This window comes from Clinocottus analis, unplaced genomic scaffold (assembly GCF_023055335.1).
Source record: "Clinocottus analis isolate CAN_PGR_092001 unplaced genomic scaffold, fCliAna1.0.p SCAF_40, whole genome shotgun sequence".
NCBI classification, from domain to species: domain Eukaryota; kingdom Metazoa; phylum Chordata; class Actinopteri; order Perciformes; family Cottidae; genus Clinocottus; species Clinocottus analis.
Genome location: NW_027176154.1, coordinates 309,958 through 367,669, shown reverse-complemented (window position 1 = coordinate 367,669; position 57,712 = coordinate 309,958). Strand labels below are relative to the sequence as shown.

The window sequence follows — 57,712 nt, the reverse complement described above, 5'->3', positions numbered from 1 at the left end:
GGTGAAATTGTCTCTGCTGTTATCCAGATACTTGATGTCAGAGGAAGTTAACACCTGCTCATGAAAAAAAACATGAAAAAAAAGAACGCATGAGGGAACAGAGGGAGGAGAAAGTGACAAAATAGAGGAAGTAGTTTCAACATTCGTCTTAAAGACAGAAACAAGTTGAGAGAGGAGAGACGGAGAGGAACGATGGCTGAACCCAGATGGATTAAAACCTCTTTGTTTGTGATTCTGGTGCTTCAGTTTACAGGTAAGGAGACATATAATGTGTTTATGACGACAGAGACATTAAAGAAGCTTCTTTATTCATATCAGTGATGTTACTTCATGACCTCACCTTCATTTAAAGGAGACAGACAAGTAGTCTGTTTGTTTCCCATCCAGGTGAATAGTGAGTTTAATGAACTCTTAGAAACCAACCATGAGGAACATTCTCACACTGTTGTTGTGTCTAAAATGATCTTCACTCTGACGTCAATACTCATGTTTTTATTTCTCTTTATTCTTTTTCTTCCTCTCTCTTCTTCTCAGCAGCAGCAACAGGACAACGTGATCTCTCCTTCACTGTCAGAGATGGAGATGAAGCCACTTTGCCTTGTGACAGTCTGATAGATGATCAACAGAACTGTAACGCTACTTGGTGGCACTTTGATGATTCAAAGAGAACCGGAACAGTCATTGTGGTTCGAGCGGGGCAGATTAGTGATGAAGTAACCAAAGATAAATCAGACAGACTGAGTGTTTCAGAGAATTGTTCTCTGGTTATAAAGAACGTCAGAGATGAAGATGCTGGTTTTTATAACTGTGGACAGGACAGACGAGGACAAGATCTATTTGCTCTGGTTCTTCTGTCTGTTGTCACCAGTGAGTATTCACATCATCATGTTCTCAAACTGTGTGGTCAGAACAATATACTGAAACATTATGATGATGATGATGATGATGATGATGGTGATGAAGTTCCTCTTCTTCCTCTCTCAATGTCTCCATCTTCACCAGTGACTGAACACGAGGACGCTGGTGAGGTGACGGTGAACTGCATCGTGTTGTCATATTTAGGATGTAGACACCCAGTGAAGTGGCTTCATCAGGGTCAAGAAGTGGACAAAGACAACAAAGACTTGATGACATCACCGTCTTACTGCTCCTCCTCTCTGAAGTTTATGACTTCTCATTTCTTTTACACATCAAGGTTTAATTCATTGATGTGTGAAGTGACCACAGGGGACAAAGTGCAGAAGTTTCCTTTCAGAGATTCAACCTCAGGTGATGAAACAGGTGAGAATAATTTAAAGTTATTCACTTTCTTTCATGTATTGGAAGTTTTTTTAGATTGTTGAGTTGTGTTCATCTGTTCAGGTGAAGACACAACAACAACAACAACAACAACAACAACAACAATTGAAGATGACACAAAATCAGGTAAAACCTCGACAACTTCTACACTCAGTGAAGATTCACCAGAACTACAAAGTAGTGACTCAACTTTTGATGATTTGTTTTGGTATTTTTGAGTCAAAAGAAAAAAAGTTGTTTACTCGACTACCTCTCTTTCTAGAAAAATACCAAAGAAATAGAAAGTGATCAATAATTAATTTATTATTTATTATTATTATTGCTGGAGTGCAAGTTGTTCTCTTATGTTCATGAATTAAATAAAACAAATACAACATTTTCATGTTGATGTAAAGGAACATTTCACAATTGTAAATGTGAATAGAGTTTGTTTTAAGTCTAAAAGCTGTAATGAAATACTTCTTAATGTTTCCTCCTCGTTGCAGTCTGGTGGAGGTTCATCTTTGTGTCTGTTGGATTAGCAGCACTCATCATAATCCTTGTGGCCGTCAACATGTGGGCAAGAATTAAAGGTGAAGAACATCCACATGTTGAAGCTCATGAAAGAGGATTTTTACTGAAACTAAAGTCCACTCTTTCTTTTGTCTCTTCAGAGAAGAAAACTCAGACGGATGAAATGGCTGTGAGTTTTGAACAAGCTAATAATGAAATGTTTATTCCTGCAGCTGCTTCTTGCTCTTCATCACATCCTCATCTTCAGGAAGTGATGCTCTGATTGTGTTGTTCCTCACAGGTGTGTTACGATGCAGGAGGTACAACTGTGAACTATGAAAACATCGAACCTCCTGATGGCGTTTCACCAGCACGATTTTAGAAAAGTTCTGTTTTTTTCCAGCAAATTCTTTAGAAAAACCTTTTTTGCTATTTTTTTTTAACTTTAGAAAAGTTAAGTTTTAAAAAAAGTTTTTAGAAAAGTCTTAGAAAAGTTTTCAGCAAAATTTAAAAAAAAATGGAGAATTCTTTTGCAATTTTTTTTTAATCTTTCAGCAATCTTTTACAAAATATTTTTGGGGTTATTTTTTTAGATTTCTTTTAGATAAGTAAAGTTTTTAGAGAAGTCTTCAGCTAATTGTTTTCTGCAAATTGTTTAGAAAATCTTTTTAGATTTTTTTAGCTATATTTTTATTTTTATTTTAAAAAAAGAAAAGTCTTTAGAAAAGTTTTCAGCAATTTTTTTAAACAAATTCTTTAGAAAATCTTTTTTGTTATTTTTTTTTTAGAAAAGTTAAGTTTTTAGAAAAGTTTAGAAATGTTTTTTGAAAAGTCTTTCGAAAAGTTCAGCAAATTAAAAAAAAAAAAATTTAGAATTATTTTGCATTTTTTTGGGATTTAAAAAAAATGTTTAGAAAAATTTTATTGTGAGAAAAATAAAAAGTTTGTCAAGTTAAAGCACATAAATGTGTTTATTTGTGGTCAAGATGAAGTTTTTTCTACAAAACATGAAGGTGACAAACATGTTGGATATATTTGAACTTCCTCACTCTGCGTCCGCCTCATGGTCCAAAACCACATTTAGTCATTTTAATTTGTATATTTTAGACTTTCACTCATCTTGAAAAGCATCATTATTATTTATTTAGCATTAAAACATTGTTGCTTTAAATCATTTGAAATAAGTCTCAATATTTTAGAAGGATTTTCATAATAAAAACATAAATGTTTAGTTTAGCTGATCAGAGTCCAGAAGTGTGACGTCCAGCAGCTGCACTTTCATATTCAACCACTTTGCAGGAAGAGCTTTGAATAACTTAAATAAAGTTAAAATACCTTTAAATACTCTCTAAAGCCTTCACACTGTCTGCAGTCAACATGTCTGCAGAAATCTGTCATTAAATTCATCAACAGGCTATCGTCAAATGTGTTGGTTTCTACTGAAATGTTGGAAAATAGTGAAGAAAACTCAAGATTTCTCAAAGTTTTTTGATTGAAAATGTGATTGTTTTCCTTAAGTTTACTTCACACATGAGGAGCTGGAACTGGTCAATGTTTGTCTTTTTTAATTATTGTTTATGACTTCATTATGAACCAAAATAGTTGCAGATTCGTTTTCCTTTAAAAGTAAACTTGTGTACAACATAACCTGCACTGAATGCGAGCAGGCTTTCCTGTACGAGGGGTATTGCGTAACCAATCCTGTGTAAAAGGATGCGGATGTTTTTTTTAATAATTACCATATAATGCAACACACTTCCTGTCGTCTGTATGGCTGCAAGATGCATGATGTAATGTGAAGAAGAGGAGGAGTGGAGTTGACTAACAAGCTTCTCTACCTTTATAGGATTCCATTTAGGGAACATTTCTATGCTTTTAATACTTAAAGAACAATATCCAGATCATATTTACACACTTTTACTGACGTAGCGTTTTCAATGTAGAGCTTTTGTCGTGTTGTTGAAGTACTTTTACGTCAATAAGTGATGTGAATATTTCCTTCACTGCCTCTTGCCGCTATAACAATACAAACATACTGAGTTTGGACTAAACTTTATTTTTATTGAACAAATGGTCAATAAGAAACAGCAACATACATGTGAACCGTCCACAGGGGGCGACACCAGTTCCTCTTCATCGGTGAGTCTGCTGACTCTTCAACTGCAGCCGCAGCCGGCGAGGACGCCGCGTTTGTTGAAGTCATGAACGGCAGCCGGCGTTACGGACGAAGGTGACGGTGAGAACGTGAACTCTGCTGAACGTTCAGAGACTCAGTGATCACACAGAGACTCCACAGAGGAAGGAAGAAACACAGCAACCGCCTTCACTGAAGAATCTCTTCTCACGGAACAAAGCAACGAGAAGCAACGGCTGCATGCAGGTTCAGGTCCTGAACACACACACACACACACACACACACACACACACACACACACACACACACACACACACACACACACACACACACACACAGTGTGTCCTCACAGAGTAAGCATGTGTTCAGGTTAAATGTCCTCATACCCGGTCCGCACCAACACACACACACACACACACACATTTACACACATACACACCTACTGACACACACACACACACACACACACAGTCAGAAAGTCAACACGTGTAAAGAATTGTCAGATCGTCCATCTTCGTCGCCCCCTACTGGTTTCATCAAAGAAGACACTGCAGCAGACGTGAACGTTTTTTTTCTTTGTTGTCATTTAAAAAATAACTCAAACTTTCAGGTCGTTCCGGCCCAGAAGGAAAAGAGTGAGGGTGCAAACATCAGGATGAAGACATCCTCTGGGGAACATGAATATCTGTAGAAAATGATATGCAGAACATGAACTTTCTGACCTTCAGTCGATGCTCGTGGATCTACTACATGACTGGAATTAATCCTCTGAGGAACGTTGAGATAGTTCACAGTTCATATTTTACAAACAGGAACAAACAAAAAGAACCAGGAGAACTTCAAAAGGTTCTCGGCCTGAAGAAGAGAGAACCTGTGACATGAGGCCCAATGTCTGTTTGTGTGAGAGGGGTCAGACTTTAGTCTTTAAAAGTCTTCTGCTGGGAGAGACTAAACCAAACCAGCTGGAGGGCTGGACCAGCCTCCTGATGCTCTCTGGATCACCTGGACCCAGCTGGTCACTTCCAGCTGGAGGAGGAGGAGGAAGAGGAAGAAGAAGAAGAATCAGTCTCCAGGATTTACGTCTTCATAACATTATTTTGAGTGTTGATGGAGCGGCTACAACGTTAGCTTAGCTTAGCATTCATCGATCCAGACTCCATTTAGAAAACTAACATTTTAAAAGTTGTTTTCTTGTCGTCTTGTGGAGAAAACTAACAAAACATGAATTTAGACTTTTCATGAATCTGCATCCTTATGTAGTTATTTCAGCTTCATTTTTATCTGTTTATTGTAATTAAATCACAGCTGAATCTGCGTATTTTGGGTTCTTACAGCTGCAGTAAAGCAGCAGACATGCGTCTTGCTCCAGATGATGTCATGAAGCAGACGAGATGAAGTTTGGTTTCCTTCAATATCTGAACTTCCTCAACATGAACACAGCAGCACTAGTGACTGATGATTGGCTGCATGGAGGTTAAGACTGAGCAGTAAAGCATCAGGTTACTAAACGTAATGCTGGTTCTATGCAGAGAGAGCCAGTGATGTGCAGCTTCAGTCAGACTGATCTCACAGCTGAGACAAAGATGATCAATAGTTTGACAGTTTGATGAATGAGGACCACTGTCTCTAAACATCTCTGATGCCGTCAGCTGATGCAGCTTCACTTCCTGTTGACGTGAACAACAACAACACATGGACTCAAACACACCATCACAACGAGCTTCTGGCTCATCTGATTGGCCCACTGCTCTCTCTCTTCTAATCCTGCAGCCTGTGGATCTGTGTTTGGTACAATACTGCTGAAACCAGCGTGGACTGACTGAACCCTCTACTGACCTCAGAGTCTTCAGACTACAATCTGGACTCTCCAGAAGATCAGACAGCAGCTTCACGTCTGAATCCTGCAGCTTGTTTCCACTCAGATTCAGTTCTTTCAGACTGGAGGGGTTTGACTTGAGAGCTGACACCAGAGAAGAACAGCCTTCCTCTGTGATCTCACACCATGACAGACTGCAAACACACAAAACAACACACAGTTTATTATATCGATACACAATGAATCATTATTCTCATCATCAACATGAGTGGCTTTCATTCAACTCTTTTAATGGAGTTATTGATTAAACATGAAGGGGCTACACTAGCAGCAGACAGTGAACACACCTCAGAATCTCCAGTCTACAATCTGAACTCTCCAGTCCAGCAGACAGCAGCTTCACTCCTGAATCCTGCAGCTCGTTGTCTCTCAGATCCAGTTTTCTCAGACTGGAGGGTTTTGACTTCAGAGCTGATGCCAGAGAAGAACAGCCTTCCTCTGTGATACCACAGTATGCCAGACTGCAAACACACAAAACAACACACAAATTACCACGAGTGGCTTTCATTTTGGTTTTTTCTTCTTTTGTAAACAGACATTTAGTTAAAATCATGACACTTAAAGACATTTAAATCCTGATTCCAGTGAAATGAGTTCTTCCAGTGCAGTAGGAGTTTCACAGCATTCAGTTCACAGCATTATTTACAAATGCTTTGAGAAAAAAGTCAATATCAATTTGTTTTCAATTACTTTAACAGTTATTTGCATAAATATTAATAAAAGTTTGGTTCTTTAGGTGTGATGGGCGACTGCGGCTCAGTGGTGAGCAGGGTCGTCCTTCAATCAGAGGATCGGCGGTTTGATCCCCGGCTCCGCGAGCCCATGTCGATGTGTCCTTGAGCAAGACACTTAACCCTAAATTTCTCCCGTAGCTGTGCCTGCGGGGTATGAACGGGTGATTACTGATGTGGCACCTTCATGGTGGCTCCTCCCATCAGGGTGTGAATGATGTCATGTTAAAGGGCTTCGAGTGGTCGGAAGACTAGAAAAGCGCTGTACAGGTCCATTTACCATTGGATGGATGGATGGATGGATGGATGGATGGATAGATGGATATAGTGTGCTTATTTTGAGTCTCTTAATAAATTCTCTGTGTGTCTGTTTATATAAACATGAAGGTGCTACACTAGCAGCAGACAGTGAACCCACATTAGAGTCTCCAGTCTACAACGTGGACTCTCCAGAAAACCATTCAGCAGCTTCACTCCTGAGTCCTGCAGCTTGTTTCTACTCAGATCCAGTTTTCCCAGACTGGAGGGGTTTGACTTCAGAGCTGACACCAGAGAAGAACAGCCTTCCTCTGTGATCTCACACCATGACAGACTGCAAACACACAAAACACAGAGTTTATTATATCGATACACAATGAATCATTATTTTCATCATCAACACGAGTGGCTTTCATCAGGGTCTGAGCGACTGACGTAGAGCGACCTAATGAAACCGTTCTGTTTCTTCCTTTTATCATTACGCCTCTGATTTTTATTTTTCCACATTGGGCGCCTTTTTGGGGAACTTGTCATACTCCAAAACTCACCAAATTTGGTCACTTGTCAGGCCGGGTGAAATTAGCCATCTGATTTAGGCTTAAAAAAAAGAAAGAAAGAAAAAAAAAAAAAAGTCTCTCTAGCGCCCCCTAGAAGTTGGACCGGCGACGCCCCTCGCCAAGATTGTCCGATTGACTTGAAAAAATTCACACATGTACAGCTATACCTGCTCTACAAAAAAAGCCTCTAGACCCATAAAGTCCACCTACCAAAATCGTCCGCCATTTGTAATTTTGTGAAAAACACGTTTTTACACTTTTATCCTAGAACGCTTGGTCCAATTCATACCAAAGTTTCTGTGCATCATAAATAGAGGTGTATCTTTAAGACTGTGTTGAAGGATTTTTAATATCTCATTGCGTTGAGGAAGATCAGACCAATTAACCTCTTAGGGGCGTGTCCTTTTTTTAAATACTCATAACACTAAAACTATAGGGACTAATGACTCCAGACTTTTTGTGTATGTGCACATTTCATCCCTGAACATGGAATAAATCAGTCGTGCGATTCAAACATTAGGGGGCGCTTCAGTAATTTGTGATTTTTGGCGCATTTTTGTCATTTTATACCCTTTTTTGCTTTTCTTCTAAATGTATCTGCTCCTACAATTTTTATCAGATCGACTTCAGTTCAGGTATGATCTCAAGACCCTTCCGTTGTTTGCGTTTTCACTGAACGGCCTCGACGTAACGTGGACTCAAAGACACACCCATTTTGTGCGTTCGCTATGTTATAGAAAGCTGTTGTAACTCCAATGCACATTATGCAATCAGCCCAGAACTCCTTATGGATGATGCCGGTCCAGGCCTGAGCACATGTACATGAAGACATGTTGTCAGAGCGCCACCTGCAGGCAAAATGAAATCAGCCAAACGGCATCAGATTTACATGTAAATCAAGCTCAAGTTCAGTAAGACAGACAATTCCTACTCTCCGGTTCATTCATAAAGCTCAGTCCTAGTCTCACAGCGACTACTTTATCAGCTACTTGGGGGTCGTAAAGCATACCACAGAGACACTAGTATACATTGTTTTCCACAGCAACATGTTGGGAACACCAGCATGAACTCAGTATATCAGACACTTAGACTACTTCATCTTTTTGGTAAATCATCTGATCCTGACCTGAGAGTCTCCAGTGTACAGTGTGGACTCTCCAGTCCAGCAGACAGCAGCTTCACTCCTGAGTCATGCAGCTTGTTGTGACTCAGGTCCAGCTGTTTCAGACTAGAGGACTGGGAGCTGAGGACTGAGGACAGAGCTCCACAGCTTCTCTCTGAGAGGTTACAGTGACTCAGCCTAGAGGAGGAAAAGAGATTAATACAAACAAAATGTTTAAGTAAAGTAAAATATCACATGTAGTAATGTTAATGTGTCCAAAATGTCTCCACCTACACAGCTTTGTTGGAGGCTTTGACCACTGGTATCAGCCTCAGAAGAGCCTCCTCTGAATCAGTGAATTTGTTCAGGTCAAAAAAATCCAAATCTTTTCCTGATGAGAGTAAGATGAAGACCAGAGCTGACCACTGAGCAGGAGACAGTTGACCTGTGGAGAGATGCCCTGACCTCATGAACTGTTGGATCTCCTCCACTAGAGAACCATCATTCAGTTCATTCAGACAGTGGAACAGGTTGATGCTTTTCTCTGGAGACGCTTCCTCACTGATCTTCTTCTTGATGTACTGGGCTGTTTCCTGATTGGTCTGTGAGCTACTTCCTGTCTGTGTCAGCAGACCTCGTAGGAGTTTCTGGTTGGTCTCCAGTGAAAGACCCAGGAGGAAGCGGAGGAACATGTCCAGGTGTCCATTACGACTCTGTAAGGTCTTGTTCACAGCACTCTGGTAGAGATGTATTGGATCAGGTTTGTTTCTGAAGAATATAATTCTCAAGAACATGGACCACCAGGTTTCTTTTTCTGCGAGCAGGTTAACATCAGAGTTGATGAAGGTCAGATGGACATGAAGAGCAGCCAGAAACTCCTGAACACTCAGATGGATGAAGTAGAACACCTTCTCCTTGTACATTCCTTTCACCTTTCTAAAGATCTGTGTGAACACTCCTGAGTACATTGAGGCTGCTCTGATATCGATGCCACACTCCGTCAGGTCGGATTCATTGAAGATCAGGTTCCCTTTCTGCAGCTGATCAAAAGCCAGTTTTCCCAGAGACTCAGTCATCTTCCTGCTGTCTGTCTCAGCTTCTCCATCAAACTTGACCTTCTTCACTTTGGACTGAACCACCAGGAAGTGGATGTACATCTCAGTCAGGGTCTTGGGCAGCTCTCCTCCCTCTGTGGTCTTCAACACGTCCTCCAGAACTGAAGCAGTGATCCAGCAGAAGACTGGGATGTGGCACATGATGTGGAGGCTTCGTGAGGTCTCGATGTGTTTGATGATCCTTCTGGCCTGCTTCTTATCGTCGAACCTCTTCATGAAGTAGTCCTTCTTCTGATGGTCAGTGAACCCTCTGACCTCTGTCACCAAGCCAACATAGTCAGGAGGGATCTGATTGGCTGCTGCAGGTCGTGTGGTTATCCAGAGGCGAGCAGAGGGAAGCAGCTTCCTCCTGATGAGGTTAGTCAGCAGCACATCCACTGAGGTGGACTCTGTGACGTCAGTCAGGACCTCATTGTTGTGGAAGTCCAGAGGAAGTCGACACTCATCCAGACCGTCAAAGATGAACACAACCGGGAACTCTTCAAACCTGCAGATTCCTGCTTCTCTGGTTTCAGAGAAGAAGTGATGAACAAGTTCCACCAAGCTGAACTTCTTCTCTTTCAGCACATTCAGGTCTCTGAACGTGAAGGGAAACATGAGCTGGATGTCCTGGTTGGCTTTGTCTTCAGCCCAGTCCAGAGTGAACTTCTGTGTTAGGACTGTTTTCCCGATGCCGGCCACTCCCTTTGTCATCACTGTTCTGATTGGTTCCTCTCGTCCAGATGAGGCTTTAAAGAGGTCTTCACGTCTGATGGTGGTTTCTGGTCTGTATGGTTTCCTGGACGCGGTTTCAATCTGTCTGACCTCATGTTCGTCACTGACCTCTGCGCTGCCTGTGATGTAGAGCTCTGTGAAGATCTGGTTCAGGAGGGCTTGGTTTCTTTCTTCAGGGATCCCCTCAGACATACGCTTGAACTTCTTCTGCAGGTTGGACTTGAGTTCACGCCGGCACTCAGTAAGAATCTCTGTGTGAATAAAACAAAGATAAAAAATCAATGAGGAGTTGTAAGTGAATGAAAGTAATTTCTCTTAAGTTAACACATTTCTGTATTAATGAAATCTCTTCATCTCATTTAGTAACTAAAGGCTCTGAATAGATTCATAAAATGACTTAATATCATTTAACAACCACCGACATGTTGTGCTTCATGTGTCCATGAACTCTGCGGTCTCCAAATAACCAGAAGGTTTATTACTTAAGTTCAGAGGGAATTAAAGACGTCCAACAGTATCTCAGTCACTCCAGTGTGCTCATCTTAAACATTACAGGCAACAAACACAGGACAATATAAATCTAAAATTCCTGTAGATGCCTTTCATATTCATGTCTAGTGAAGTTCAGACTATGTTAGCAAGGTCAGTACAACACAACTATGCAGCTGTGGTTGTGTCTAGAAATGTTTGGTTCTCAAGGGAACTGTAGTCACACGCTTGCACTCCTCGACACACACACCTGTTTATCAGTATGTTGACATTAGAGAGAAGCAGACGGGACGTTGCTCGTCTCTTTCTGTGAGAAAAGATGAGAACACGGGATTCTCCTCCTCTTGACAGGAAAGAGCGAATCAGATGCTAGGACGAGGGGAGACGAACCTGTGACGATAAACTGTATGAAAAGGCCCCACTTCCGCTTGTTCCGCTTGTTTTCAACTCATTGCTTTTGCAACTGCAACGCTTGTTACTTTACCTGTGATTGAGGAAATAAATTACGAAAAAGAGAACTGAATTCTTCTGGAGGCGACACCAGGCTTCCAATATTGACACACGCTAACACACAGGACCGTCTGCCTTTGTGTTCCTGTACCATTACAGATACGAGTGAGTTTGCAAATATATTGTGCAAACTTTGGTCGTGACTTTTCCCTATGGACCATAACCTACGCCCTTGTTGTAAGATGACACTTTGATGTTCATACTGAAGAGGTACAGAGCTTCAACCATGTTCCATCACCAGGCCAAAAGTGCACAAGTTTAGAGGTGAAAAGTTCATGCTTCTGCAAACTGCTAATGCGCTGCGCTCAAGTGTTTAACCACAGACAGTTACAAATAACGCATATTCTAGGAACTGAAGACACAGACGTCTCCTGTTATGCAGGTATGCTGGGCAAGATATTTCCTGTTTTAGCTTAACATGCCTTGCAATGTGAAGACGAGTATGTAAAGGGTCACAGCTCAGGATTTACACATAGCCTTTTCACTTCTCATCAGTGGGTATGTCCTAAAAAGCCTATGGCCCCTTCCCACGAGAAAATGTATTCGAGAAGAGATGTCTGCGTGAAAGAGGAAGTAGAAAAAGGGCCGATAAGAGTCAGATAAACAGGATCTGTCTTCCTGAGGAAGAGGCAGACAGACAGAGGAGCTGAGCCTCTGCATTTCATGTTTGTAGTTGCTTAATAAATAACCATTGATTGTACCATAACCTGTTCTGTCAATTCTTGAACACTTGAGGAATATCCTGTAGACGGACCTTTCCCTTCAATACCTTGACTCACCTTTAGGTTCTCTGATGTGTTTGAGTAACTTCGCCGCAAGATCATTCTGATCGATCTCCTTTAAAACTATCCGGATGGCTTTAATAGTGTGTATGCTGTAGTTCAGGACCATCTGATCCACAGTTTTCATCCGGTTTGCATCCTCCAGTCGACTCTTTGGGATTGCTGGGAAGCCTTCCAGGACCTCCTGCTGCAGGAACCACTTGAATCTTTCAAAATCATCGGCTCCTAAATCATCCAAAGTTTTAAGGAAGACCACAACGGGTTTCTCCATCTGCCCTTCCTGTCAAGATGCAAAATATATTGTTTTATGTTTCACAATCCTCACATTCAAACTCCTGTAATGTGTGATACTGCTCGTCCTCGTGTCAGTGCTGCTGTCTGTGTGTGTTTGACGTGAGGACGCCGTCATCTCACACACACACACACACACACACACACACTTCTGTGCAGAATCGATCGCTGTGTGCAATGCATGCTGGTCAGATTTGTGTCGGCCTTGGTCCCGACTTGCTCTGAGGTCATGCACACATCGTCAACGTTAATCTCACGAGAGCCAGGCGCTGCAGCAGCTCTCCATCGACTGCGTGGCCCAGTGCATGATGGGAAACGCCTGGCTGTCATCACATCAGAGAGCTGATTGGCTCTTAGATCTGACAGCAAACAATATGTGTTGTAGAAAATCTTATTTTATGTGTAGTTTCATACTTAACGCTGGATTGCTGACTATTAGTCTCATGTTTAATCTAAAAACATTTTGTGTGGTTGATAATACAACATTATATTTATATAACACATATCTAAACCAGTAGTAATGTACTTCACAGGCAGACATGAAAACAACAAAGGCAGGTACACACATTTCTACATAAATATATATTTATAATCACATATGAATGAATCTAAACGTGATCTGTAAACCACAAGGAGCCTGAAGATCTTAACTAACAGGAAGTCATTTTTTCTGACTTCCTGTGTATACTTTGAAGGCAGTCTAAAACTGTCCGGTTTGTCAGTTGTTTGACTCCTGGTGCGGGGCTGGTGAGCGCCGCGGAGCATGTCGGGTAGAAACTCACAAGAACTCAAATAAAGGCACTTTTCTCACCCAGGGCAAAAGGGCCTATCTGTGCGCGACACACACACACACACACACACACACACACACACACACACACACACACACACACACACACACACACACACACTAAAACGTCTGCAGTGATACTGATTAGCGGGGTGCACATCTTTATCTTTTTTCACACCCGAGGTGTTTAGCACCAACAAGAGCAACTTTCGTCGGCAGCAACACTCAAACAACACGGAACACAAGTGAGTTCGACACTACTCACGTGACGCGCGGCGGCGAGGTGCAGAGGAGGCGCCGTGGTTCAGAGGAGGCGCCGTGGTCCAGAGGAGGCGCCGTGAGGAGAGACGAGCTAACGGGACCGGAGCTCCGAGTCCACTGAGCCGCTGCGTGTGGACTCTCAAGTGTCGCAGTTCGTATCGAATTACAATTGTCACGTGACTGATGACGTAGGAAGCTTCGAACGTGCTTGTTGCTTCCCGCGGCGTTTCATTGGTTCGCTGCGTTGACAGCGTGAACGCGTTGGCGCCTCTCTGCTCAACAAAGTTGCACACAACACTGCAACTTCCACCATGCCGCGTTCATGAGCACATTGCACTTCTGGTACATCTTACCTCACTAAAATGAGCTTTAAAGGACAAATAATGTTTATAAATGTTGGCATAGAAATGTAGTCGTAATAAAAGACAAACAATGATTTTATTTTTAAATGCATCTGTAATCCAGTGGGTTAAACACACGCTCCGTGGGGAACCAGCATTTAGTTTTATTGCAATGTAAAGAACGACAGAAACAACATCGTTGTGTATTTAACATCCAATGCGAGAATGAACACGCAGCTTTAATTTACTTTTACTGCAGAAATGTGGGCGTGAAGCATTGAGGTGGAGTTCTGGTGCTTTCATTCCAGTCGCCACCAGGTGTCGCTGTTGTTCTTCAAGGTGAAGCCCCGACGCTTCATCAACCCGCCACTCGTGTAACGTGACGTAATGTAATGTTATGTAATGTGTCAGGGTAACAACTTCAGTCATGGTTTCGCATTTGTAAAATTACTCCGCCCATTGCATTCTGGGTTGTGCTGTCAAACTCCGTCGCAGCGTCCTGTGCGACGGTCATGATGGGTGGGCGGTCTTTACCCAGCATGCCAAGCGCCAGAACAACGCCTCAATGTTTCATGAGTTCCTCGCTCATGAGCAGAGCTCTGTGACAATATGTCATCGACAACTCTGATCATCTTTTGTACATAACACATGTCTCTAGAACACACACATGCAACAATGTATTCAAAATAAAAATAAGTCTATGAAAAGTTTTATATCATATTGATTTTGTTCTTTTTTTCCTTTTTGAATAAAATATATATTTTCAGTTTTCAGTAACAGATTTTATATTTTAAATCAAAATTATAGAACACTTTTCATACACTTATTTTTATTTCGATTGTTCAAGTTCGAGTTAAAAAACAAAACTTGATTTTTCAGGTTCAAATCTTTTTTTCAAATGAACAAAACGTGTGACCTGGATTCAGCTCCATGAAACTCTCTTTACAAAAAGAAAAGATAGAAACTTAACGAGCTCCTCCGATCACTCTCAAACCAAAAAGAATAAAAAGATGTTTCCTCTTTGGCTGCTGGCGAGGGATCGAAGCGCTTTAACAGCGTTTTCACAGCAGCCGTGTGAACACTGAAGTCATGAAGAAAAGAATATAGTTATTATAGTTTAAAGGCCTCAAGAGGGAAAACTAACCCACCTGCTAAACATTCATCACTTCTTTCCTTTTGACTGTGGAAGCGTTGAACGCAGAGCTCTTGTATTTTACACACGTACAATAAAACATATTTACAGACGACGAGGCGAGAGGATCGGACGTCATGACGAGAAATGCGTCGGCCATTTTTTATTTTTAAAACTAGAAAACACGGCGACGTGCGGTTCCTCCGCCTGAACCCGTCAGACTGGAGAAGCTCGTCACGTCTGTTCTGTTCTGCTTGAAAGAAGCCGTTGAAAACTGTTGAAAACCAAAAGCCGGCTTCATCTCCAGCAGGTTACGCTCGCCACGAAACAGAAACCATGAGGTAAGGGTTTTATAAGAGGGGGGAGGGGTGAAAAACACAAACAGCAACTGTGAGTATTTTCTGTTTCCACTCAAACACACGAGCTGAATGTTCTGTATGGAAGCTCAGCAGGGCCAAACGTCGCCGCTGAAAGGCCGGTTCCAGCATGAATACAAAAGGCAACTTTAAAATGTGTGTTTTCGTGAACTGAATCCCAGTTTTTGTGTCCACTAATTTTTTTTTTTTTAAAAAGGTTCAAAATCCAGATCTGATGTAGATCTCTGAACACGCGTCTGAATTAAGAGATTTCATACTTTTTCAATCAGCTGAAGGCCGACAGAAGCTGCTTCTTCTCCAGCGACTTCAAAGGAGCCAGAGGAGGAGCCAGAGCCGCCAGAGGAGGAGCTGAAGGAGCCAGAGGAGGAGCCAGAGCTGCAGGAGGAGCCGAAGGAGCCAGAGGAGGAGCCAGAGCTGCAGGAGGAGCCGAAGGAGCCAGAGGAGGAGCCAGAGGGTCTCACCCAGCAGGACCTTTGAGACCCCGTCAGTGGCTGAGCAGTCGGAGACGAGCCAGCCAGCCGCCGAGCAGCGACGTCGACGGCTTGGTCACGGCCATCGGAGGAGGAGCGGCGGCGGCGGAAGAGGTCGAGGAGGAGGCGGAGGACTTCTTGGACGCCGCCGCTTCCTGGTACGGGATGGTGGCGCTGCTGTGCAGGTTTGCGCTGATGAAGCACTGGCTGCCCCGGATGTGGTCGACGCCGCGGACAGACGGGTGTCCTCGGTACGGCAGAGGGAAGCACGGCTCCTCCTCCTCCGCGATGGCGCTGATGCCCTCGTTGCTCAGGTATCTGTGCAGGAGGCCTGCAGCAGGGAGGCGACAGAGTCACAAAACACGGACGCTTCAATGACACAAAGTCTACAACGCCTCCAGATTTGACTCAGAAACAAGGAACCAGATTCAGGTGTGAAGTCGGGTGAGATCGTTCTCATATTCTTTTGTTTAAAAAGGATTTTCTTGATTCCAGTAACACCGGATCCTTTTGTTTGAAGGTCACGTGACTACGACCACGTACCGGATAAGGAAACGCAGGAGACGAGGTCAGGTGTTGAAAGACACGGCGCGCCGGCTAATGCGTCTCTGTTTAACTGCACGAGGCGCCTGATATCTTGGGCACACACACACACACACACACACACACACACACACACACACACACACACACACACTCGGACCCTGAAGGTGAAGCGCCGCCGAGGCGCGTTAATGATCAATCGGGGGAGGACTTCAAAGCTCGCGTCACCGATAGCGGTGACATCGCGGAGGACGCTCACCTTTCCTTCCCTGAGCGCCGCCGGGCCGGGAGGACGGGTCACCTGAGAAGGACTCCACCGGCATGGAGACGGGCCGAGGTTTACCTGAACACAACAACAACAACAAGTGTGACTATGCAGATCAAACAAACGTCTCGTCTTCTTTTAGACGTCGCAGTGTTTTTTTTAATAATTTCAAGGTCAAAGGTGTCAAATGAGTCATTGTGTGAGAATGTGTTAATGAGGCTGTGTGTGTGTGTGTGTGTGTGTGTGTGTGTGTGTGTGTGTGTGTGTGTGTGCACTCACAGCGAGTAGACGAGCGCTGCCTGAGGCTCACAGGGATTGGCTGATTGGGTTCATTGGGGGCGGGGCTAGCCGGCGTCCTGTCGTCGTCAACCAAAGTAAAGCGTCGCCGCACGTCCGCGTCCAGACACGAGTTGGGCGACTCGGGCCGCCGGTTCACGGCCGGAGACGCGATCTTGTTCCCGTCTCTTCAGAGAGGATGAAGAGGACGAGGAAGACGAGAGTTAAAAACTACACTTTGAGTTATTGGTTTGTAACGAGAACGAATAATGGAGTCAGGCACTCACAGCGGTGCGTAAGGAGCTGCGGGGGGAGGAGGGACGTACAAATCCAATATGGCCGTCTTCCCTCTCTTCACAGGAGCGTCTGAGGCTTCTGGCTGTCGGGTTCTGGAGAGACCCGGAGCTCCCTGAGAGGTCTGGACACGACGAGAGAGAGACAACCAGTCACAGAGCGGTATGAGGAGCGGACGTTTGTGGACCTGAAATAGACTTCTATACAACCAGAGGAGTCGCCCCCTGGTGGTCAGGAGAGAGAATGCAGCTTTAACACATGAAGCATAGACTTCTATACAACCAGAGGAGTCTCCCCCTGGTGGTCAGGAGAGAGAATGCAGCTTCAACACATGAAGCATAGACTTCTATACAACTAGGATTTTATGGTGTAACAGGATAAAAAAGTGTTTATTGTTCACAAATTACAGGAGCAGATGTTGAACGTACAACATTAGTAAAATGGAGCACAGGTCGAATGAGGATGTGAGATCCTAAAAAAGGTTTTTCATTTCCCGTCTACTTATAAAAGCCGGCGTTGACCCTCGTGAGGTTCGTCTGGGCTCGGCTTCCTTCCTCTCCTCCGAACCTCTACTTTCAGAAACGGGAACTTCACTCGGCAAAAAAAACACCGAAAGAAGAAGTTTGTTGTGCTGAGTCAAGAGATCTGATCACCGCGGACACGAAGGCTGCAGACTCAACAGCACAACGTGGTGGTGGCGTGAGCCTGCCTGAAGATGACCTCTGACCTCTGAGAGCCGGGTGAGGGGCGGCGAGACTCCAGATCTGTCTTGATAGCAGAGATTAGAGCCTGAGCCGGGCTGTGGACGGCGCTGGAAGACGCCTATCTGCCCGGACACACACTTCCTGTACGTCAACACAAAAACCCCCCGGAGGCCGCTCGGTGGATTCAGAGCCGCCGCCGCTTTGTGGAGTTGACGGATGAGTCACCGCCCAAAGATGTTCGACTTCAGCCGAAGAAAGAAAGTAGTGAAACTCCGCTGCTGCTCGTTGAAGCGTGAGCTTTCCTGCAGCCTTTAACAGCACCGCGGCCACAAGACGCCCCCCTGAAAAAACAACAACCAGGAGGACGAGAAAAGACCCCGCGCCTCTGGTTGGATGTGAGCGTCCTGCTCAAAGGCACTCGGGCAGGGTGGGAGGAGTCGGGGCAGCTCACCTGTATGAGCGGCGGCCTCCAGCGCAGGTTCTTCAGCGGGGCGGGGGCGAAGCCGCCGGACGTCCCAGACGGCCTCTTCTTCACCAGCAGCACGACGCCTCCGGACTCCGCCCTCAGCTTCTCCACCAGGTGCTTCAGCTGCCAGCCCACCTGGACCAATCACAGGCCAGAGCTCGTGAGCAGCGCTGCACACTGGCCGCCTGCAGGGGGCGCTGGCGGGGCTTCAGCCCTCACCACGCGTTCTCCTAATGCTTCAGAGCACCAGAGCTTTCACATCAACACATTTTGTAACCTTTTGACAGAGTGAGGCTAGCCGTTTCCCCCCGCTTCCATTGTGTATGCTAAGCTAAGCTTTAGCATCTGCTGCCTGCAGGGGGCGCTGGCAGGACTTTAGCTCTCACCACACGTTCTACTCACACATGCTTCAGAGCACCAGAACTTTAACCTCAACACAAACTAAGTTTAGCGTCCGCTGGCTGCAGCTTCATCCATCTTGGAAAGCGATCGCGCGCTAGCTCCCAGAAGGTTGGACGTCCTTCGACTCACCACCGTCTGCTTGTTGACCTGAACCACTTCGTCTCCAGCGTGGATCCTCCGGGTTTGATCTGCGGGCGACTGCAGGACAGAGGCACAGCGTGTTACACCTCGGAGGACGTTAAACCGAAGAGGCTCTTCGGTCGCGGCGGCGCACTCACGTTCTCGGTGGTTCCCGTGATGACGTGCAGGCCGTCGTAGGTGGACTTGATGTAGATGCCCTGGAAGATGAAGACACGTTTAGAGGCGGGCGTACGCTCCTGAGCTGCTGCTGTACTCGGAAAGGCTCGTGGCGCACCAGTCCCTCCCCGGGCGTGACGTTGGTGATGTGCACCTCCTCCAGACAGGAGCGCTCGCTCCTCCGGGGGTCAGAGGTCGTCTGGACCGTCTTCTCGCAGACGGCGGTCAGAGATCTGGACTGAAACGCAAACAAAGACATTTATACCTGATGCAGCTTAAATCCCTCAAATAAGATAACGTTACATAAGTTTTACTACTAAAGTATTATTACTGAAATTATGACTTCTTTGTTATATGTATTAATGTATATAATGTATATAATATATGTGTTTATATTGTGTATGTATATAATGTTTTGTATGTATATAATATATATATATATATAATATATATGTATATAATGTGTATGTATATACTTCTAAAAATGTCACTTTTAACTCTGAAACCCGTAAAAATGGAACACTGGAATCTAAATGTTGTTTGTTGGTCTCAGTCGAATCAATTAAAGCTTCCTTGTTGCTCTGGAGCGCTTTTATTAGCTTTTATTTGACATCTTCTGGCTGATCACCGCTGTAGTTTACGTGCTCTAAAACGCCGCCGGTGGGTTTTGGGGTTCAGAGAGTCGTAGAAAACTTCTGAGGAACCAGGATGTAGTTTTAGACGTCAAGTAAAAGACTTTAAAACTGGTTTTAGAGGAGAGCCAGAAGGTCACGAGGTCACACGAGGTTTAGCATCAGCTGATTCAGTCTGCTGGGGAACAACAGGACGACCAACAGGAAGTGTTATCTAAGACAGGAAGTGGATGGTCCTGGGCTGAATAAACAAGCCTGCAGATTAACACACACACACACACACACACACACACACACACACACACACAGGTGTGTGTGTGTCCCAACCAGAGGACAGAAGCGTAGCAGTTCTCACCACTTCCAGAATCTTCTCCTCGATCTCATACACGGTGCAGTCCTGCAACAGAGAGAGAGAGGTTCAGTTCCTCTTCACCATTTTGTGCTTTTATTTTGACGAGCGCAGCAAAAATAATTGGAGGAAGTCACACGAAGACTCTCTGAAAAGCCTCAGAGACATGAGCCTGCAGAAGTCAACACACTCAGGTCCAATAACAACGCAGTATTTCTAAAATCCTGATTGAAGGAGCTCTTCTGCACGTTGACCGGTGTCTTCCCTCAGAGGCTCCTCCCCCTTCTGCGTCAGGTGACGATGACATCATTCAGTTTCTCTGTTCTTTTTGCCTCGTCAGCAGAATTTACATCTGGAGGATTCATCCATCCATCGATGTGAGGCTTTGTTTTAGTGAGTTGTACTTTTCATCAGAGACGCTGATGATGAGTCATCACTTAAGAAGTCAAGAGAAATGTACGACAACACACACACACACACAGACACACACACACACACACACACACACACACACACACACACACACACACACACACACACACACACACACACACACACACACACACACACAGACAACAGGTGAGCCTCCATCAGACAGCAGGTGAGCCTCCATCAGACAACAGGTGAGCCTCCATCAGACAACAGGTGAGCCTCCATCAGACAACAGGTGAGCCTCCATCAGACAACAGGTGAGCCTCCATCAGACAACAGGTGAGGGCGCTGGCTGACCTTCTGCACGGTGGAGGTGAGCTCCAGGCACAGCTGGATGATTCTGCTCTTGGTGGCGGTGAAGTCGCTGCTGCTCGTCAGAGGAGTCCTGCAGGAGACAGGAGGTCACAGGTGGTTCATGAAGGATACACATGTGACATCATCATGTCCACCTGATGCAGGGTCACACACGTTCTGACCAGTGGACGGACCAGGACTTTAAACCACATGTCCATGAGCAAACATTGTGTGAAATGTGTGTGTAAACAGTACAAAGTGATAAAATGTCGTATTTAAACTAACACTGAGGATTCAAAGCATACAGTATATTGCATATAATGTATATATATTTATTGTATACAATATATATATTGCATTTTTGTGTGCGTGCACATGTGTGTGTCTGTGCGTGTGTGAGTGTGCGTGTGTAACAGCTGCAGTGAGCAGGAATGTTCTTCAAGCTGTGACAAGCGAGAATACCGCAGACGGCTCACTCGTTAACGAGGCCACTGACAGCTCCGTGTGTGTGTGTGTGTGTGTGTGTGTGTGTGTGTGTGTGTCTCACCCGTCCAGCCAGCCCAGCAGGCTCTTGGCGGCTCCGATCAGCTCCACCACGGCGGTCAGGAACTCGTTGGAGGGCTGGTGGGAGATCTTGTGGTGGTAAGCCGGGTTCTGCCGGCGCTGCGACACCGAGCCGGTCAGCCCGCGGTGCGCCGCCGCCATCCGGCCCATCAGCGCCTTCAGGTTGTCCTTCTCCACGCCGGAGTTCTGTCCACCGTGTCACAGTAGAGATGATATTATCTGTTATATATGCTTCAAACACCAACTCATTATTAATGCAGGAAGTTAACGTTAGTACAGGTAGGGAGGGGCCGGCTCGCTGGTCTCTAGAAGTCAGTTTTTGAACTGAACGACAGTTTCTTGACAGAAACTTCTTCCTAACAGACAAGACTTTGTTTTATTGTGATTGTTGTTGCAGGTTCTGATTCTTTAGGTCCTAATCTTTCCATAAAGGTCTTATTGACGCTCCAGGAGGCATTTTGGGGAATCTGGCTCATATCATGCTTCATAGTTACCATCAAAATATCTTTTAAAAGTGACTTTTTTTTTGCAGATATATATTTTTTTCACAAGACTTTGCTGAACAAATACAAACAATAAACACAAGTATTGGAATTAATTTGGGGTTCCTACAACGACTCAAACAGGGAAAAGAAGGAGACAAACTGGTTCCACAGTTGAACAGGTTAAAGCTTCATGAAGCTAATTATTGATCATCTGGTTTCTCACGACTCCAGCAGCTGTTGCTCAATATAATAACAAGCTGTTAACATTATGGGTTGTTTTATTGCTTTTTGTCCGTTGGCCTTCTTTTAGTTTTTAGTGTGAAGCTCTTTGAGCTGCTTTCATCACACGAGTGAGCTGCAGGAGGATCGTTGATCAGATTAGTGACATCCAACAACTCCGTTTAATGTTTCTCCTGATCAAAAACTGATCATCTGACATCCAACGGAAACTGCTGCTGGAACAAAAGTGCAACAGCTCTTCCTCTGTTTGTGTGTGTGTGTGTGTGTGTGTGTGTGTGTGTGTGTGTGTGTGTGTGTGTGTGTCTGTCAGGTGGGAGTGGTCACATCTGTTTCCTGCTCCACATCAGAGCAGTGAACTCAGCTCTGTGCTGCAAAAAAATCTCCACTTGACCTTTGATGGAGCGCGACAGGAAAACCCTCCTGATGAACGACCTTCACGCTGAGGTCACGCCCCCTGGAGGAGGCAGGAGGCCCGAAGTGGAAAGTGAGGAAGGGAAGGAAGGAAGGAGCGAGGGCATGTGTAGATGGGTAGGAGACAAGTGAACATGAATCACAGACGTCGCCCGTTGGAGACAACGGACGTCGCCATTTTGGATTTTTTTTGCAACCAGAAAACAGGAAGTGAGCACATCTGGAGTAACGTAAAGAAGCCCAAAACGTCTCTGGTAGAGCTGTCAATCACCTTGTAGCCCCGCCCTGAAGCCCAGCCTGCTTTATGGTCTGTTTGACTTCAAATGACCACAGAAGAGAGAGAGTCTCTCTCTCTCTCTCTCTCTCTCTCTCTCTCTCTCTCTCTCTCTCTCTCTCTCTCTCTCTCTCTCTCTCTCTCTCTCTCTCTCTCTCTGTCTCTCTCTGTCTCTCTCTCCATCTCTCTCTCTCTCTCTCTCTCTCTCCCTCCCTCCCTCCCTCCCTCTCTCTCTCTCTCTCTCTCTCTCTCTCTCTCTCTCTCTCTCTCTCTCTCTCTCTCTCTCTCTCTCTCTCTCTCTCTCTCTCTCTCTCTCTCTCTCTCTCTCTCTCTCTCTCTCTCTCTCTCTCTCTCTCTCTCTCTCTCTCTGTCTCTCTGTCTCTCTGTCTCTCTGTCTGTCTGTCTGTCTGTCTGTCTGTCTGTCTGTCTGTCTGTGGTGTTGATCGGGTGACCCGTGTGTGTGTGTGTCAGCGACTGTAAATCCTCCTTTTCAGGGGACACAGAGGGTCCGGGCTGGTAAACAGCTGACGGGGGGCTCTGAGGGGCCGAACGCCGTCGTGTCTTTAAACAATTCTGACATGAATATACAAAGTTTGCAAAGTGCCTCATTTGCTTTTTCATATGCAACTTGTGCATAAACTCAGTCACTTCCCAGCAGGCCGGCCCGTCTGAGGCTGAACGGAGGTTATTCGTGGTTTCACTTCATCTTGTGGTGAAACACTTGCAGGATGATTTCGGGGTAATTAGTTTTCTTTGAGGGACTTTCAGCTTCAACGGTTTGTTTTTTACGCGCGTTAAAAACACGATCTTCAGCTTGAACAGTGAAACTAAACATTTTAAATGTTTCTACAACAAAGAGCCCTGGCCAGCGCTTCTGGTTTCTATGTTTTTACAGTGCAGGAGCCTGACAGACGGCCGTGTGGGCGCGCTGCCACATCTGATAACGACTGAAGCGAGAGCATTTTATTTACATCAGCACATTCTGACGAGAGCTGAGCGAGCGGCGCTGTCGGACCGGGAGGGAGACACGAAGCCGGAAGCTTCAGGACGAGAGGACTGAAGTACTCGCGTCCGTTACTGCAGTATAAGTACAACGACCACACTGTGACAAACACTGCACCACAAGTACAAGTCCTGCATTCAAAACCTCAGTGAAGTAAATGTATTGACAGTGGAGTTAAATGCTCCATGTCTGCGGTGTAAAGTACAATATGTACTTCTGAGATGTACTACAGTAAAAAGTACTATTTACCTCTGAGATGTAGTACAGTAAAAAGTACTATTTACCTTTGAGATTTAGTACACTGTAAAAAAAAAAAGAATATTTACCTCTGAGGTGTGGTACAATATTTATCAGAATCTCCAAACATACTCAAGTAAAGTACCTAAACTTGAGTGCAGTACTTCAGTACTTGTACTTGGCTACCTGTGTTGTGTAGTTTGCTGCGGAGGCTGAGACGAGCGTCAAAATATGAGCTTAAAGTAATGTTTGGTGCTTTCATTCCTGCTGAAGCAAAGCCACGTGACCACACCTGATGCCACAGCGTCTGTGGGATGAGCCAGACCTCAGAGCCTGAACCGACCCCCTGCAGTGTGAGTGATACCCACCAGCGCACAGAGCAGGTCCACGGCCTCCAGCACCAGCTCCTGGTGCCCGACCCGCGACACGCCCAGAGACAGCAGCTGCTGGTGGGACATCCGGAGCAGCTTCTCCCCGTCCACCTGCTGCCGCTGGAAGGACGGCAGGTACTGCTGCAGGCCGTCGTCCAGACCTGAGGGCACGGACAGGGTTCACGTTCTGACCAATGGATTTACAGGATTTAAAACCACATTTACAGGATTTAAAACCACATTTACATGACTTAACAACATTTTTGTGACTTATAACCACATTCTAGTGACTTTCAACCAAATGTTCATGAGCAAACATTGTGTGAAATCTGTGTAAAATGTAGTATTTAAACTAACAATGAGGATTCAAAGCATACAGTAAACCTTAAATGACTCAAATGAATGAGAGACAATAGTTTGATTAAAAGAATAAACATTTATATAGATGCCTGTATGTATGCTGCTGATATGTTGAGCCTCTTTCTTTTAAAAGCAGATTCATTATTTATAACTCAATGAACGTCATGAACACATGAATAGAACACATTTACACCACTTTCACTACACTTATGGGGATTTCTTTTTCAAGGACCTTTCCAGGCTTGGAAATAACCCTTTATAAACTCCATGACTGTTCCAGGTTTTCCATGACTGTAAGAACGCCGGACAGAGAGACTCTGAGGCCTCCACGTGTCCAGAGTCCTTCACAAAACACTTCTGGTATCATTCACACGTCTTTTTTAAAAACACAGGAGGGTAAACGATGCCACGGCGTTCTCGCTCGACAGCAAACAGCTGCTGAGTCAACACGGACGTGTTGACATATCCATCACAGAGAACTACGTCCTGCCACCTCGACCGCACCTCTCCTCGCGGTCAGCTCCCAGGTGCTTCATCGCGAACACAAGTTCAGCTCCGGCTTCACTTGCGTTGAAGAAAGGGCACGATGAGGAGGATGAGTGGATTGTGGGTCATGAACACAACGTCGGCTCGTCCTCCCCCAACAAGGAGGCGCGTAAAGTGCCACGTCGGGCTCATAAATCCAGCAGTAAACTTTTTAGTGGGGAGTCGTCTCGCTTCCTTCTCACCATAGCCGGGAGTTGCGCAATACCCATCGGGCCCCCGAGAGGAAAAGCCAGAGACGAAGCGAGAGGTTCAATACTGCAGGAAACAGGAGTTCAGCGACAGGATGCGGGAGGAAGTCCAGATTCATTTAAATAAAGAATTTAAACTTTGGACTTTGTAGTTGTTTGATAACGACTCAAAATAAAACTATTGGGCGTCAAACAGCCCCAGGTCGACGCCCACAAACGTCCATATAAGGGACGATTGAGTGGGAGTTTTCCAGGAAAGTCCTGCTCACCGTGCCGTTAACTTCCATCTCTGTTTCCAAATGGACTTTTGAATCTCAGAGGTACGCACAAAACAAAAGATCCCCGTGTGACTTTGAGCGAGACGCCGCCGCCAGCGGCGCCAACTCAGTGGCCGACCCTGACCTCTGACCCCCGACCCCTCTGTGTGGGGCAGCAACGCGAGGAGACGGGGATAAAAGCGCTCTCACCGCTGGAGCATCGACCCGCCGGCCTGCGCAGGTTTCTACTGACTCGCTTCAGCGCCAGACAAACAAACACATGGATGTTAGTAAAACTAATGATCTCGTACCAGAAAACCACCTCAAGAGAGAAAAAATGGCGTTGAAATAAAGACAATTTTACAAAAAGGGGAGCGAATATTAAAATCATTCAAACACAGCAGACGTCTATTTCCTGGCAGAAAATGGCCGCCTGGAACAATTTGGTCAGTCGGTAAATCTTTGAGGTCAAGTGGACACAAACATGCTGAACATGTCGGTCCGTTGCATCGTTTCGGGACGTGACTACTTGCTGGCTTCCTCTTACTGGGAATTGATGGTTGAACGAGCAATCAGAGGACGTCTTTCAGGCCAAATGATTGAGAAAACAATTGGCGGATTATTCCACATTGAAAATAATCTATTTGTATATTCGGGGCATTGAAACGGCGTCCGACAAATATTCAGAGCTTCTCTGGGCTTCGCTGGCATCATCGGACTTCGTCTAAGAAAGATACTAAAAGAGCATGTGTTGGTTCCAGGAAGCTTTTGCTCCGAAGCGTCCCCACAAATGGCTCCTCACGAGGCCCTCAGCCGGGGGCCCAATCAGCCGGCCAACAAAAGGCCCGAGGCGGCGTGAACGCAGGAGAAGAACAACAAGCGGCTCCGCATGAGGCCGCTGGAGACGGCCGACAGATGGCCGCCAGCGACGGGAGGAAACATTCCTGTTGGGCTCAGAGGCGACGCCTCTCTGTGGTCGCGCCTCCGAGGACCACGAGAAGCTCTTCAGGTGATAACGCTGGTCTAGTTATACAAACTTAGTCAAGTAGTATGAGTAGTATGAGTAGTATCATCGACATTCATCAAAGCAAAAACGTCCAAACATTCGGTTTCTGTCTCATTTAAAAGTCAAAAATCTTGCAGCTTTTCTGCGTCTCATGTGAGCAGAATAAATATTTGTACATACTTTCCCACAGGAGTTTGTGACACAATGGGGGGGGGTGGTGACCGTCCGTCCCGCTAGTGGGGGTGGGGAGGTCAGGGGTCACCCTGTAGAACGTACTGCTGCTGCAATTATCTTTTTAAATGCATCAATCTGGCGCTGGGCGCTGTGCCGTCGTGCAGGTGAAGAGACGCTTTGAGCAACAAATGAATTTCAAGAAGAAAAAAAAACTGTCAAACTTTCCATGACAAGATTTTTAATTACTCACATTGTCTGATAAGACAAAATTTCTATGACTTTTAAACCAAATCCCATGAGGTGGTGATGATGATGAAGATGATGGTGGTGACAGTTAAAAGAGGCCTCGGCTGCTTCCTCACTCGCCGTGGCTCCACACGGTGGAATAACCTGAACTCTGGAGAACAGAAACTCTTCCAGAGTCTGGCGCGGCGCCCAGAGATCACACGTTCTCCGTGAGAAACATTTTTAAACGTCATTAATTTGTGCGGCGGTTGGGACGCGTCCTGAAAGCAGCAGTCGGGTTTCTTTTTCGGGGCGAGCCGGCGGCCGAGACGAGGAGCTTCCACTTCATGCAGGAACGATTGCACCGTTTACTGTAAACAAACTGTTTCTGATTGTGTTTGTTTGTGGTTATTTTGCAGGGAAAACGCACACAAACCAACAGCATGGCTGTGAGTGAGCCAGAGAGGCATGGAAACACTAAACCTCCAATATTTTAAAGCAACTAAGCGACAAAACTAATTCACATAGAAGCAAAATAAAAGTGTGCCGACAGTAAGTCTGCCTGTGAAACACACGACTACTGCTTTAGATGTGTGTTGCATGAACACAACTTTGTGTTATCAACCACACAAGATATGTTTTTAGATTAAACCTGAGCGTTACCTCCAGCGTTAAATATCACAGCTACACACAGAATGAGCCAATCAGCTCTCTGATGAGGCGTTTCCCATCATGCACTGGGCCAGGCGGGCGGGGGAGCCCTGCTGCGGCGTCTGGCTCTAAAATCGGCGGCCGCATCGCTCTCGTGAGATTATCGTTGACCGCGTGTGCACGACGACGTCAGAGCCATCGGACACAAATCTACCCAGCATGCATAGCGCGGCGATCGACTCGGCGCAGAAGTGGCTCGTCTCGAACGATCCGAATATAAAACACCAAGGTCCGTCCCTCAATACGGTCTGACTTCCTGTCTGAGGCTCTTCCTGCTGGTCTTTGTAGTTTTAAATCAAACAGGAAGTAGAACACGTTTGGGCGCTCTCGGGTGTGTTTGTGGCTTGTTGATTATCTTTAATGGAGCTCCGTGGCTCAGAGGAAGAGGAGATATCATCGGCTTTCATAGGATTTGTTGACAATAAGGAAAACGTTGAATATCACCAAACATGTTCAGGTTATAATCGTTTCAGTTTCTCTTTGTGAGATTTCAAGAATTACCAAAACGTGTGAATAAACCGCTCGTATTTCAAAGCTTTCTGGAACTTTAATCAACCTAAATGTCACATTATGTTCAGCAGCAGAACCTTTTGTTCTTCATGGGAACCAGCCCGTTGCTGATCTTTGCTCTGAAGCACTTTGAGAGCATTTGTTGACGAATACGTTGAACTCATGAAAGCAACTGAAACTCTTCAGCGCCAGTCAGGAACTGTTGAGTCTCCAAACTATGCTCCTGCTTTTCTTGATGATGTTGACAGTAAAATACCTCATAGAGTAACACATTTAGTGTCTCATGACAGGGCAAAACAAACTGTACCCGTAGTTTTTTACAGTGCATTTCCAGAAGCATCCGTTTCCCAAGTTGACTTTGCACTAAGATGGACCCAGAGTGTTTCTGCAGCCCTGGGCTCATGTCTGCAGGCGACTGGACCTCTGGCCTCCGGTGGGAAGCTCTCTGTGTGCCGACGGGCTCAGAGGGGGGAAGCTTTGACTTTTACCCAGCATGCTCAGAGCGGGAGGGATGAGAGCTTTACCCGTGTTTACAAACACAATGGCAGGAAACTCGATGCCAACGTGTGTCGACATGGAGGTCTCTGATGAACGTGTGTCCTTCAACAGCCTGGAGGGAACTCTGAAGTATTCGGAGGCGAGCCGGTGGGACGGCGGTGAGCCGGTGGGACGACGGTGAGCCGGTGGGCGGCTGCAGTCGATCACGTGAGCGCGTCAGTAAAAGAAAAAGAGCTGCAGGTGAAACTCCAGCTGCTTGTTAACAGACCCGTTAATCATTAATCAGAAAGATCCAAACAAACAAGACGTTCGGCCTCCAAACGCTTCAGTCTGTCAGTGGAGGGCGGTCACCATGTTGAGCCTCATTTATGATTATGAATATTCTTTAATCTGACAAACAACTTGAGGATAATTCACATGCATTACTTTGATCTAAATATGATGAAAACTGTTTAAAAAGCTGCTTCAATGTTTGAACTATGAGATATCCTAGTGAAACAACAATCACCCTCTGTGGTTCGTTTTAAGTCTGTGGACATTTCCCTGCATTGTGAAACAGTCCCGCTGAACCCTGAAACCAACGGCACGCGCCGCGTTCGGGAGTTCAAACCCGACATTCCTCGGCCGAGAGGCAACAAAAGGAACATTTACCCCCCTCCATCCCAACAGGACGAGGTGGAGAGGAACGGGAGCTGAAGAGCAGCGGAGCTATTCATAGCTTCACTGGGCCTCTGTCAAGCCCGACACTGTAACACACACACACACACACACACACACACACACACACACACACACACACACACACACACACACACACACACACACACACACACACACACACACGCACACACACACGCACACACACGCACACACGCACACACACACACGCACACAGTTGAACAAACACTCCCCAAGAGGAAAAAGGATTTCCTTGAGCAGATTTGTTCTCAGAAGTCTTGAGAAATCAAACAACAGGAATTGTGTTAGTTCCCCGTGAGCTGAGCTGACGTCCCAGTTTAACCAGTAAGAGGTTTACGAGGAATGTTGAGTAATTATTTTAGCAAAATGAATTGATGGCAAGGGGAAAAAGATAATCAATAAGGATATTTATAAATTTACGTGATTAACCAAAGAATAACAGATTTTGTTTGTTAAAATTTTGCTGGTGACACTTTTTACAAATCAAACGTATCTTTGATGTTTCTGTGCTGCGAATATCGACCAATCACAACGTCCCTCCTGTCCCAACTCACTAAACATCACAACAATCGGCCATCTCGTTTGTTTGTTCCTCCAACAGACAGACCTAGATGTTGTTTCGTTACTTCGGCCTCAGACTCCTCAGCTCGTCCTCGCTTATGTCGTGATGTGCGACTGCACCTGCCAGCCAGCAGCCGACAAGTATGTGGGTTTGTCTGAACACGCTGAGAGAGAGAGTGTAAGTGTGTGTGTGTGTGTGTGTGTGTATACACATCTGAGCTACAGCTGCCTGACAGCTTCGCTCCGGTATAAGAACACACCCGATTGAAAACTGCCACTCAAGAGCCTGTGTGCTGATCTTTGTCTTCACACGCTGTCACACGGCCTTCATATTCATATATTTAAAAGGAGCAGTTCTCCTCCTGCAGCCTTTATCTTCATATATTTAAAGGAGCAGTTCTCCTCCTGCAGTCGCTTGTTCAGAAGCTCCCGGTCATTAAACCGGTCCCAACAGAAGCAGAACCTGGAGGCCTCGCTGGCGGCTCCTGGACCGGTCGGGCCGGTTTGCTGCCTGATGACACGCCGTCATGAAGTAAAAGGTAAACAAGGTAACAGCCGACACACAGCAAAGCACATGCAGCATAATCTCTTCTAATCTCATCTAATCTCATTCAAGCAAAGTTCTTGTGCCGCTTTCAGACAACATTTACCAGTTGGAAATATTGGCTTCTTGGTAAAATAATAGTTGTTAATGCTTTGATATGTACAAGTACTACAAAACAACAGGAAATACCATCAAACATATTATATTACAGTGGTGAATATTCTTTTACTTAAACTTACGTTGTACTTTTTACTTCATTACATTAGTTTGAGAACTTTAGTTACTAGTTTCTTCACAGATTCAGATTATAAAATACAATCAACAAATAAATATAATATGAGCGTTAAATCAAATAATCAGTTAGCCTTCATCCCCAGGAGGATTTAAAAGTTCATAAAGTATTGTGTGTGTATATATATATATATATATATACATATATATATAGCCCCACATATAAGAGTAAATACAGTATAATACAGTTCCATGATTCTGAAATGGAAAACCTGCATTAATAATACATTTACTTTGAGGTACTTTAAGTGTATTTTTATGGTATGATTTGGTACTTTTACTCACATTTTGAACGAGGGACTTTTAAAACCGTGTACCGGAGTATTTGTACACTGTGGCATCACAATACTTTGAGTACAAGTACAAGATCAGCCTAATAAATGAATGTACGTGTTCTTCTTCTACTACAGTAATATCAACATACTTCTTCTTCTACGGTCCAAACAAAGCCCGCGAACCCAATGGCCAACCACCGGCCCGTTAGTTCCATCAACCGTCAGGTCTCGCTTCGCCTCACCTCTCATCCAGTCCGTGACTTGCTGCGGGCTCCACTTACTCACTGCCTCCATGTCTCCGGTGTTCAATTCACCTTCCGCGTCTCCAGAACTACCGGCTTTGAACCCCGTTAGCCGGACATGATTGCCTGAGGAAGTATCCGCTCCAGAGAGACGTCCGAGAGGCCAACGGTCCGCCGCTCTCACCGACTGACTGAGCTCGCGGAGAAAGTTTACAGTCTGTCACACGCGCGTGGGGCGGGTATCGGATTACCGATGTTTTTAGCCACGCCCCCTCTCTCGCCTCCAATCCCGTAAAAGTATGTCGATGCTGCGTTCACGTCCTATGGGAACGATGGGACTTTACTTTAATGTATTACTATTACATTTTATTTACATATCTAAGGAAAGTTATTAGTTTGAGTACATTTATTAAATATTCAAATAACGTTTTGGAGTCATTACACGAATATAAAATATGCACATATAAACACAATATAACCATCAGCCAAGTGATTTAACCTCTTAGAAACATGACAAAGGACAACATATTTATTAAATATTGAGAAATTAAGTTTAGAATCGATAATATGGAAGCCCATTTTTGAAACAATAAATTCATGACAAAAAAAGAACATAATTATGAAAACAAAAAAGTATGACAAAAAACAAAACAAAAGAAAGTCAAAGTCATAATTATGAAAAAACAAAAATAAGTCATAATTATGACAACAAAAAAATCATAATTATAACCAAAAGTCAACAAAAAAAGTCATGACTCTTTTTTTTAGTGACACAATGACTTTTTAAAAAAAAATTGTGTCAGAAATGGGCTTCCATATTAACCAGCCGAAGCTCGGAGGAAAATGAAACACTTCAACAAAACGCAATTTATTAAAGTGAAACATTAATAAATAGTGTTTAGGCACAATGTGCACTTTTCATTGAACGTAAACAAACCAAATGCACAAATTTGTTTTGGATTTTTTTTTCTGTACATTAGCAATTTTTTTTTCCTGTCTCGATGTCATGACTTTAAATCCAAAGACGGAGGAGTTAATGAATGAACGTTACATGTTTATCAGGCAGCCGTCCACACGGCCCGTTATCGCTGTAAAGAGCCTGCAGGCCTCTAATCAGAGCTCCTGGGAGTCGGCTTGTTAAAGTTTTAAAGGTCTGCTGACGTTGAGCTCTAATCTGTGCTGCAAGACAAGGAAAATAAACCAGAAAGTGTTTCACTAAATACGACCAGAAACTTTCCACCGATCATTTAACTTTAACCACAAAACACCGCAAAGAAGAACATAAGATTGTTTTTGAAACACACATTTTCCACCATTAGTTCAAAAGATAAACGAAAATCTGATAAATTGTACATCATCTTGTGACTATTTGAATCCAATGTTATCTATCTATCTATATATCTATATATATATAAAAGTTAAGCCACACGACTTAAAAGAAAGCCGATTTGTCTGACGGCACCTGAATGCATCATTACTCTGATTCCTGATAGTTCAACAGTGACGCTCCTTTAGATCTATATTTTACCCGGATGAATAAGGAAATGTTTTTGGTGAGATTTTAGTAAAATGATTATAATTGTATTAGTGAAAACACACACATTATGCCTCCATATTTATCTAAAATCCTAATCAACTTGTCACTTGAAACCACATAACATCAAAGAAAATAAATGTCAGTATTTAAACTTAGTTCTAACAAATAAATCCTGATGTAACGCTCCAGACAGAAAAAGACGTAAAATTAAAACATTTAACTTGGTCTCTGAAGCGGTGGAAAGTCTCAGGTTAGTCCTGAAGGTGGCGCCAGAGACTAATAATTAAATAAACTAATAACTGCAGGTTAGTAACTCAGTAATCTTTCTCTCTTCAACAAGTAAAAAAAAACAACACACAAACACAAAGTGTGACAGTAAACAAATTTATTTTGTCATTTAGAGCTGGAATTCAGGGAACTCGAACACGACGTCTTTGCCCGTTAGCTTCTTGTAGACGCCGGAGAACGTCTCCACCTGGAGGACGACGACAAAACGTCAGTTTGAGTACAAATAATGTGAACGAAAGATCTCACAGAAGACGGTTTATTAGTTTTCATAAAGATGAAAACACAAATCATAAACAGTTTTCTGCATCCAGTTCAACTCTCAGAAAACAAAATGTTGTGCACTGCATGGTTTAGCCCCCCAGTCACGGCCCAAAAGGGACTCTGGGAAGATGTAGGAATATGCAGGACGCCGCGTCCTCGCCGACCGGGAGGTCAGGGGGCGGAGCTTAAGTCTCCGACGTCGTGGAACGGGAATGTACGTCACAGCCGGAAAGCTACGCTCCCATACGCCACCAGGACAGAGCCAGGAGAGCAACCTCGCTGGATGACCACGTCGACACGCACATGAGTAACAGCCAATCACAGCACAGGTGTGGGGGAATGCCCTCTTCTGATTGGACGGCGGGACGACGGCTTTAAAAACAACATATTGGGGTTTATTTTAGTTAAAGATGTGATTTCACTTTCACCAAACCCCGATGTTTGGAGCAGCGACTAGAACATTTAATCACTAGCTCATTTGGGGAAAAAAATATTGATTCCGGTTTTAAAATGTGACAGAGCAGCTTTTCTGTCTCTTACATGATAGTAAAGTCTATATTTTGGGGTCTTTGGTGTGTTGGTCTGGGTAAAGAGTTAAGTTTTACCAATGTTGGATAAAAGAGGCTCTACTTGACAAAATATATTCCACAGTTTGCATTTTACAGCATCGGCTCAGTCAAAGCTTCACAGAAATCAATAAATATCTTCATAGTTGAACAGATTTTTTTTTTTAAAAAGCAAAATCTGGTGAAACAGTTTAACTTGTGCAAAACGTTAGACGTGCAGAATTAAAACGTTTGATGAAATATCACATTTTTACGCTTCGTTTCTGCTGCTTTAAACACACGATGTGTTCAAGGACCGTCGGAAAGATGAAGAAAAAAAAGACAAATACGTTTAACAGCTTCTGGTTGACGACCGATGGAGCTTTTGGTGATTATTTAAAGAAAACAGGTTCTTTAATCAAGCCGCTGGCGTTCAGAGGGTTAAAGCCGACTCACCTTGTGTTCCACGTTGTTCTGCTGCGCCTTGTCCAGGTGGACCTTGATGAGCCGGCTGCAGTCCATCTTCACTCGGATCCTCTTGCCCACGATCTCGCTGGGGAACACCAGGTCCTCCAAGATGGCGTCGTGGACCGCGGTCAGGGTGCGGCTGAGGGAGGAACGCGGAAACACCGTCAACACAAAACACGACACCCAAGAGAACCGCGCTAAACCATTAGTTATTAATCTAAACGAGTCATTTAGCCTCTATAAATATGACTAAAAGATGCTTTTTAATGTGATTTAAATATCTTTAAAACACTGAAAGACGTCACTTCAGGCAAAATTTAATAGAAGAAAACTTAAAGACAAATTAGTTTCATATTTGCATTAAGAAATGATATTTTCTAACGCATTTTATGATAAAAAAAAACATGCTTTTTTTCTGTATCCAAGTCAACTCTCATAAAACAAAATGTTGTGCACTGCATGGTTTAGCCCCCCAGTCACGGCCCCAAAGGGACTCTGGGAAGATGTAGGAATATGCAGGACGCCGCGTCCTCGCCGACCGGAAGGTCAGGGGGCGGAGCTTAAGTCTCCGACGTCGTGGAACGGGAATGTACGTCACAGCCGGAAAGCTACGCTCCCATACGCCACCAGGACAGAGCCAGGAGAGCAACCTCGCTGGATGACCACGTCGACACACACGAGTAACAGCCAATCACAGCACAGGTGTGGGGGAATGCCCTCTTCTGATTGGACGCCGAGGACATTCTAGCAACTTCATGATTTTGAGTGTTTTGCTGGTTAAAAACTTTTTTTCACATTTATTTTCTAGGCTGAACAGATAATTAAAATCAAAATGCAGATGAATATATCATTTAAATTAGATGCAGTTCAAACTGCGTTTGAGGCGAATTGTGACAATTTTGAAAACTCTACAAACGTGGAGATGGAGCCGCTCTTCATTAGTGGGTGGAAACTTTAAATTAAAGTCGACATATCCAGGTAAGAAACCGTTAATTTAAGGCTGCAGCGAACTTTAATAAATCTGTAAGGTCTGAAAAATGTCTCAAAATATCTTTGGGGGTTTCTGAAGAGCTGCAGCCGACATTTCAAGCCGAGTCGATTTAATTAATATGGAAATAAAATTTAAAAAAAAAAAAAACACGAATCTGAGACCCGAAAGCTTCATTTAAACGACTCGTTTGAGCCAAAGAGTCAAATAGCGAAGAAAAAATATCAAATATTCAAAGTTCAGAAGCTGCAACCTGTAAATTATTTTACCTGATTCTAATGAACTCTGATTACAGTCTAATAATAACATAATTTCACTCCTGAAACGTGGACCACTGAAGTGTAATATACTAAAAACTAAAAGGTAATCTCTTGACGTCGCTGCTGCTCACCTTCTGGGACGCTTCTGCTTATTCTTTGTGCGAGTATTCCTGGTGGGTTTGGGCAGAATTCTCCTCTGTTGTGAAAAAACAAACACAGACGACTCGTTAAATCGACTCCACGAAACATTTTAAACTGAAATAATTAAAGAACAGAAATAGTTTGTCAACCGAAAGAGCAGCAGAGTGGGACTGATATTCACAGTCCTCTTAGTTTCAGTCCAACACTTGCTTCTTTCTGCGTTAAATACATTTCAACAGAAGCTCCAGAAACGTTATTTTGGAGAAGTTTTCTTCCACATTAAATATTTCATCTATTACGATCTCCTTCAAAACCATCAACACTGGACTTTACTTCAAATGATTTAAACCCTGACAAGGTTAAAATGTTGTGCACTGCATGGTTTAGCCCCCCAGTCACGGCCCCAAAGAGACTCTGGGAAGATGTAGGAATATGCAGGACGCCGCGTCCTCGCCGACCGGGAGGTCAGGGGGCGGAGCTTAAGTCTCCGACGTCGTGGAACGGGAATGTACGTCACAGCCGTAAAGCTACGCTCCCATACGCCACCAGGACAGAGCCAGGAGAGCAACCTCGCTGGATGACCACGTCGACACACACAAACAAACGCAGATTGTTGAGCTTAAAACAAACTTTTATGAAAAGTAAAAAAAGGTGCAAAAGCCGCCATGACTGTTCTGATGCTGTGAAAGAAGCCGATGCAACGGGTAACAAGAGTATGAGGCGAGTAGTGAACTCAAGGACAGACAGCACACCAGGAAGGTAAGACCCCCACATCACCACAAACAACCCTGCAGTATCAAACTTCATCATCCTCACCTGTGCAATGAAGACTACGTGCTTTCCGCTGAACTTCTTCTCCAGCTCCCTCACCAGACGCACCTGGATCTTCTGGAAGGACTTCAGCTGAGGAACGGGGACGAAGATGATGATGGCTTTCCTGCTGCCGCCGACCTCGATTTCCTTTTAGAGAAACCACAAAAAAAACACAAAGAAACAGCTCGATGAGAGTTCAACTTCTACATGAGAACACAATCTTAGGCGTCATGAGTGCATATCTACATATTTCAGACAGGTGATTAGGTTTACAACAGAAAGGCGCAATATGAACAGCAATATGATAATAATGTGCACTGCATGGTTTAGCCCCCCAGTCACGGCCCCAAAGGAACTCTGGGAAGATGTAGGAATATGCAGGACGCCGCGTCCTCGCCGACCGGAGGGTCAGGGGGCGGAGCTTAAGTCTCCGACGTCGTGGAACGGGAATGTACGTCACAGCCGTAAAGCTACGCTCCCATACGCCACCAGGACAGAGCCAGGAGAGCAACCTCGCTGGATGACCACGTCGGGTAGTATGAAATAAATATGAATATAAAAAAGTAGATGGAGACGTGGCCATACCTTTGCTGCGGTGATGTTCAGCTCTCTCAGCTGAGCCTTCAGGTCAGAGTTCATCTCCAGCTCGAGTAGAGCCTGTAGAGAGACAAAGCCAAGTCAGTTTTCTTCATACTTCTACATATTATCATTACTACATGTCACTGTAATGGAGTCTTCATTAGTCAAACTGATTGAGCCTGACTTAGTACACTCGTGTGTTGATTAATCATCCTTTGTAGAACATTGTTAATGTTAAATGATGGTTAAATAAAGTGTCTATAACAAATAACTTCATCTTAAATTACATACTAGACTTAGAAGCACCTGCTTTAGTCTTTTAGGGTGACACAACTTCATAGTCTCTGGACAAAAACATGTGTAATTTACCTTAAAAAATCTCTTATTTCTTAACATACAGTGATGGAGTGTGAGTAACAATACACACCGAGTCTATTCTTTGCTTAATATCCTTTATAAAATATGATAGCCCCGTTAAATGAAGCTTACATTTACAGAAACAGCCATGTGGCTTTGAGTAGTTCTGGGTGACATTAGAAAAGTCAAGACAAACTCTGGACAAAAATTGACCATGCGAATCAATTGTTTTGGCGTAATTTAGTTACAAATCTGGATTATTATTATACAATGAAGGATCATCACAGTGCAAATACACACAGACACACAAAACATGCAGAAGAACAGAGAAAGCACGTGATTAAACCACCTGAAAACGGGTCTTCTTACCTGGGAGATCCCAGACTCAAACTCGTCTGGCTTTTCGCCATTCGGCTTCACTATTTTGGCGCTTGTACTGAACATGGCCGTTGTGTCTGAGGAGAGAAACAAACACATGTAGAGGTTAGTTACACGAACGCATCCTGGAGGGAGCTCTAGCTAAAAACCAGCATGTAGCACAGCGAGGCTAACGGCAGCTAAAAGATGGCCGCAAGTGGAGCCGATTTTAGCAACTGTTTGGAGGCAAACGTGTATTACCACGAGACGAGGTGAAGCCACAAAATAGCCTCCACTTAAAGCACGTGAAGATAAAATAGAGGTTTTCTAGACTGAGTTACGGAACACATGCAGGGCCTGCTAGCTAACGTCACTCCCGATACAAAAAAGGCCATTCACCGGAGCGTCTCTACTACGTTCCATTTCGTCATAAAAAACTGCCATCCGCCGCCAAAAAGAGCGTAATCTAACGTATCCGAGACTTGAGAAACGATGCAGCGGGTCCACGCGAAGATTAAACGACATTAAAGCAAATTTAAAATTGGAAATGCGAGTCCCGTGAAAAGTAGCACGACTAACCTCTGTCAACGACGGCCAAGGAAGAGACCGGACCATCGCGAGAGTTCGTTTAATCCAATACGCGGGTCCCGCTTTGCTATCGCGAGAGTTGTTTGAGCCCACGTTCTGAGGGCGATGAGAACATCGCGAGAGTTGGTTTTATCCAATACGCGCGTCCCATTCCGCCATCGCGAGAGTTGCTTGAGTCCACGTTCTGAGGACATAAGAACATCGCGAGATTTGGCGCCGGTCGTGTTGTCAACATAACTTTTCACCTTTCTTGGTCGGTTCACTGCTGCTGCACTTTAATTACGACTTGTTACGACGACAGTAGATATTAAGAATACTTTTGTTAGGTTTATGTGTGTTTTCTTTGCTGATTTAGAGCAATTTTAAGATATTTTGCTCGCTTTTCTGCTGAATTCGCCTCAAATTTTTAGCTAGTTTTTTTTCTTCTTCAAAATGGCAAAACACACATCAGATTTAAAGATATTTAATTGCGTTTTGAGTTGACGTCGCCATGTCGGACGCATGAGTTTGGTGATGTGGAGACTGACTCCTCTTTTCAGAGCAGCACGAAGGACCTTCTGCAGCGCCGCCGACGACATGGCGAAGGGCAAGTTCTTCTACGCGGTGCAGAAGGGCTTCAAACCCGGAGTCTACGAGTCATGGTGAGCCTGTCAACGTCTTACCGGCCGGGACGCGTGGTTCGTAAGAAGATAACCCAAGTTTTTGGTCCCTTTTTTTTAAAAGTGCGTTTCATTCAGCGAGAGGCGGCACACGCCAGACTCCATTCAAATATCGGGTGTTTTAATGTCACCTTGCCGTTTGGGCGAAACACAACACCAGATAACAGATCATTCAAAAGTGTTTTGTAACCACAACAAACCGCTCTACAATTCGGCCTGGAAAGCAACACACGAGCAACAGCTTTTATTTCACTAATATGTAGTTTCCTCCATCGAAACACGCGCACACGTGTGAAGGCCGCTGCTAAGTTGCTGCACTTGAAATTAGCACATTTCTGTTTGAGGTTTGGTCCACCAAATGTGTAGAAAAGCATGAGTGAAATATAACTAATCCCGTCACAACATCTGTATGCATCTGATGGACTCTTAGATTTGCAGAAGTCCTGTTCATATTTCTTGAATTGTTGATCATTTGTTGTTTTTTCCCCCATGCTACTGTTATTTAGGGATGATTGTAAGAACCAGGTGGAGAAATTTCCAGCCGCCTCGTTTAAGAAGTTTGCATCAGAGAAAGACGCCTGGGCGTTCTTCAGAGGGGTCAACCTGTCACCAGTTCCAGAGGTGAAGAAAGGTAAACTACTCCAGACAAACAGGAGACACACACACACACACATTCTGTTGCAATGTTGGGCTTCCACCAATCCTCCATTAGCGGATTTTATAAGCAGATTTGTGACTGAAATTCTGGATCAGGGCTGAATAACTTCATACAGCCGCTAAAATGTCGCTTCACGAGCCATTTCTTCAAGCTGTTTTCCTCTTCCAGTCGCTCAGTGCGTGGAGTCGGCCGTCGCCCCGCTCCCTAAAAGAGGCCCGGAGCCCCTGGAGTACATCCCCCTCGGGAGGAAGAGGCCTCGCCCGGCCGAGGCCGCAGAGTCGCCTTCCAAACGCGTCAAACAGCCGGAGAGCTTGTCTTCAGAAAGCACGGACGGCTTCACCTACATGGGTACGCGGGTTTAGAAATGAGATTCACTCTTTTACTGAGCTTTCACTCAGCATTTTGTCCAACTTGACTATAAAGCTGCATTGTTTAGGTGTAAATGTAAAGTCAAAATGGAGGAAAAGTGAATGAAATGAAGCGTGGACTCTGTCCTCTGCCAGGCGACGCCGTGGTCGTCTACACCGACGGCTGCTGCTCCAGGAACGGACAGAAGGGAGCGAGGGCCGGCATCGGAGTGTACTGGGGCCACAACCACCCGCTGTGAGCACACACACACACACACACACACACACACACACACACACACACACACACACACACACACACACACACACACACACACACACACACACACACACTATTAGGAGTTTAAAGCTCGTCTCCTTTATCGCTGCTTTCAGAAACGCAGCCGAGCCGCTGGAAGGAAGACAAACCAACCAGCGAGCAGAGATACAGGTACGGTGCGCAGAACCTTCTGGAACGTTTAGTGTTGAACTTTTAGAGTGTTTAACTGTGTCTGTCTGTGTCTGTGTCTGTGTCTGTGTGTGTGTGTGTGTGTGTGTGTGTGTGTGTGTGTGTGTGTGTGTGTGTGTGTGTGTGTGCGTACAGGCGGCCTGCAAGGCGCTGGAACAAGCCAAAGAGAACGGCATCAAGAAGCTGGTCCTCTACAGCGACAGCAAGTTCACCATCAACGGTGAGTCACAGGAGGAGCTTCACGTCGCGCCACAGAAACGCGTAGCAGTCGATACCAGTGAAACCCCACAAGTCTTGACGCGTCACGTGTACTTCAACATAAACTCATCCACGATGCGCCTCAACTTTCTCACCAAAGACGTCATTTTATGTGTTTTTTATTTTAATTTTACTGAATAGAACTTGAACGCACCACAGTGCAACTGCAATAGCTGATAGCTCCATTAGCAAGAGCTGTTAGCTCCGTTGGTAATACCTGTTAGCTATGTTAGCAATAGCTATTAGCTCTGTTAGCCCTACCCTTGTCCTTCCTGCATCTTGTAGTTCTTAACCCTTGTTTCAGCCTGAACGATGTGTTTGAGCCTCTCTGTCTGTGATTGGTGCGTCTGCTGCAGGTGTGACCAGCTGGGTGAAGAACTGGAAGCTGAACGGCTGGCGGCTGAAGTCCGGCGGCCCGATCGCAAACAAAGACGACTTTGTGACGCTGGACCTGCTGAACGCGGAGCTGGAGGTGGTCTGGGTGAGTTTCTCACTGTCGTCACCACATTACAAAACATTTAGAAGGTTGATCGCTCCTCAAGGAAAGCAGCTAGACCTGCGTCTCTGCCCTTCATTCAGTGAATAAATGTGTATTTTCTCAGACTTAAACCCTCAATATTATAGAATTTTAAATGCTGAGACAGAATAATAATCCTTCAGCAGCTCTTAACTCCATCGTTCTACTTTCTCGTCTTCTTCTGGTGTGTTTTGCACGTGTTTCTTATATTTTATAATCAGAAGAACTTTTAATATCAATAACACCCCAATAAAGAAGCGAAGACGCGCATCCCCGTGAGCTCAATGCCGTCACATCGCTGCTGCTTAAAGAGTCATATTTTATGTATTTAACATTAGTTTAAGACTTGTTTGGTTGTTGGTGGTTCAGCTGTCGCAACACGGCGGCCACAAGGAGGCGCTAGAGGCACGTTGCTGTCAGTGTCAGTGGCAATTTATTTTTTGTATACTGTATTTTTGATATTGATTTTTGTGTATGTATGTAGATATATTAAAATAAATATAGATATATTAAAAAATATATATATATTTTTAATATGTATATCTTATTAAATATATATAAAAAATATTAAAGTTTTATTACATTACCCTCCCCCCCATTAAATATCATCATTTACATCAGTTTATAATTCTCGAAATATTAAAATATTGCAATACTTTCAGTAGTGGGCGGATAGATGAATAAAGATCCTCAGACATTTATTTAAATTAAAATATTTGAGGTGGTCACCAGCCGTGACCAAGAGGTCAAAGGTCATGTGATTTTAGAAAAAACGCAGGAACATGACGGATGAACTGAGTTTTTGGCACTTTGATGACGTCACCGCTTAAAGGACGACTCTCTCCTCCAGCTGCACGTCCCAGGTCACGCCGGCTACCACGGCAACGAGCAGGCCGACCGGCTGTCGAGAGAAGGAGCAGCGAAGAGCTGCTGAGAGGAAGAGGAGGGCAGAGCTGCTGAGAGGAAGAGGAGGGCGGAGCTGCTGAGAGGAAGAGGAGGGCGGAGCTGCTGAGAGGAAGAGGAGGGCGGAGCTGCTGAGAGGAAGAGGAGGGCAGAGCTGCTGAGAGGAAGAGGAGGGCGGAGCTGCTGAGAGGAAGAGGAGGGCAGAGCTGCTGAGAGGAAGAGGAGGCCGGAGCTGCTGAGAGGAAGAGGAGGGCTGCAGGACGGTCTTATTGAAGACCTCGCAGCTCCTGAGAGGAAGAGGACGCTCTTGTTTCCTTGTTTCTGGACTGAACTGAAAGTCTGTCTTTATTTCCTCTTAATGTCGATGTTTGTTTGTGTTGTTGTTTTTTTTGCTTTGAATAAAGTTTTATGCTTCAGACGCCTGCTTGGTTAGTTTGGACCTCGTGCTGAAGAGATGAGGGATGGAGAGAAGGAGATGAGGAGGAAAGAGGGAGAATCAGAAGGTCCCACAGGAGTCAGGACCAGTCCAGCTGTAGTGCAGCCACCGGCCAGCAGGGGGAGCTGCAGGTCAAGGACAAGGTTTAAGACACTCGTCTGCTTTTCAAAAATACAAATTAAAGTACAGTTGATTCCTGTGAAACCCAGTTGGGATGAACCAGTATGAAACCAGTCCTCATGAGGCTGCTCCCAGTTTGACAGCAAACTGTAACTGGGAATGAATGTTATTATGGAGCTGCTGGTGACGGGAAGGAGAGAAAGGATGAAAGAGAATTAGGGGAATGAAGAAGAAAAGGAGGAAAGGGAAGGAGAGAAGGGATGGAAGAGAGGAGGCCAAAGGATCAGTGTAACTCTTGTTCGGAAAAGGAGGAGGAAGACGAAGAGGAGTGAGATGACGAAGAGGATGAGTGAGACCTGAAGAAGTAAATGTTCAAGCTGCTTCAATAGATTTATTTTATTGACATTTCAACCTTTTAAAGTTTCTTTTCTCAACTAGTGAGCGAGCAGACGTGCAGCAACACAAACACTCATTACTTCTTCTTCTCTGGTTTTGGTCTCCAGCGGCGGCAAAACAAGTTCCCAAAAAGCTTCAAAATGAGTCGAAACAAATAAATAACGACGCTAATTTGTAAAAAGTCAGAGTTCAGGCTTTGTTAGTTTCCTCCACAAGACGACAAGCAAACAACTTTTAAAACGCTGGTTTTTCAAATGGAGTTTGGTTAGCTTGTTGCTAGGCTAAGCTAACACTGTAGCAGCTCCAGCAACGCTCAGAATAACGTTGTATGGGCGTAAACCACGGATGATATTCCAGATTGTAACTTTAAGTACTTTTTGACAGTACTTCTACTGAAGTAAGCAGTTTGCAATACTTTAACCCGTAATGTAGTATTCTTTGCAGTATTCTTTACATATTTCTACAGCTTCTTTTCTTTCAGTGAAGTATCTCAGTACTTTCTTCCACCGCTGCTTCTCGTCTCCTCCCCTCCGGCGGGCCAACAGTAAATGTTTGTGAAACATGACCCGCTCCGAGAGCCGAGAGGAGACGTTCCAGACTCCCCTCCCTCGCTCCCTCCCTCGCTCCCTCGCTCCCTCTCCTCTCCGTCCTCCTGCGGCCCGGTTGGATCGGTCGGCATCGATGCTGGAGAGCGGCAGGACGGAGGGCTCGGGGTTCCTCGCTCTGACCCTGACCGCTGCCTCGCGGCGAGCGTGGGGGCGCCGCGACCCCGCCAGAGGCAGAACCAGTCTGAGAGAGAGAGAGAGAGAGAGAGAGCGCCTCCCGGAGGTCAAAGGTCGCCCTGCAGCAGCTTCACCTCCTCTCTGGCTGAGCCTCGTTAGCGCGCCTCCTCGGCAGACTGAGCTCTGGCATCGGTCCACCGCTGCCCCGCTGGAGGGGCAAGGCCGAGCAAGAACTGTAAAGAAACTTAACAAACCAGACATTAGAAACATCCTGCGCGCATCTCCACTTAGAGCTTCCGTCAATTTTTAGACCGACGGCGTCTCGAATGAACCGGAATGTTCTGCCGGGGTTGAGGAACTCGCTCACACCGACAACAACAACAACAACAACAACACACACAAATAACACGCCTGACACGGAGCGGAGGATGTTCGCTAAAAGTGCTCGCAGAGGATCGACAAACTTCATGCAGCAGCTCGACACAAACAAAAGAAAAGAAACACAAACAGATTATAAGTCTGAAGTCACAAGTCCAGTAAGTTAGAGCGACGGCCATGTTGGGTCTCTGTGACGGCCATGTTGGGTCTCTGTGACGGCCATGTTGGGTCTCTGTGACGGCCATGTTGGGTCTCTGTGACGGCCATGTTGGGTCTCTCAGGCCATGTTGGGTCTCTGAGGCCATGTTGGGTCTCTGAGGCCATGTTGGGTCTCTGTGACGGCCATGTTGGGTCTCTGTGACGGCCATGTTGGGTCTCTGAGGCCATGTTGGGTCTCTGTGACGGCCATGTTGGGTCTCTCAGGCCATGTTGGGTCTCTGAGGCCATATTGGGTTTCTGAGACGGCCATGTTGGGTCTCTGAGGCCATATTGGGTCTCTGAGACGGCCATGTTGGGTCTCTGAGGCCATGTTGGGTCTCTGAGGCCATGTTGGGTCTCTGAGACGGCCATGTTGGATCTCTGTGATGGAACCTGAGGATAAAAAATCTTGGCACAAATAAAGGCTTTCATTCTTTACTTATAGCTTTCAACCTTGCACAGATTATTTATTATATTTGTTTTGATAGAAGTACAACATGAAGCAGGTTTCTCTGAATGCAACAATTACATAGAAACCTGTTCCTGAATGTTACTTTTACTTGTTTATATTGTGTGTTTTGTTGGTTTTTACCTTCTTTCATGTGCAAAGCGATGTGTAGGAGCCTTTTGACTCAGTGAAATGATCCTTTAAACCCACCGCATCGTGCTTATGGACATCATCACCCGCCTGTCTGCTGGCCTTCAACAAGCAAAGACTGCATTTCACTGTGTTTCGGGGATTTGAAGCTCGTTGAGCCAGATCAATTCCTTCATCCCGATCGGTGTATCGGCTATTAGCAGCTTGGCAGCTTCCTGTCACCGGGGGCTTCATTATCTCGTCCCCGCTGCTGATTTGCATCGTGGTCAGAAAGCAACGAATCAATTTGTGCTGCATCCCTGCAGCCATCCACAGTTTTACAGCATTTGGAGATTATGACGCCTACTCTTGATTACATGAAAAAAAGAGACTCCTCTGGTTGTATAGAAGTCTATGCTTCATTTGTTGAAGCTGCATTCTCTCTCCTGACCTCCAGGGGGCGACTCCTCTGGTTGTATAGAAGTCTATGCTTCATGTGTTAAAGCTGCATTCTCTCTCCTGACCACCAGGGGGCGACTCCTCTGGTTGTATAGAAGTCTATGCTTCATGTGTTAAAGCTGCTTCAATCTACTGTACGTTTGTTAGTCTGTGCGTGTTTGTGTGTTTGTGTGTGTGTATAAATGTTTCCACGTCAGTTTCAGTGTCTGTGTGTTTTATTCTGAACGTCAGAAACAGAATAATTCATAATTATCATAAGAGAGAGAGAGAGATGACATCACAACAAACGCTCTTCACCTCCTCCACTGACTCCTAAACTTGTTTTTAATTGCTGCGCTCGGTGTTTGAACTCTGCTCCGCCAGCGCCCGCCGTCCTCATTACGAGGGAGAGGTGGATTGTGGGTAGAATCTGCGGGTGGGGAGGATGGCCCGCTGTGAGCGCCGATGTTTCAGGAGGCAGGAGACAAAAGAGGAGAAGGAGACGAAAGAGAAGGAGACGGCAGGTTGGGAGTAAGAAAAAGAAAAGAAAGAGGAGGAGGAGACAAAAAATGAGAGAAAAGAGGAGAGACAGGCGTGATGAGAGGGAGGAGATGGACAGGAAGAGATAGGAGAGAAGGAATTAGGAGATAGAGAATAAGGAGGGAAGGAATGAGGAGAGAGGAATGAGGAGGGAAGAAATGAGGAGAGAAGGAATGAGGAGAGATGAAAGAGGAGAGAGGAATGAGGAAAGAGGAATGAGGAGAGAGGACTGAGGAGAGAGGAATGAGGAGGGAAGAAATGAGGAGAGAGGAAAGAGGAGAGAGGAATGAGGAGAGAGGAATGAGGAATGAGGAGAGAGGAATGAGGAGAGAGGAAAGAGGAGAGAGGAATGAGGAAAGAGGAATGAGGAGAGAGGAATGAGGAGAGAGGAATGAGGAGTGTGTATATAAATGGGGCAGCGAGGCGCTTGGAGCTGCCTGCTGGCTTTAAACATGCTGCTCAGGTCTGCAGCGGACCGACTGAAACACACACACACACACACACACACACACACACACACACACACACACACACACACACACACACACACGCTCCCTGTACAGGATGCACATTCATGCAGACGCTCGCTGTCGGAGGCAGGTTGTGTTTCCTCACACAACAACAACACAAAGTATGATTGTATCAAACAATCATCTTCGTCATCATCATCACCACCATCATCATCATCACCATCATCATAATTTCACATCACTTAGGAAGGAAGGAGGAAGGGAGGATGGAGGGAGGACTGGAGGAAGGAAGGAATATGTAATAATGCTCCGTTATCATAACGTAGTCGTGTCGTAAAGAAGCAGAATCATCAGTAATCTCTGATGGAGAGAGATATCGTTGACCTTTTGCAGGACGGCATTTTATGTTGTTGTTGTGATGCCGCTGCAGCGTGATCCTCTCACACTGATCCTCTGCAACGTGTGCGTGTTGATGAGTGGAAGACTTTTTTTATTTATTTGTATTCACAGATTTCTATGGAAGCCCATTTTTACAAAAAAAGTCCTAATTTTGAAAAAAAAAACAAATTATTACAAAAAAAAGTATGACAAAAAGTATGACAAAAAAAGTGTGAAAAAAAAGTATGAAAAAAAGTGTTACAAAAATAAGTGTGACCAAAAAAAGTGTGACAAAAAAAGTGACAAAAAAAAAGTATGACAAAAAAAAGTATGACAGAAACAGTCAAATGTATTTAATTTTGTTGTCATAATTTTATTTTATTTTAGTCATAATTAGGACTTTTTTGTGGCGGGAATGGGCTTCCGTAGCTTCCGGCAGCGCTGCGCTTCTGTAACTGTTCATTTCGTTCGTGTTGCGTCTGCAGAACTCAGACACGTCAGTGGCTCCGGTTGTCGTGACGGATCGGGCGTGCTGAGGTCAACCTGAGAGGCAGAACTCGGGGCAAAGCGGATGACGCACAGTGACTCATTGACGGGAGAAATGTGCCCACGGTTCTGACTGCAGGCTGACGAGCACGTACGTGATCAACATCTTGAGACTTTTTCTTTTCTCACAGCTTCTCTCTTCTTCTCGTCCACAAGTCAGCGAGTGGCACCGCCCCTCGAGCTGTGATTGGTTGACAGTAACCGCGGGAATTTGTTATCGGACTCAGTGGCTTTTGATTGGCATTGCAAAGTTTGATTGTTGCTTCTATAATTGTGAACATTTAAAGAGGTATTTAGTATTAAACTTAAGTAAAGTTGAGAAAAAAGGACTTTTATCCACGATCAAGCCTCGAAATTACAATTCCCATGAATGCAACACAATAGTGTCTTTAATTAGATCCATGTTGACGTCATGGGTTTATTTTTTAAACTCACAGAAGATGAAGATGCAACAGTTTTGGATGTGATGAGTAAACTGATTGTTTAACCTCGTGATGCGTTCAGGCTCTGCTCTGTGAACATGAGTACTGGCTTGTGATGCGTTCACGTGTAATCTAGTAAAACGTAGCGATTGTAATGAATTAGATAGAGATCACAACATCATAAATATATATTAGAGATGAATTATGAGCTGTTTGCTGTCATTTTAATAACACAGAAATAAAGCTAATTAATGACAAGATGTGTTTTAATCCATAAAAATACAATATTTTACTTCTTCATCGTTTGAATTATGTGTTTTTATGAACAAAAAACCCACTATAATGTAGTAAAACAAAGTAAAAGTATAACATGTAGTATTTGTGGTGGTTGTACTTGTTTTACAGCAGCTGTAATCAAACAACAAAGAGCTCTGTCTCTTAATATGGATCAATAATGATCGGTTATTAGTGTCGGTGGTGAATAAAACGTGATCAGAGCATCTTTAAAGTTATATTTGCTGCCTTTCGTTGCTGCGCTCTGAGTTTTATGGCCCGTTGCACAGCCAGAAATGACCATTTAATTATGGAGAAATACTTCCAGGGGCTTTGAATTAAATCTTTATTTGAGAAGACAGGAGACTGGAAATGGTAATCAGGCGTCTGAGTGTTGTGATATTGTTTCTGCTGGTTTACAGCGAGTTCCTTCAGCGTCGCTGACAGACAGCGGCGTCTCCGTCTATCTGTCTCTCAGCTGCATTAAATGTTAATCAGCCTCCTGCAGACTCGGCTGCTCTCCGGCTTCCTTAATTCAGCTCAAAATCTTCTCCTCGTTCTTTATGCAGAAATCAGCCTGAAGAATTATATTCAAAGCCAAAACCCTGCAGAGAGGCGCGCCACGCTCCCTAAACACCAGCTATAGACGAGATAGCTATTTTTAGAGTTCGTCCTGAGGGCGCCACTGGAGGACGAGAAGTGATGGGGTTCATCCTCTGGGGAGCTCCATCACTGCAAATACAGTTTATGGAAGTTTGCCTCAATATTGCTGTCAATGTTGCTTTGATCCAGATGGAAACTTTGCCCCCCGATTAGTGTCAATCTGACACCTGATCGATTATTCATATATATATATATATATATATATATATATATATATATATATATATATATATATTTATATATATATATATATATATATATATAAACAACCCAAACTAACTACCATATTAAAATCTCTGCAGAATTCTTTTTTTTTAAATAAACATTATTATTATTTTATATTTATAAGGATTCTATTCTAGTTATTGTGCCTTTATACATTTATTAATGTATTAAAATGTATTTTCATTTTTTACTATTATTATAAATATGCATGAAAGTGACGAATGTTATGAAATCAATGCAGCAGTAAAAAGTATAGTATTTCCCTAGAAGAGAAGTAGCAAGTAACACAGATGGAAATACTGTGTGTGTGTGTGTGTGTGTGTGTGTGTGTGTGTGTGTGTGTGTGTGTGGTTGTGCGCGTGCGTGTGCGTGTGTGTGTGAGCTCAGATCAGACGCCTCCGTCACCACGGGGATCCACACTGTGATTGATGGCAGCCACATTTGTGCCATCAGCTTCCCTGTGAGAATCCAAAATGGCTGACTGTTTCCACGGAGACAACAGACGTGTCTCCCCCCCTCATCGCCATGGAGAAGAATGAACCTCTCCTCCTTCCACGAGCGCTCGGCATCACAGGTTTTCTTTGTCTTTGTTTGGCGGTGAAACTGGAAGTTCCTTCATTGTTGGAGAGAAACCGTGTTGCCTTCAGGTTCTGTGGGAAAACACAGTTACGAGAAGCGTGTTTGTTTGGTTGAGGCTTGACTCTCAGCTGCATTCTGGGTAATTGTTACGAGGAAGACTTTACAGGATCACAAAGTCCTGAGCAATCTAAGACAAACAGCAGCGCCTGATAATATATATATATATATATATATATATATATATATATATATATATATATATATATATATATATTCATCACCTCCTCTTCCTGCTTCTCCTCCTCCAGGAGAGAGGAAGTGACCTACATAGCTCCTTCGCATCGTCGTTTTCAAGGGGTGATGAATAATTTAACTCCCCCGCCCCCCCTCTCCTCCCCCCCCCCCCCCCGCTCTCCTCCTCCCCCCCTCCTCCCCCTCCCCCTCATCCGAGCATCGAACGCACGGCCCGCTGCAACATGACAGCCCTCCATAACGTTAGAGGGATTCTTTGAGGAGGTGCGAGGAGGAGATCTTCAGGCCCGAGGCACCAACGCTGAGAAACCATGGAGGAACTTTGTGTCTGGAGGAAGAGGAGGAAGAGGAGGAGAGAGGAGGAGGAGAGAGGAGGAGATAATAAGGAAGACAGAGAAAAGGAGGAGGAGATGGAAGGAGGAGGGAAATGAAGAAGAGGAGAGTTATGAACAACTTCAGTAGAGTTTGGTGTGACAATATGTCGACATATTAATACATGATGACGCTCATAGTGATGGAGCTGTGAGCCGCTGACTGGAGGTCAGAGGTCAGACTAGAGGTCAGAGGTCAGACCGGAGGTCAGAGGTCAGACTGGAGGTCAGAGGTCAGACTGCTTCTGGAGGTGAGCTCTTACAGGGAGGGAGGGGCATAATTGTGGGATTTTGGGTTTTCAGAGGAACAATGAAGAATCCCAAATATTAATTTGAAGGAAACAACCCAAAGGTGAAAAGTGTGACGCGTGTGTTGCCATGCCGACAGAAAGTTTTCACAGTTAGTTAGGAGACGGCCTCGTGGCGCCATGGCAACGTCACACATCTGGTAATTATGGGAGATAAAAATAGTTTAAAAAGAAGGAGAATGAACGTAACGCGTTTATTATTATTATCAAACAAAACCCACAAAAATACAAGAAACAAGTCTTTCTCTCCTTCTCTGCTCGTCATCCTGTATTAATATATATATATATATATATATATATATATATATATATATATATATATATATATATATATATATATACATACACAAATGGACACCCACGCACACAAGTACAATTTAGTTGGGGACTATTTTCAGTGGTGAATTGATCCACATTTTGGTGATCAGAGGAAGTAAATCTATTGTTTACAGGAAGTAGATCTATAGTTTAGAGGAAGTAGATCTATAGTTTAGAGGAAGTAGATCTGTAGTTTAGAGGAAGTAGATCTATAGTTTAGAGGAAGTAGATCTGTAGTTTAGAGGAAGTAGATCTGTAGTTTAGAGGAAGTAGATCTGTAGTTTAGAGGAAGTAGATCTGTAGTTTAGAGGAAGTAGACCTATAGTTTAGAGGAAGTAGATCTGTAGTTTAGAGGAAGTAGATCTGTAGTTTAGAGGAAGTAGACCTACACAATATTCATAAGTACGTTCATTGATACATATATTTGCCAGTGCTGGAGGTGTTTGTGGGAATACGTGGAAGGAGGCGTGCAGGTGTAATGGGATGCTTTAAATTGCTAAGCTAACCCTCGCGAGGCGCCGTGCGGTAATGGTGCATCGGGGTGCACATGGAGGTGTGGAGGCTCAGGATACTGCAGTTTATTGGGGAGGATATTGGTGTATTGGGAGGTGAACGAGGGTATATGAGGTTTAACGCCGCAATCAGCTCTCTGCAGGAGGGAAACCAGTGGAGCTTATTAGCTTCTGCAGAGAGAGAGAGAGAGAGAGAGAGAGAGAGAGAGAGAGAGAGAGAGAGAGAGAGAGAGAGAGAGAGAGAGAGAACGAGGGTGACATTCGCTCTGTGTTTGAAACGCAAGACTGCTAATCCTGTGCAGCCAGGAGCTTTCAGCTTTCAGAACCACACACACACACACACACACACACACACACACACACACACACACACACACACACACACACACACACACACACACACACGTTATCGTATTTCTGTCATTGTGGGGACCCTAATCTGACAGAATGCATTGTCGAGCCCCTAACAATGTTAAATAAAAATCCAACAATAACTTTAACCCTCAAATGGCCCTTTGATGAAATGTCCCCACTTTGACGAGGAAGGTGTCTTTTCTTACCTTTCACAATAAAAGCCCAAGACACACACACACACACACACACACACACACACACACACACATACACACACATACAAACACACACACACACGTTGCATAACTGTTTACCAGACAGAACTCAAACTCACTCATTAGCATTTTTGCTTAAAGGAAATTCAATAAAATATCTTATAGCTTTCGGCTGAACGACAGTTGACTTCAGACTGCCTGACAGACGCTGCTCGTCATTTGGATGAGCATTTAGCATTTTGTTTGGTTTATTTGTCACTTAGACGAGGACGAGGTTGTGGACGAGGACGTGGACGAGGACGTGGACGAGGACGTGGACGAGGACGAGGACGTGGAGGAGGACATAGACGAGGACGTAGACGAGGACGAAGACGAGGACGTAGACGAGGACGAAGACGATGACGTGGACGAGGACATAGACGAGGACGTAGACGAGGACGAGGACGTGGACGGAGACGAGGACGGAGACGAGGAAGTGGACGTGGACGTAGACGACGACGTGGACGGCGACGTGGGCGAGGACGTAGACGAGGACGTAGACGACGACGTGGACGGCGACGTGGGCGAGGACGTAGACGAGGACGTGGAAGAGGACGTAGACGAGGACGTAAACGAGGACGTGGACGTGGACGAGGACGTGGAGGTAGACGAGGACGTGGACGAGGACGTGGACGAGGACGTAGACGAGGACGAGGACGTAGACGAGGACGAGGACGTAGACGAGGACGTGGACCAGGACGTGGATGAGGACGTAGACGAGGAAGATTAGGTTCTCAAACTTAACGGTTCCTTTAGGTTTCCTTTCCGACCGTGAGTCTCAGGTTTCAGTATCGTAGATTTAAATGGAGTTAACAAACCAACCAAAGGGTTGTGGAGATAATAAAGTTTCTGTTTTTAAAAACATTCTTCTTCTCTATTTAATTTAAATTGATTGGATGACACAAACAGACTCATGGAGGTGTCGGTTACCTGGAAACAAGCAGCTGTTTGCTCCGTCAGGTTCATCGTGTGCGCTTCAAACGCGTTGCTATGCTAACGTTGCGTCAACTTGTTGCCTAAAAGCCATAAATTATTGCAGGTTTAAAGTCTGAAACTCAAATCAGTCCTCATAAGTATAGAAGTAAACACACACACACACACACACACACACACACACAAGCATACATACATACACACACATACACACACACACACACACACACACACACACACACACACACACACACACACAGATGAGCCGGGCTAAAGTCGTTTTCACTGCTTTCTGTGCCGCTATGAAAAAAGAAGAGACCACACAAACACACCAGCTGAAAGCCGGTCCAATCTCTACGTGTGTTGGGATTTGTGTGTGTGTGTGTGTGTGTGTGTGTGTGTGTGTGTGTGTGTGTGTGTGTGTGTGTGTGTGTGTGTGTGTCGACAACAACAATAACAACAACAAAGCCTCCAGTTTTCTGTCGCCTGGCTGCCGTCTGAGCCGAGGATTTGCAGCACACACACACACACACACACACACACACACACACACACACACACACACACACACACACACACACACACACACACACACAGCTCAGCTTCCTGTTTCTCGACTATCTGTTCTTCTACTTCCTGTCATTCGTTGATATGAAACAGCTGAAGTCTCCCCAACAAATGTTTTTATTGTTTGGGAATTTTCATAATTTAGTTTTTCAAGTTGGCTGTAAAACAACGAGAGAATGCAGCTTCAACACATGAAGCAAAGACTTCTATACAACCAGAGGAGTCGCCCCCTGGTGGTCAGTAGAGAGAATGCAGCTTCAACACATGAAGCATATACTTCTATACAACCAGAGGAGTCGCCCCCTGGTGGTCAGGAGAGAGAATGCAGCTTCAACACATGAAGCATAGACTTCTATACAACCAGAGGAGTCGCCCCCTGGTGGTCAGGAGAGAGAATGCAGCTTCAACACATGAAGCATATACTTCTATACAACCAGAGGAGTCGCCCCCTGGTGGTCAGGAGAGAGAATGCAGCTTCAACACATGAAACATAGACTTCTATACAACCAGAGGAGTCGCCCCCTGGTGGTCAGGAGAGAGAATGCAGCTTCAACACATGAAGCAAAGACTTCTATACAACCAGAGGAGTCGCCCCCTGGTGGTCAGGAGAGAGAATGCAGCTGTAACACATGAAGCATAGACTTCTATACAACCAGAGGAGTCGCCCCCTGGTGGTCAGGAGAGAGAATGCAGCTTCAACACATGAAGCATATACTTCTATACAACCAGAGGAGTCGCCCCCTGGTGGTCAGGAGAGAGAATGCAGCTTCAACACATGAAGCATAGACTTCTATACAACCAGAGGAGTTGCCCCCTGGTGGTCAGGAGAGAGAATGCAGCTTCAACACATGAAACATAGACTTCTATACAACCAGAGGAGTCGCCCCCTGGTGGTCAGGAGAGAGAATGCAGCTTCAACACATGAAGCAAAGACTTCTATACAACCAGAGGAGTCGCCCCCTGGTGGTCAGGAGAGAGAATGCAGCTGTAACACATGAAACATAGACTTCTATACAACCAGAGGAGTCGCCCCCTGGTGGTCAGAAGAGAGAATGCAGCTTTAACACATGAAGCATAGACTTCTATACAACCAGAGGAGTCGCCCCCTGGTGGTCAGGAGAGAGAATGCAGCTTTAACACATGAAGCATAGACTTCTATACAACCAGAGGAGTCGCCCCCTGGTGGTCAGGAGAGAGAATGCAGCTTTAACACATGAAGCATAGACTTCTATACAACCAGAGGAGTCGCCCCCTGGTGGTCAGGACAGAGAATGCAGCTTCAACACATGAAGCACAGACTTCTATACAACCAGACGAGTCGCCCCCTGGTGGTCAGTATGTGCATACATGTGATTGCTACGATGATATCGTGTTGAATATTGAGCTCTAAAACCTGACAAAGTTTCCATCTGAGCGTTTAAACTGAAATAAAAAAACAGCAGGATCGATAACAAAGTTGTACATTAATAAACTACATGTCACATTATCGCCCGTGCTTCTGTTTCTGCGCTGCAGTTTTCCCGGCTCTGCGTCTGGAGGGATGCGGGAGGGCAAAGTGCAGCCGCTCGCCGCCCATGCACGCCGCCGAGGGGGAGCGCTCGGCGGCGGCCATCTTTGACGCGTCTTATCTCCCTCCCATACGCCCCCCTGCAGGCCAGGCTCAGACCCGCTGTAATTGACTTTCTCCCACTGAGCCCGGTGGAGGCTCCAGGCTGCAGAGCTGCACTGAAAAACCTATTACACACTGCTGCACACCTACACACTGCAGACCTATAGAGAGAGAGAGAGGGAGGGAGAGAGAGAGGGAGAGAGAGAGATGGAGGGAGAGAGAGAGGGAGGGAGAGAGAGAGAGAGAGAGGGAGGGAGAGAGAGAGGGAGGGAGAGAGGGAGGGAGAGAGAGAGAGAGAGAGGGAGGGAGAGACGGAGAGAGAGAGAGAGAGAGGGAGGGAGAGCGTCTCTGAATTCATCCGGAGAAGTCGGCGGCGTGCGTCTGTTGGTTCAGATCCAAACAGGTAGGAACCACAGAAATCTGACTAACCAGCTTAGATCAGTGTGAGGATGACGGATTTGTGTGTGTGTGTGTGTGTGTGTGTGTGTGTGTGTGTGTGTGTGTGTGTGTGTGTGTGTGTGTGTGTGTGTGTGTGTGTGAGAATGGGATCAGACAACCTGCAGAGGCTTGAAACTTGTCTCTGGTGTCTGCGCTCCGTCACAGTAAAGGTCACCTTCCTCTCTCGCGCGTCGTAAATTCTCACGGAAAAGTTTGCCGTCGAATAAAAGTCGGTCGATAGAAAAGTGAAATAATATATTTCACTGTTTTTGATAAACTAAGACGAAACCAATTTCTATCACCAAAACAGTTCGTCCACATGAGTAAAGTTATGTTTTCACAAGAGATGTGAAGAATTTCCAAAAATCGAGATTCCATTTTTCAGCTTCAGAGTCATATTTTCTGTTTACACTTTTGCCTTTTGGTAATTATGCCTCATGATACAGAGAGCTGAGATTGAACATTTTAATGTAAAACCTGGATATGTATCTTATATACAAGTGCCTTAAAAGGTGAAGTTCAGAAATTATGTCAAATCGAGAAAATAGAACGTTAACGTGAGTTTGAAGTTATATATTTTGAATATGACGTAGATTTCCACAACAGCAGCCTCGTGACCACAGAAATGTTTTAGTTCTCTTCTGATTGATCATGCTGCCCATTAGAGGCAGAGCTCCGCCCCCTTTTGTTGTTCACGCTAGCTCCTGCTAGCCCCAGCTAGCTCCCCGACAACCACCAAAAGAAGTATGCAAACATGGTGTAAAATATGAGTTCGGATTAACTTTGGGAATTAAAAATAAGATTCGAGTTCTCTGTGTGTCTTTGTCTCAAAGAAAGGCCATCATTTAAAAATGTAGTTATTAAATATTGTTTACATCAAAGCTTTATGTACATTTTGAAAAAATTTGTAGCGCAAATATATGGAAGACCATTTCAGCCACAAAAAAATTAATAAGTCAAAAAGTCATGATTTTTGATCTCATAATTTCGACTTCATTAACTCATAATTATGACATTCTATCTCATAATTTTGACTTTTTAAACATGTTTCCAGCGACATGAATGGGCTCCCGTATGTTTCACACTGTTGATGTGAATGAAATGCTTTTGGAGGACGTGGAGTCGACGCTCCGGTTCGCTGCTCTGCCGTTGTCTTTGTGTTGATGGAGGCGTCTGCATCTCAGTGCTTCTAAACATCCTCTCTGCGGCTTTTTGCGACGCATTTCTTCTCGTTGAAAAGCGGCAGTTGAACTGCGCGCAGCGCGAGGCCGCGATTATTTACTTCTGCTAAACAAAAGTCCTGCTAAACTTTCTGCCTCCAGGTTCTGACTCGGTGAAGAGAGGCAGCGTTCCTCTGTGGAGGAGAACGACGGGAACGTTCGTTTTGAATCCTCAGAGTTTTGTAACTTTCCGTGCAGCTTGAAGCTAACACTCGCAGCATAGCGGCGCGGCAGCTGGGAGGCTCTCCACGCTGTAAAAAAAACTTTTAGCAAAATTTCATTTTTTAAAGTTTTCTCAACTTTTGATGACAGTCGTTGACATATTTAAGATTTTCAAGTCCAGACAAAAGTTCCGCAAACTTAAATTTTCTTGTTCCCCTCGTTATGAAATTCCTGAGAGGCGAACAGAAACATTCTTGTTTCAGTGCCGTGTACTTCTACCTCCAACAAACACAGATACGTGTTGAATAAATGTACAGTTCTTGTTTCAGTGAGTCCAAATGACTTTGTTACAAATCAAAACAATGTTGTGTTGCTGTAATTGTATTTTGAGTTCTGCCAACTTAGATTTTCTTGTTCAAATAATTTGGATATTCTTGTGAGGCTAACGATACAATTATGGTTTTAATGTATTTCTACCTTCAACAAACACAGATAACCTGAATAAACATAACTTCAGTGAGATAGAACCGCTCCTGTTTGTACTCGGGACAAATGTTCACTTCCAGCACCAGGGGGCGCCAAAATCAGAAGTCTTCAAACCCAGGTGCATTTTCGCATTTTCGTACAATAAAACTAAAGGGGGGGGGGGGGGGGGGGGAATGGAAATTATGTTTCTGATCAGAAGATGTGAAAATTCATTTTATATCCACGAC

At 44.7% G+C, this 57,712-nt stretch overlaps 4 protein-coding genes and 4 non-coding genes across 9 annotated transcripts; 1 reads left to right on the top strand and 7 right to left on the bottom strand.

Moving 5' to 3' along the window:
* Positions 1–3,840: 3,840 nt before the first annotated feature.
* LOC137801350 (protein NLRC3-like) lies at positions 3,841–13,544 on the bottom strand. Its single transcript, XM_068598743.1, has 8 exons — positions 13,406–13,544; positions 12,057–12,339; positions 8,744–10,529; positions 8,474–8,647; positions 6,951–7,124; positions 6,089–6,262; positions 5,762–5,935; positions 3,841–4,951 (listed from the first exon to the last, which is right to left on the bottom strand). The coding sequence occupies exons 2-8, from the start codon at positions 12,328–12,330 to the stop codon at positions 4,942–4,944; spliced, it is 2,766 nt and encodes a 921-aa protein (XP_068454844.1). The 5' UTR covers positions 12,331–12,339; positions 13,406–13,544; the 3' UTR covers positions 3,841–4,941.
* Positions 13,545–13,890: 346 nt separating this feature from the next.
* On the bottom strand, positions 13,891–31,553 carry cnksr3 (cnksr family member 3). The gene is made up of 13 exons (XM_068598746.1): positions 31,348–31,553; positions 24,258–24,421; positions 21,223–21,425; positions 20,679–20,766; positions 19,956–19,997; positions 19,087–19,206; positions 18,950–19,009; positions 18,801–18,869; positions 18,255–18,404; positions 17,093–17,223; positions 16,809–16,993; positions 16,524–16,607; positions 13,891–16,052 (listed from the first exon to the last, which is right to left on the bottom strand). The coding sequence occupies exons 1-13, from the start codon at positions 31,397–31,399 to the stop codon at positions 15,736–15,738; spliced, it is 1,665 nt and encodes a 554-aa protein (XP_068454847.1). The 5' UTR covers positions 31,400–31,553; the 3' UTR covers positions 13,891–15,735.
* Positions 31,554–33,254: 1,701 nt separating this feature from the next.
* Positions 33,255–39,212, bottom strand: rps7 (ribosomal protein S7). Of its 2 annotated transcripts, none has more exons than XM_068598764.1 (7): positions 39,192–39,212; positions 37,954–38,039; positions 37,234–37,305; positions 36,652–36,795; positions 35,826–35,890; positions 34,435–34,585; positions 33,255–33,359 (listed from the first exon to the last, which is right to left on the bottom strand). In XM_068598764.1, exons 2-7 carry the CDS (start codon positions 38,026–38,028, stop codon positions 33,282–33,284), a joined length of 585 nt encoding a protein of 194 aa, XP_068454865.1. In that variant the 5' UTR covers positions 38,029–38,039; positions 39,192–39,212; the 3' UTR covers positions 33,255–33,281. The 2 variants fall into 2 exon arrangements, with proteins under 2 accessions (XP_068454865.1, XP_068454864.1); XM_068598763.1 differs by lacking the exon at positions 39,192–39,212 and adding an exon at positions 38,521–38,645.
* Positions 33,505–33,729, bottom strand: LOC137801419 (small nucleolar RNA SNORA73 family). The gene has a single exon (XR_011079741.1). It is a non-coding gene; the product is annotated as a small nucleolar RNA SNORA73 family (small nucleolar RNA).
* Positions 34,893–35,117, bottom strand: LOC137801418 (small nucleolar RNA SNORA73 family). The gene has a single exon (XR_011079739.1). It is a non-coding gene; the product is annotated as a small nucleolar RNA SNORA73 family (small nucleolar RNA).
* Positions 36,201–36,425, bottom strand: LOC137801420 (small nucleolar RNA SNORA73 family). Its single transcript, XR_011079742.1, has one exon. It is a non-coding gene; the product is annotated as a small nucleolar RNA SNORA73 family (small nucleolar RNA).
* LOC137801417 (small nucleolar RNA SNORA73 family) lies at positions 36,957–37,181 on the bottom strand. The gene has a single exon (XR_011079738.1). It is a non-coding gene; the product is annotated as a small nucleolar RNA SNORA73 family (small nucleolar RNA).
* On the top strand, positions 38,741–42,758 carry rnaseh1 (ribonuclease H1). The gene is made up of 8 exons (XM_068598762.1): positions 38,741–39,170; positions 39,695–39,819; positions 40,015–40,194; positions 40,350–40,449; positions 40,590–40,644; positions 40,798–40,882; positions 41,277–41,401; positions 42,288–42,758. The coding sequence occupies exons 1-8, from the start codon at positions 39,031–39,033 to the stop codon at positions 42,369–42,371; spliced, it is 894 nt and encodes a 297-aa protein (XP_068454863.1). The 5' UTR covers positions 38,741–39,030; the 3' UTR covers positions 42,372–42,758.
* The last annotated feature ends 14,954 nt before the right edge of the window (positions 42,759–57,712 follow it).

What these genes read in the sequence shown, in the direction of transcription:
- rnaseh1 (XM_068598762.1), top strand. Translation starts at nt 39,031, where the DNA reads ATGAGTTTGGTGATGTGGAGACTGACTCCTCTTTTCAGAGCAGCACGA. An exon ending in ACCAGCGAGCAGAGATACAG is followed by an intron (nt 40,645 to 40,797) that starts GTACGGTGCGCA and finishes GTGTGCGTACAG; the next exon opens with GCGGCCTGCAAGGCGCTGGA. An exon ending in CGGAGCTGGAGGTGGTCTGG is followed by an intron (nt 41,402 to 42,287) that starts GTGAGTTTCTCA and finishes TCTCTCCTCCAG; the next exon opens with CTGCACGTCCCAGGTCACGC.
- cnksr3 (XM_068598746.1), bottom strand. Translation starts at nt 31,399, where the DNA reads ATGGAGGCAGTGAGTAAGTGGAGCCCGCAGCAAGTCACGGACTGGATG. An exon ending in AGTCACGGACTGGATGAGAG is followed by an intron (nt 24,422 to 31,347) that starts GTGAGGCGAAGC and finishes CCGTGCCCTCAG; the next exon opens with GTCTGGACGACGGCCTGCAG. An exon ending in CTGCTGGGCTGGCTGGACGG is followed by an intron (nt 20,767 to 21,222) that starts GTGAGACACACA and finishes TGTCTCCTGCAG; the next exon opens with GACTCCTCTGACGAGCAGCA.
- LOC137801350 (XM_068598743.1), bottom strand. Translation starts at nt 12,330, where the DNA reads ATGGAGAAACCCGTTGTGGTCTTCCTTAAAACTTTGGATGATTTAGGA. An exon ending in ACACATCAGAGAACCTAAAG is followed by an intron (nt 10,530 to 12,056) that starts GTGAGTCAAGGT and finishes TTATTCACACAG; the next exon opens with AGATTCTTACTGAGTGCCGG. An exon ending in AAAGCCTCCAACAAAGCTGT is followed by an intron (nt 8,648 to 8,743) that starts GTAGGTGGAGAC and finishes TTCCTCCTCTAG; the next exon opens with GCTGAGTCACTGTAACCTCT.
- rps7 (XM_068598764.1), bottom strand. Translation starts at nt 38,028, where the DNA reads ATGTTCAGTACAAGCGCCAAAATAGTGAAGCCGAATGGCGAAAAGCCA. An exon ending in TGAACATCACCGCAGCAAAG is followed by an intron (nt 36,796 to 37,233) that starts GTATGGCCACGT and finishes TTTCTCTAAAAG; the next exon opens with GAAATCGAGGTCGGCGGCAG. An exon ending in AAGCAGAAGCGTCCCAGAAG is followed by an intron (nt 34,586 to 35,825) that starts GTGAGCAGCAGC and finishes TTCCTCCCTCAG; the next exon opens with CCGCACCCTGACCGCGGTCC.